The sequence below is a fragment of the Bidens hawaiensis genome, unplaced genomic scaffold (assembly GCF_021521415.1).
Source record: "Bidens hawaiensis isolate Kalapana, Puna unplaced genomic scaffold, B.hawaiensis_p1.1 tig00029659_1, whole genome shotgun sequence".
NCBI classification, from domain to species: domain Eukaryota; kingdom Viridiplantae; phylum Streptophyta; class Magnoliopsida; order Asterales; family Asteraceae; genus Bidens; species Bidens hawaiensis.
The window spans coordinates 23,294-75,004 of record NW_027494921.1 but is presented as its reverse complement, the minus strand read 5'-3'; the positions used below and the strand labels follow the sequence as shown (position 1 = coordinate 75,004).

At 39.8% G+C, this 51,711-nt stretch overlaps 3 protein-coding genes and 1 long non-coding RNA gene across 4 annotated transcripts; 2 read left to right on the top strand and 2 right to left on the bottom strand.

Moving 5' to 3' along the window:
• Window positions 1-714: 714 nt before the first annotated feature.
• On the top strand, window positions 715-2,849 carry LOC143579315 (uncharacterized). The gene is made up of 2 exons (XM_077062656.1): window positions 715-2,358; window positions 2,431-2,849. Exons 1-2 carry the CDS (start codon window positions 808-810, stop codon window positions 2,833-2,835), a joined length of 1,956 nt encoding a protein of 651 aa, XP_076918771.1. The 5' UTR covers window positions 715-807; the 3' UTR covers window positions 2,836-2,849.
• A 235-nt stretch (window positions 2,850-3,084) lies between these two features.
• On the bottom strand, window positions 3,085-4,889 carry LOC143579313 (uncharacterized). The gene is made up of 6 exons (XM_077062655.1): window positions 4,691-4,889; window positions 4,353-4,602; window positions 4,100-4,265; window positions 3,893-3,995; window positions 3,670-3,798; window positions 3,085-3,604 (listed from the first exon to the last, which is right to left on the bottom strand). The coding sequence occupies exons 1-6, from the start codon at window positions 4,790-4,792 to the stop codon at window positions 3,110-3,112; spliced, it is 1,245 nt and encodes a 414-aa protein (XP_076918770.1). The 5' UTR covers window positions 4,793-4,889; the 3' UTR covers window positions 3,085-3,109.
• A 21-nt stretch (window positions 4,890-4,910) lies between these two features.
• Window positions 4,911-8,864, bottom strand: LOC143579314 (uncharacterized). Its single transcript, XR_013143436.1, has 3 exons — window positions 8,736-8,864; window positions 7,872-8,070; window positions 4,911-5,055 (listed from the first exon to the last, which is right to left on the bottom strand). It is a non-coding gene; the product is annotated as an uncharacterized LOC143579314 (long non-coding RNA).
• Window positions 8,865-20,986: 12,122 nt separating this feature from the next.
• LOC143579322 (uncharacterized) lies at window positions 20,987-23,207 on the top strand. The gene is made up of 2 exons (XM_077062664.1): window positions 20,987-22,099; window positions 22,838-23,207. Exons 1-2 carry the CDS (start codon window positions 21,614-21,616, stop codon window positions 22,910-22,912), a joined length of 561 nt encoding a protein of 186 aa, XP_076918779.1. The 5' UTR covers window positions 20,987-21,613; the 3' UTR covers window positions 22,913-23,207.
• The last annotated feature ends 28,504 nt before the right edge of the window (window positions 23,208-51,711 follow it).

Genomic DNA, 51,711 nt, shown 5'->3' with positions numbered 1-51,711 from the left:
TATTTTGAAATCTGTTTTTTGTATTTATTAAATTGAAACTAATAACAATAACAAAAATGGAAGCTGGTGCAAAAGACTCAGACCAGAGTGCGAATCTTCATATGGCCGATTTTGGTGTTTTTTTGTTTTTTTCTCTTTTGGTGTGTGTTTTGGATTTTTTTTCTGTTTTTTTTTCAATATACATAGATTTTTTTATTTATTTATAGATTTCAATTAAATTAAGCAATGAAAAAAACAAGATGGTGTGATGATAAAGTTACTGTAATATATTATGTTTTATATGTGTCTGAACCTTTCGATACCTCAGTTTGCCATCATCATTGTCCTTTTGACCACAGTAATTTAAGGTTCTTAACTTTCTTTTACATGATCCAGTAGTAAGTAACTTATACTGACACTCTTATTATTATTATTATTAATAGTTCAAAGCCAAAGGTAACACACTCAGACACAGATCTCAGCCGCGTGACTTGCTTTTCAACACCACCAGCAGCAACATGATTCATCTTTCTCAATCCATCCATTCAGGTTTAATTAATTTCTTCTTATCTTCCTTTCAATTCACTAATCAATAATAAAGTTTCAACCTTTGAAGTTGTTCATGCTGCAATTTACACTGCTTAATCTCTGTTTTCAGATTTGCTGAAACCCCTTTACTTAGGATTACACTAGTGACTTAAAGCTTCCAGCTTTTTGTGTTTTCCCCAATGTGGACCAAAATTAGGTTAAGATACTGAATTGGGTATCATCAGTTTTATTGAAATATTGAATTTTTAAGAAGTAAGAAGATAAAGAATATTATTATTAATGGAAGATTATTCCAAGTATTCCCATAGTCCGGCTCACCTAGCCATTGCTCAACGGGATCACGTGGGGCTTAAGAAGGTTATAACCGCCCTCCCACGGTTAGCCAAGGCCGGGACGGTTAACACAGAGGCGGAATCAGTAGCTGCTGAGCTGGACGCTGATGTGGTTTCGGCTGTGATTGACCGGCGTGATGTTCCGGGTCGTGAAACGCCTCTGCATCTTGCGGTTAGGTTAAAGGATGCGGTCTCGGCGGATATATTGATGGCTTCTGGTGCGGATTGGAGTCTGCAGAATGAGAATGGGTGGAGTGCGCTTCAAGAAGCGGTTTGTAATAGAGAGGAGAATATAGCGATGATTATTGCTCGGCATTACCAGCCATTAGCGTGGGCTAAGTGGTGTCGTAGGCTGCCTCGTATAGTTGCTTCGGCTAACCGGATTCGGGATTTTTACATGGAGATAACTTTTCATTTTGAAAGCTCGGTTATTCCGTTTATAAGACGGATTGCTCCTTCGGATACTTACCGGATTTGGAAACGTGGGTCGAATTTACGGGCTGATATGACTTTGGCGGGCTTTGACGGGTTTAGAATCCAACGGTCGGATCAAACTTTCATGTTTCTTGGAGACGGGTACTCACGAGATGATGGTAACGTTTGTTTATCTCCAGGTTCATTGATTGTTCTTTCGCATAAAGAAAAGGAAATAACGAATGCATTAGAGGGTGCAGGTGCACAACCTTCGGAAGCTGAGGTGGCTCATGAAGTTGCATTGATGTCTCAAACGAACATGTACAGGCCCGGGATTGATGTGACTCAAGCCGAGCTTGTTCCTCATTTGAATTGGAGAAGACAAGAGAGGACGGAGCTCGTGGGACCCTGGAAAAGTAAGGTGTATGATATGCTCCATGTGATGGTGAGCGTGAAATCGAGGCGTGTCCCGGGAGCTATGACAGATGAGGAGCTTTTCTCCAATGAACACGGCGGAGTTGAAAATGGAGTTGACCATGATGAATATGATGATGTTTTGACACCTGAAGAAAAGAGGCAATTGAATTCAGCTCTTAAAATGGGGAACTCTGAAAACGTTTGTGAAGATGAAGAACGACATCTCCACCACGAAAATGGCGATTCGGTTTCGTTTGAAAACACTGAACCCAACGCTAAAGATAAGAAAAGCTGGTTCGGTTGGAACAAAAAGGGTTCAAAAAACAACGATCCCGAAGATTCAAAGATTCTAAAAAAGTTTTCTAAACTTAACGAAACTCAAAAACCGTCATCCGAAACTTTATCAGAGGAAAACAATGGCGAGTCTAAGAAAGGGAAAGATAAGAGTGTGAAAAAGAAGAAGAAAAAAGGATCAACAACCGATGTTAAGCATGAAAGCGAGTACAAAAAAGGTTTAAGACCGGTTCTTTGGTTAACACCCGATTTCCCTTTGAAAACAGACGAACTCGTGCCATTACTTGACATCTTAGCCAATAAAGTGAAGGCAATTAGGAGATTAAGAGAGCTTTTAACCACTAAACTACCTACCGGCACCTTCCCCGTCAAGGTACATTCCTTTTTTTTTTTTCAAAATATATGGTTTCATTAAGATGAAGCTGATATCTGTTTGTGAGTGCAGATCGCGATTCCAATTGTGCCAACAATAAGAGTACTTGTAACATTTACAAAATTCGAGGAGCTACAAACCGCATCAGAAGAATTTTCAACGCCACTTTCGAGTCCCGCTCATTTCCAAGACTCAAAATCTAAAGAACCCGAGGGGTCAACATCATGGATCTCATGGATGAAAGGGACCCGTGGTGACCCGTCAAGTGACAGTGAGGGTCGTAGCTTCCGAGACGAACCAGACCCGTTTAACATACCAGCAGACTACACATGGGTTGATGCAAACGAGAAGAAACGTAGAATGAAGTCCAAGAAAGCCAAGAATCGGAAACACAAGAAGAAATCTGCACTAGCAGCAGCAGCAGCAGATCGAAGCACTGAAAACGGTGCAAGGCAGTCGAGTGAAGATTTGGAATGATTTGTTCTTCGAATCGGGTATGAAATTTGATATTTACTGTTGTTGTATGCAATCTTTTGTTCCAGTAGTTTTCTCAGGAACAACTTCAACATGGTGTATTAATGTTTTAAGTTATATATTATTATTCCACTTCAGTTTTAATTTGTGTTCAAACATTGATATAGTGGGCATATTATTATGTTACTTGACACTCATGGTTTAGCCATAAGTTTTTTTATACATTGATATTTTGTACATAAGATTAAGATGAAACTAAAAGATACAACTCGTAAGTTTACCAAAACCGATCCTTATTAACACTCAAGTACCCTGCCATAACCTTTCCACCGGTATTTCTCATTCCATCTATAAGATAACACCATGTAGAACCCAAGGCTCCAATGAAGAAGTCAGCTTCGGTAGCCATCAAAAAGTTTACAAGCGGATAATTAGTGCTCGTTTCTCGACCTAGGCTTGCTTCGTAGACTGCCATTGTTAGGTTTCCCACTTGTCGTCTCGCATTTGAGTAGTAAAAGTTCCAGTTTGGGTACAATTTTGTTTTATCGATCACTTCTTGCATCTCGGTTGAGAGCCAAATTCGTTTCAGATGAGGGAAACGGTTTCTAGCCCGGTTAGCAAGACGCATGTATTCTTCGAACTCAACCACCTTCATTTCACACGCTTTGTCTCCCATCCTTACGTGCACGCTTAGCAATGGCCTTGGGGTCCACGGCTCGTGATTTGACCATACGTAGTCTTCGATCGCGGATCTCGAATCTTTCATGTTTTCCTGAAATTAAACAGCAGATGAGCCATGGCTGATGTGGTAAAGGGTACAATGGTAATTTAACAAACCTCGAAATGATCCGAGAAACTCATTGAGTGAACTAACTCGGCAGCTTCCCACCCAAATGCCGAGTGTCGAGCTACATTTAGTAAACCACACGTGTACTCGGTTTGGAACCTCATAAGATAGCGCAAAGCCTGAATATATAGTTGAGCTAAAACTCATTATGAAAATGTTCGAACATTTTATTCATCGAAGATCAAGTAGAGTCATGTGATCTAAGTTAGCTACCTGTGCTCGCCACCATCTCCAGTCCATTCTCCGATGATAGCCGATTAAAGTCCCGTTAACTTCTGTCGTTGGCTGCAAGTAACTCCAAGGACCACCCCATACTCTGTAATAAACATAGACTGAATCATCGGTGACAAATGCATAAACTAACCATTTTTGAAGAATCATCGAATATATAGTAGATTAAAAGTTAATAAATAAAATTACCGTGGGATCGAGCCGGTCCATATCTGCTTGGTTGTGTAGTTTTCTTTAACTGTAATAGCTCCTCTCTCCAATGCTCCTTTTTCCTTCACGAGTTCAAACGCTCGTTCTCTACACTCCTGTGATGTCTCGGGAAAATAATAGCATGACCAACTAGACCTCGATGCACCTAATGTGAAAATATAACCGAGTGAGACATAATTACTTAACTAGACTCGTGATGAAACTCTGTATGCATTTTTGTAAGTTGATCTACCTTTACAACCATCATGGTCGGCTCGATTATAGTAGTTTGTGACAAGTACCCTATTTTCATTCATAGCGATTGCAAGAAGCCCGGTCATCCCAGCAAACTGGGCCCCCATACCAAACCCGGGTATTCTCTCCCAATCTGCAACGAGAAACTTTACATTCGGGTCTTTACAATTCACGGGATGTTGGTGCACCCATATATCGCATTGCACTTCCCTTGTTAGCGGATAGTTTTCTTCGTCCGACCCTTTAATCTATAACAACTCGTATATACAGGCACGTCAAGTGGGCCCCACTTGATCGAACGTAAAAATTACAGAATTGTTAGAAGTGAGAACGTACCCAAGGAGGGTAAGCACTTTTGGAGATGGGTCGATGACCATTATACCCTTGCCGCTCGTCTTTGGTTGATAAAGGGTAGTTACTCAAGAAACCTTTCCACATTGTCCATGGCGGTAGTTTCCCGTCTTTGGTACGTTTATCGAGAATCTGGTTAGCTTCAATCCTCAGCTTACAGTTGTCCAAATGAGGAGGTCTAGGCACCTTTTGTGAAAACATTTCTGTGTTTGACTTGTTTAGCATGGCGCTCCAAGCCGAGTAGATTGAGTTGACTCGGTTGTTGACTTGAACCCCCATCAAGTTTTGTGATAGCACCATTCTTTCTACTGCTCCAGGTTTAGAATCACATTCTCGGCTCGTAAATGCATCTAGAAAACATCGCAATTCGTTGGACAACGTCTAGTATAACTTCTAAGCCGGACATGTCATAAACGAACTATAGAAGTTGGTTATAAGAAACAACTATGATCGAAATATCGGTTTCTCAATCGATTTCTTTTTAAGTTATAGTTCATTTTTTAGTTTTTTGTTACCGAACCAATATCGGTTTCTCAATCGATTTCTTTTGAAGTTATACTTTATTTAAAAGAACGAAATTCTATATTTTTCATAGTTGAGGGGTTTAACTGAAAACATTTTAGAGATAATGGTTCTCTATGTATATATTTTATTTTTATTTGAGTAAATTACAGATTATGTCCTTTATGTACGCACGGCGCTAACATATTTGATCTTTAATCTTTATTAACCACAATAGACGTCGAGGGATTGTAAAATATTACATCCAATTGATGGGTGACCTTTAATTTTGTTTGTTAAGTCTAATCATGTGCATTGCACATGAGGACAATTTAGTCTTTTTAATCCGAAAAAAGACTACATACGTAAACGTTACAGCTCTATAGTCAAATCATAACAAATTTACATATTCCGTCATAAGATACATGACTTCATAGACGGTAGATATTTGAATTTGATTCGTTTATTATTTATTATTTTATGGCCAAAAAACATAAATATGTGAACCCAATTCGTGTTATCATAATATCATATAGGTGGGTGTTATTATTTTCAAATAAATAAAGGTTAAACCTAGGAGTTAGTGATCGTACGGAGGAATCACGAAAAGAGTTGAAAGGCATTTAAAGTGATTGCTTTATGCAAAGCCTAACTCACAAGGCAACATACATGTTCTCAAGTCTTCACTTTATTTGGAAACAGCACGGGAATGGTCGTTTTATATAAATCTTGTAGGGGCGTGCAATTTAAGAGGGACAAATATGTAATTTAGACGTCAATGGATCACGAGTTTTTTGGAAATGCGTCTTTCGCAGTGGCAACGGTGTCTCTCCCGAATGGTCATAACATTTGACATGCCCAATTACTCAAGTTTGAATCTCCTTTACAGTAGTTTTGCACATATTTCAAAGCGTGCATATAAGCCTAGATTCAAAGTCCTAGGAAGCCCGAAGGAAAACCTCCTGACCACCTCACCAACGTGGTGATGGCCACCGACTACAATAACCCTAGTGGGGGCTAAAATTCTTAAGGATAGTAATCTAATCATGTGTATTTCGAAGAGTGACTTTTAATATGAAGTCAAAAATAAATAGATAATTGTAAGATTTGCATAATCACTTGTATCTTTTGGTTTAAGTGGACCCAGCTTTTCTTTTTCACTCCAATTAGATCAGCAAAGTACTTTGTACAAATATATTATATGATTCCCGCAATTATCTATGTAAAGTTAATTTTATATTAAGTTTTTAGTCGTTAAATTCAAATAAAGTCTTTTCTTAGATGCAATTGCCATGATACACAATTATTGTTGTATGTAACAACACCCACGAACTTAATTCTCTTTATAAAATAAGGGAAATGAAAATATATCAAGACCGGATCACGAGTTATTTTATAAAAAGGGTCTCAAGTTCGTGGGTGTTGTTAGATACTGTAATAATTATGCATCATGGCAATTCCATATAAGAAAACACTTTATTTGAATTAAATACAACTAAAAACTTAATATATATTAACTTTATATAGATAGATAAGGGGAAATTCTAGGGACACCCTTCATTTTTGCTTAAACACCCATCAATACGCCCCGTATAGGGCTATACGGGGCGTACGGGGCGCATAGGACCCCATATAACCCCCGCATAGCCCCATACAGGGTGTATAAAGGGGTGTTTGGTGTCCCTAATAGAACCCTAGATAAATTGCACAAACCATATATTATATTTGTACAAAGTACTTTGTTGATCTAATTGGAGTGAAAAAAATAAAAAGTGAGGTCCACTTAAACTGAAAGATACAAGTGTTTAAACTGATCTTACAATTATATATTCATTTCCGGCTTCATATTAAAAGTCACTCTTCAAATATACATGATTAGATTACTATCCTTGGAATTATAGCCCCTACTAGGGTCATTGTTGGGAATATTTAGTTAGTAGTTGGACGCTTAAATTCCAATTATATGACAGGAAAAAGTTACTATTAACGTGCCTATAAGTTAGTTGGGACTACATGAGTAGCATTATTGCATGTACATGTCTCAAATGCATAGTTTAATTTAAAGTTTAGCTTTTCTGTTTTTAAAACCATTTCTTTTTGTATTTGTGACACCCTTAAAGTTACAATCATATATAAAACCGAAATATCATACGAAGAAATCACATTATCTAATGACTAATGATGTTTTCAAACCAATTTTTTTTTTCACCTACGAGATTTGATCACTTACCATTTGAAAAGACAAAACCTTATTTAGCACCTCGATACCATCAGACCTAAGGCCCCTTTGGAAATGAGTAATGATGTTAGCCAGTAAACATTACATATTTTCCGAGCAATAGATCTATTAAAATACAATTCTAGAACATAGAATATAACTTAAAGTAGATCATTATTATTTTTTATCTTTGGAAGGAAAATAATTGGTACCAACTTTAGTTTGCTTCAATCACACACCCTTGAGGACTAAGAACTACTCATTTGTACATTTTTGACTAATCAATTTTATGTTTATCCTTCCACTATTATAATTCACAAATGTCATCATCCAACTTAACAAATACTCCACCAATTTTCTAATAATAAAATCATTTTGCACACTTTAATTAACATATAATTAGTGTATTATTATATAAAATTTTGAGAGGGAAAGAGAAAAACTTACTGAGAAAATATGAAGTGGAACTAGAATTAGGGGATATGTGAAAAGAAGCAAAAGAAGTGAGGGCAGCAAGAACGAGTGAAGCTAGACATACTCCACATAGGAATCCAATAACACATATTTGGCATGAAAATGAGTTTCCTAACTGTACTGCCTTCAATGACACTATTCTCTCCAATGATTTACCATTATTCTCCATTTTCTGCAAAATGAACCACATAAAATGCTATCTTATTATATCTTTTATATACAAACTCAATATATAATTTTTTTTAATAGAAAACAGTTTTTTTTTTTTTTTTTGAGGTTATGTTTCCCAGATAAAATAAATAAAAGTTATGCAAAAATGGGTTTTTGGGTATTTCTTTTACCAGAAAAAAGAAAACAAATTCATAAAAAAGTTTTTATGTTGGAAGATTTATTGGGGCTACATATTTAACTCAAAAAAATAATAAAAATCAGATGTTATTTTCTTGTTATCTAAAGATAATATTGAAAAAACATATAAATTTGAAAATTAGGATTCTTGAGTTTTAATCATGGTATAGAAACACAGATACTGTGATTAAATTTACAGAGACAAAGAACAACAAATTAAATGGCTTTTTTAGTTTTTATATTTCATTTCTAAAAATTAATATATAATAATACTATTAAGGGTAATGCACCCAAAAATAGAAACCATAATTGGGAATTAATCAAGAACTTATGATAATTCTGAGATTATGTCAAATTATCACAACACTGAGATGATAATTCAGCAATGACTCAAAATTCTTATACAGAATTAAAACAAGAAAACCATAAGAATTATATATATATATACACACATATTACATATGTGTGTGTATGAATGTATATAGAGACTTACCACATAGAAACCTATAACTGATTAAATTTGGAGATATATTTTGTTCTGAATTAAAGCATATAGCATCATCATCATCAGGTAGCCTTCTGTTTCTGACTCTGTGTCTCTTATCTCTATATTTGTATGTATGTATATGCAGGACAGAGTCTGGTGTATGGAGGAAGAAAAGATTAGGTGGTGTCATGTGTAGGTAATAAGAGAATATGTTCTTCAATGGAAATGTGGGGCCCATTTATTTATATATTTTTAAATCTTTACACTCTTTAACATCACTTTCATAACTCAATTCAGGTTTACCTTTACAGCACCAAAGGATCAAATGGTAAAAACACTAGCTATTTTTATTATTATTATTTATTGCCTATTTCATTTAAGACATTTTCAATTCTGCTATATCTTCGCTTTGAAAGGATCAAAAGGTTATGTGTTTTGTAAGTTATGGATTAAAACTTGTGTATTTAGTTTAAGTTGGATAACTAACCGCAGTTATAGTGTAATCTAGTCTTAGATGTTTTTTTTCCTATAATTTATAAGTGCACATTATGTTTGTAAAATATATGATGATATTGATATTTTATAAATTTATAACTAACTAATTAAAATAAAATAAGTAAAATTGGTGGAGTGTAGGATTTCATAGATGAAAGTTTGGTGGCAAACATAAGTAAACCTGTGCAGTTTATTTGGCGTGCTGTCCATATAAATACAAATTAAGTGTTAATATACATTATTTAATTATTTATATTCGAGTTCAACATGCATGTGGTAATATAACTCATTGATTAAATTCGCACTACCGTGAGGGGTTATACATGTTGAAGATTTTAAGATTGCGAGAATCGGTGAAATTGGAGCTCCAAATGATGAAATTTAACTATTAAAGTTTGCCAGATCAAAGGTGAGCCAAACTGCCTGTGGCATGTGCAACATGGTCTGGCTCGTTTTCGTTGAAACCTTTCCGTTGAATGGTAATGGGTCTCGTAATTTCATTCATAGCCAAAGTTAAGCCCAAGTTAATCCCTTTAAACTTGGGCCATTTTGCTTTGTACGCTATCAAACTGATCTGTATAAAAGTCTGCTAACTCTTGTATCAACTTCTCATCAGTATACAACGCACCTCCTAATCTATATCAACATTTATTATGATTTCTCATTGGGTCTAAAAAAAATCCTAATTACTTAAACAACCTAATAGCACAGGAATTACCAACAGTTTTACGATCATTCTCGTTAATCATTTAGTGCTATTCACTCCATGAGTAAAAAGGCAAAATTCTAATGATAACACCATTTGAAAAAAAAAGGTTTTAATGAAAATACTGGACGAAGTTTCCATCTTAATATGCATGTCATGTCCGAGTATATTTTCTGATTAATATAAACGAGAGTTACTCGTTAGTTCGCGCTTGATTATCGATCCGGGACTTGAGAAAAGACAAAGCTTAATGATCTTAGATAGTGAAAATGATAAATGAAACTACAATCCGTAAATCATAAATTTTGTCGCATCAAAAGCATGAAAGTTTAAGACGAAATAAAAGTAAACAACTAACCATGTATATCGTAAATAGAACTCACGGCAAACAAATATTAATATTATGCTGTTGTGTTTTAACTTACAGTTCAATTTAGTTATGGTAACCAATCGGTCATTGTGTCTAACCGAAATCATAGCGGGACCATCGGTTATCTCAAGCCCTTAAAACCAAACCATCGGGTATATGATACTGGTATTTGCGGTCCGGTTTTGTCATGTGGGTCTATTAAATAAGTTGCTACCTAGGACATTAAATGTTTCTAAAAACAGAACCTTGTTGGTTTAGAAAAGTTGTTTTGAGAAGCTTTAATGTGACATGCTCGTGCAAGTGGATCTCTCAATGAGCCACCTAACAAATTGCCGTGTATACATTTAAATAACACGTGTCATTGTGTCAATACAATAACTTAATTATCCGTGACGGCCATCGTGAACAAAATTAATCTCCTGATCATGATTTTGACGTATCATCACATCATATGGACACCTTCTCTTCTTTTCTTTCTTTAATTTACTGATTTATTCTACCATCGTTTTCGCCTAATTAATCATTTCATATGAATGTTGAATAAAATACAAAGAAACTTGAAAAGAAAGAAACATATATTTTATGGTCTATTTTTATGTTTATGTGCAACTAGTTCTTACTATACATAATATTCCTTAACATAGAGGTGTCTTGGACAAGAATAAGAAGCAACGCAAACATGTTGATAGCTAGGTATACATGTGCGCCTCTTACAATTTTTGTAAGTCTTACGGCATATATTATATATAACTATATTTTATTGTAAATCTTGTATATACTGGGGTTAATTGACGTACTTACAAATCTAAGATTTATTTTAAATAGTTTCTCTCATATTTTTAGTCTAATAGGGATTTGTATAGGTTAAGGATCAGAGGGTTATAAATAAGGGTTATTTGTAATCAAGTTAATTATCACAATCAATACAAATAAGTTTATACTCAATCTTATACCGATTATTTCTTTTAATTGCTATTAGAGCGTCTGCTTTAAAACTTAGGCATGATTAATTTGTCTTAATGCACCACACCAACCAAGAAATTAGAATCCTCTCATCTGTCCATATGCTTGTTGTTATGATAAAGTCAAAATTGTTAATGGTCAATCTTGGTCAATAAAAGTTGAAGGGTTAGAAGTGTCAAGTTGTTAAAGATACCATACTTTGGGTCTAAAGTGACAAGAAGATAAAGATGTAAGGACTGCTTGTGCCTAAGTTTTCTGTTAGTTTGTTAAGGACGGTTATGTTGTTAGATTGGGGATTAGGGCTTATAAATGAGTTCCCAATCAGATTAGTTTTAATTTCACTTTTCAATTTCTGCAAAATACATTAGATTTCAGTTTTCGTTCTTGTAATCGCCATTGTTAATAGAGTTTTGATTACACCAATTTCATCGTTTCTTTGGTGTTAAATACAACAACTGGTATCAGAGCTATAGGCTATTGATTGTTCAAAGAATTCAACGGTGGTTTCCGCAATTGGTGGTCGATTATGGTGTCTACCAAGTTTGAGTTAGAGAAGTTTAATGGAAGGAATGATTTTAGTCTCTGGAGAGTCAAGATGAGGGCTCTGTTGGTTTATCAGGGTGTTTCCGATGCCCTGTTGGGAGAACCAAATATGCCGGAGGCTTTATCAGATAAAGAAAAGAAAGACATTCTTGAAAAAGCCCATGGTGCCATTATTCTCAGCCTGGGAAATCGAGTTCTGCGGGAAGTGTCTAAAGAAATTACGGCAGTCGGAGTTTGGGCCAAGCTTGAGTCACTTTACATGACTAAGTTCTTGGATAATAGGTTGTATTTGAAGAAGAGGTTGTATACGTTTCATATGATCTATGGAAAGACACTTGAAGATCATACAGATGAGTTCAATAAACTCATTCTAGATCTAGAGAACATGAGGTGGAGTTAGATGATGAAGATCAGGCTATTATTTTCTTGACGTCTCTTCCATCATCTTATGAACATTTTGTAGATACTCTAATGTATGGTAGAGAAACTCTGACCATGGATGAAGTATTGGCTGCATTAAACTCAAAAGAGTTGAAAAATAGATCAGATCATAAACAAGATGGTGGAGATTGTTTGTTTGTAAGAGGAAGACCTGAACAAAGGGGGTCTGATCCAAAGTGGAACAAGTTCAAGAATCAAGTCAGATCTAAGTCAAGAACCAAGAAGAGTTGTTTCTTTTGTAACTCAGAAAAGCATTTCAAGAAGGATTGCCCTGAATTCAAGAAAAAGAAGGGTGAAAACAGTACATCAAAGGGGCAAAATAGTCATACTTCACAAGAAGTGGACTCAGATGGTTATGACAGTGCGGAAGTGTAGTGTGTGAATAATCTTGAAGGAAAAACGGAATGGGTAATGGACTCAGGATGTTCATTTCATATGACTCATGTTAGAGAATTCTTTAAAGATCTAAGACATGAAGATCTTGGTTCTGTCAAGCTTGGTGATGACAGACCTTGTCAAATTCTTGGTATGGGAACAGTTACAATTCAGATGGTGAGTGGAATGGAAGTGTTACAGCCCCTGACCCCTATACTCCGGGAGGGGAGCCGTGAACGTTGAGTGGTTGTATCAATGTTTATTAAAATAATTTGTAGCGGAATATTTCATCAGAACCGTAGTTAGGAAAATTAATCAGAGTTATAAAAACACCATAATTCTTATTTCATAAACTGGGATAAAAACCCATTTTTTTTATACAAACATAAGTTTTATGGGGATAAACCCTAATTTACAAAACACGTTTCTTTATTCTGGTGACAAGCCACTTATTTAAGCTGGAAGCCCGCATGCATCATTCCTTTGTCTCTAACAAGTCACCTGAAACATGTTTAAAAATATTTGATCAGCAGGAAATACTGGTGAGTACATTCATTTATAAATGACACATTTTACAGTTACAGCATTAAGATGTTTTTACATCTGCCTGCTTACAAATTACCGAAAGGTACTTGTCACTCGACCGTATCTGTGACTGTGGTCATATTACTTATTGGCTAACACTTGTCTAATAAGTAATGTGTAATAGCCCAGTAGGCAAGCCTTGTATACAAAACCCCACAATACCAGTAGTAACCATCCCGTAAGTCTACAGAGACTTAATCACTGTAATGTACTTTAAATCCTTTGAAAATATTTAAACTATCCGTCATGAGTTTGATGGTTTTGGAAAGCATCATGACAGTGTCGGAAAATCAATTGTCTCACGCAAATGTGAGTTATGCAAAAATTTCGAATGTCTCATCTTGCAAGTTTATATTTAACAAGCCTTCTGATGTTAAGCACCTAAATTAAGCACAATGTAGTATATCTATATTAGTATAAACCCATAATTATAATGATAATCACGAGACATGAAACTTTACACGATGGCACAATGTCATACCTTGTTAAGGTAGAGCTTTTGGATTCGTGTATAAGTTCCTTTCGATCGAAGAGGTACTGTTACAACTACTCGGGTATAATATCAACCTTATATAAGAAATATGAGAGAAAGTATGATTTTTGGAACGAGTTTGTGAAGTCCAGATTGCTGCCCTATTTATGCTTGAATTTAAGCATCTTCGCGTATCGCGAAGCTGCAGTAGGTTTGCCGAGTCAGCCCTAGCTATGCCAAGTGGATCGACACGTGTCAGGCTGCGTGTCAATGTTGCGTAGCTTTCATGTCACATCTTCGCATATCGCGAAGAAGCTTAAGCATACTTCTTCGCGTATCGTGAAGGTGCAAAAGCACTAAGGCGGCCCTTAAGCGGCTCGCGGCGATGCGAGCGTGCGCCATCAAAGCGCCACATTACACCCATCGCACTTCGCCCGTGCCCGTGCCCGTGCGCGTGAGCGTCGGGTGCTTCGCACCCTCCGCTAGGACTACTGGGTGTGATTTGGCACATAAGAATATTATCATGTAAACTTTTTTCCTTATAAAGAGCTTACAAGTTTTTTAATCTAGCAATGTAGACAAGAGGCCGCTAGGACTACTGGGTGTGATTTGGCACATAAGAATATTATCATGTAAACTCTCTTCCTTATAAAGAGCTTACAAGTTTTGTAATCTAGCAATGTAGACAAGAGTTAGAAATCATATTTATACCATGGTGAAAGCCTTCCATTTTCTTTCCTCCACCAATGTGGGATGGAATTTTCCTTTACATTTTCCATTCTTCCTTTTTATTTCTTCTCTTTTCTTTCTCATTTCTTCATTTCTTTCTTTGATTATTTTATTTCTTATTATGGTTTGTTATAGGAAGTTGATCTCAAGAATGTGAGGTATATTCCTAATCTGAAAAGAATCCTTTTATCTTTAGGTACTTTTGAAAAATAAGGGTATCAAGTTAGTTTAAGAGATGGAAAGGCTAGAGTAGTAAGAGGATCTATGGTTGTGTTAACAGGATCTAGGAAAGATAACAATATCTATCTGTTAGATGGTAAAGTCAAAGAGTCTGGTTCTGTGAATGTTGCATCAAATAGTTTGAATAATGATGCATTACTTTGGCATAGAAGACTAGGTCACATTAGTATACAGGGGCTTGTTGAGTTGAATAAATAGCAAGTTCTTGGAAAACTAAGGAGTTGTGACATTAGTTTTTGTGAAAGTTGTGTATTAGGGAAGCATAAGAGGGTAAGTTTCAGTAGAGGCAAACATCCCGCAAGAGGTATTTTAGATTATGTACACTCTGATTTGTGGGGGCCTGCAAAACATGACTCCTTGGGTGGTGCAAGGTATTATCTCTCAATCATAGATGACTATTCTAGAAAGGTTTGGGTATACATACTTAAGAATAAGAATAATGCTTTAGATAAGTTCAAAGAATGGAAAACCTTGGTGGAAACACAAACTGAAAAAAAGCTTAAGAAACTTAGAACAGATAATGGTTTAGAATTCTGTAATAAGGAGTTTGATCAGTTGTGTAAGTCAAGTGGGATTGCTAGGCATTTGACAGTACCTGGAACACCTCAGCAAAATGGTTTGGCTGAGAGAATGAACAGAACTATTGGTGAAAAGATGAGATGTATGCTAGTTAGTTCTGGATTGCCCAAAAGTTTTTGGGCTGAAGCTGTAACTACTGCAGCCTATTTGATTAATAGATCACCATCTGCAGCCTATTTGATTAATAGATCACCATCTGCAGCTTTAGGCATGAAAACACCTATGGAAGTTTGGTCTGGTCATAAGCAAGATTATAGTAATCTTAGAGTGTTTGGGTCATTGGCTTATGCACATATAAGTCAAGGTAAATTGGAACCAAGAGCATTGAAGTGTATTTTCCTTGGTTATCCTGATGGTGTAAAAGGGTATAGGTTATGGAAACTAGAAGGTAGTGGTCAGAGAATCATACTCAGTAGGGATGTCAAGTTTAATGAAGACTTGGTTTATAAGGATGTAATAAACAAGGGTGAAGGTACTACTGAGGGTATTTCAGTCAATCAAGAGGGTGTTCAGATTGAGGTGGAGCCAGCTTCTAAAATTACTAAAGGAGATCAGGAAAGGGGTAGTTCGGTCATTGTTGAAAATAGTCCTGGTCTGGCCAGAAATAAGACTAGAAGAACTATCATACCTCCTTTAAGATTTAGAGATACAAAAGACATATCTGCAGTAGCATTTATGGCTGCAGAACATGAAAGTATTTTTGAACCATTATCATACAATAAGGCTATCAGTTCAGGAGATAAAGAATAATGGTGTACAGCCATGAATGAAGAAATGGATTCGTTATACAAAAATGGTACATGGGAACTGGTTGAAAAGCCTAAAGATCAAAAGTTGGTGTCCTGCAAATAGATATATAAAGTAAAAGAAGGATTGAATCCTGGAGAAAAACCAAGGTATAAAACTAGACTTGTTGCAAAGGGGTTTACACAAAGGGCTGGTGTGGATTATAATGAAATTTTCTCACCTGTAGTAAAACATTCTTCAATAAGGGTTATCTTGTCATTAACCGCTTCTTTAGATTTGGAGCTAGAACAGTTAGAAGTAAAAACAACCTTTCTTTATGGAAGTTTGGAAGAAAGGATTTATATGAAGCAACCAAAAGGGTATGAGGTGGTGGGTCATGAGGAAAAGGCTTGTTTGTTGAAAAAATCTTTGTATGGACTTAAACAGTCTCCTAGGCAGTGGTACAAGAGGTTTGATGAGTGTATGATAAGTAATGGGTTCAAGAGAAGTGCCTATGATAGTTGTGTGTATCATAGGGAGTACTACAAGGGTAGTTTTGTCTATTTACTCTTGTATGTAGATGATATGTTGATAGCTTGTAAAGATAAAAATGAGAATAAAGCTACAAAGGAAATTCTGATGAAGGAATTTGATATGAAGGAATTAGGAGAGGCCAAGAAGATTTTAGGTATGGAAATTAAAAGGGATAGGAGTCTGAAGACATTAAAGCTATCACAGGGTTCTTATGTGCAAAAGATATTGGATAACTATAGTATGTCAGATGATAATGTAAAACTGGTTACAACTCCTATTGCTGCACATTTTAAACTTTCAGCCAATGATTCTCCAAAAGATGAAACAGGTAAGAGAGATATGGAAAAAGTGCCATATGGAAATGTTGTTGGAAGTTTAATGTATCTTATGGTCTGTACCAGATATAGGCTATGTTGTGAGCCTAGTGAGTAGGTACTTGGCCAATCCAGGAAGAAAACATTGGGATGCAGTGAAATGGATCTTTAGATACTTAAAAGGTACTAAAGATCTTGGTATAGTGTTCAAGCAAATGTCTGAAGACAGGGGTAATTTGGTAATTGGCTATGTAGATTCAGACTTTGCTAAAGATTTGGATAGAGGTAGGTCCATATCTGGTTATGCATTTCAGGTATTTGGTAATGTTGTGAGTTGGAAGGCCCAGTTGCAGAAAGTTGTTGCACTGTCAACAACTGAGTCAGAATATGTTGCATTAACAGAAGGGGTTAAAGAAGCAATTTGGTTAAAAGGATTTGTGTCAGATTTGGGAATTAACTTAGATGATACTATGGTATTTTGTGATAATCAGGGGGCGGTTCAGTTGTCTAAAAATAGTATGTTTCATGAAAGATCAAAGCACATAAATGTCAGGCTGCACTTTATAAGAGAAGTGGTCAGTAATAAGGAAGTCAAAGTGTTGCAGGTATCAACAGATGAAAATCCTGCAAATATGTTTACCAAGACTCTTCCAGGGTCTAAATTGGAATACTGTGTTAAGAAGTTGGGGCTTGGTTAAAGTCAATTGTGACTTTAGGTGGAGAATTGTTATGATAAAGTCAAAATTGTTAATGGTCAATCTTGGTCAATAAAAGTTGAAGGGTTAGAAGTGTCAAGCTGTTAAAGATACCATACTTTGGGTCTAAAGTGACAAGAAGATAAAGGTGTAGGGACTGCTTGTGCCTAAGTTTTCTGTTTGTTTGTTAAGGACGGTTATGTTGTTAGATTGGGGATTAGGGCTTATAAATGAGTTCCCAATTAGATTAGTTTTAATTTCACTTTTCAATTTCTGTAAAATACATTAGATTTCAATTTTCGTTCTTGTAATCGCCATTGTTAATAGAGTTTTGATTACACCAATTTCATCGTGTCTTTGGTGTTAAATACAACACTTGTCTTTACACTCACACATGCATTCTCTAACTTTCTCACACTCGGATTTGCCTATGGAAGGGACCTATTCCCGATCTCAGGTAAAAAGTTTCAGGCTTAAATTCATAAATTTTGGCCATTTTTTCTAGGCCCATACATTTCAAGCAATAATGTTAACTAAAAACACACCAAAATTAAATTGAATCAATATGTAGACCTGAAAACCAAAACTGATAAGTTTTCTAATATAAAAGAACTAAAATTTAATTTTTGGTTGGGTTTAAACCCAAAACCGACCCACACACAATGGATACAAAAGTACGAGGATACTAGGATAGATTATTTGACTATTGGTGTTATATTAAAGAGATTAGTTTAAAATTACATTATCCTCCTAATTGTGAACTACCCATGCTCAAAAGTAATGCATTAATGTGACACCGCTTCTTTAGAAGACAGAGTGATAAGTGACAAACAAAAACATGAAAAGCTGAATGAGACATTTTATATATGGTACATTTTTTGTTTGTTATTATTTTTATTCATGTAATAAACTACTTAAAAGTTATTTAGATTTAATGAGCAAAATACAACTTTCAATACGTAGTGTACAAATCATTAATTACAACTGAAAGAAACAGCATGACTCTCTCGTGTCGTGAGTCACTCAGTGAGCTGTGAGCGAAAGCAAAATCTAACAAGTAAACAAAAATATCTATGATCTCCTTTCGTCTTAATTATTCTATAACTAACTTATTTAGTAGCTGGTAATTCATTACTTATTATTATCTTGCTTCTGTATGAACTTTTCTTTTTTTTCTTTTTGAACAATATATCATTCACTAAAAAATAGTGTGACATCAATACAGAAGCCAAACGAACAAACAATCCGTGCTGCTAGTACTTTTTGCATATACAATCACAGTTTCACATCTAATACATTCTCCCTAATTTGTTTATTCTAACTTTATTTAATTTCAACAGGAACATTATATCCTATTATATTAAAAGAAATTGACGGTGAAACTATAGCATCTACAGTGCTCATTCTTGATACCCCCCCCCCCCCCTAATTTGTTTATTCTAACTTTATTTAATTTCAACAGGAACATTATATCCTATTATATTAAAAGAAATTGACGGTGAAACTATAGCATCTACGGTGCTCATTCTTGATTACAACCCCCCCCCCCCCCAAAAAAAAAATTGATGTTTTAACAATTTCTAGCAAGGTTTTATTTACTTCGTGTTTTAGCCCCTCGGGTTTTCATAGTTTTAATTTACGCCCTTACATTTGTTTTTTATGCCTGATTAACTTTTGTTAATATTTATATATTTACGTTATTCATTTTTTTATAATGTTTAACAAACAATATTTTAAATTTTGTGTGTCTCGCGTTACGACATGTTTATTTTTATCTGCGCCACATTGTTAAAACCATAATAAAGTATATAAGTTTTGTTGAAACTGCAGCAGTATTCGCAATAGAGTAGCATTTTCTTTCGTAAACTATGCCGAGTGTTGGTACCGTATCGATACCGTAATGAGTAGAAACGATACCGACCAAGTTCTTTTGATAATTATATAAAAAAATGTTACGATGTGAATAAATTTTTTGCTCCTTATGAGATATACCGACTTTAGTCATTTGTTATTTTAAGAATCAAATTTTGGCGCCTGATGAGTTTTATAATGATGTTTTTCTCAATCAATGGCAAAATCTTTGAGTTTCAAATAAAAGTAGTATAATCTTTTATAGACAAACTTGTGTTCCCGAGTTCGTTTATGAAAAGAGGGGGAAGGAAAAGAAAATTTTCTCTTCTTGTCTTTTCTTTTGGCATCTGCTCTTTCTCTTCAATTTTCTTTCCTCCAAATCTTTCCAATTTGAAAAAATACAAAGTCTCTTATTTTACTCCTTATTTTTTCTCCTCTCCTCTCATTTTCTTTCATTTAATGAAATTCGAAAGCACTCATTTTTTCCTTCCCTTTCCCCCTTTAAATGAAACTCGGGAGCACCCATTTTTTCCTTCCCTTTCCTCCAATTTGAACTCTTATATTTTCCTTCCCTTTCTTTCCTTAAATGAAACTTGGGAACACAACAAATTTTTTCCATCCCTCATTTTCCTTCTCTTTCCTTCTTTAAATAAAACTCTATTACTTTATTACTTGTTATCTGAATTTTGATGAGGGTGTAAATAATGGTGAAGACACGTGGGAGTACTACTTCACCGGAAATCGATAACATCCAATATTCAAAATACTTATGTTAACTTTTTAACTTTTGGAAACGCATAAACATTCGTAGATTGCGTGTTTACATCAGATTGCGTATTTTATGGTTAACCACTAGTTAAACTTAAAATCCAAAGCAAAAAAGTGAGGGGAAAAAAACATAAGAATTAAAAATTATTTTGAGATGTTAGTCAACGAGTGTGTGCACCGGTGGTATATTAGAATTAGAAATTTAGAATATATAAACTGTACGAGATAACTTCTCAGTTGGGCTTGTACCCTTTTGGGTTCGGCCCTCAAGGTTCGACCTCCATAAACTCATAATGTGCTCCTAACGATCAAAGGAAGTTGCAAATATAGCTAAATAATGTGTATTCAGATTAATTAAAATAAAAAAAAAAACTTAATACTTGACTTATTGATCTGTATATGTAGAGAATGCTTCTAGCTGGGTCTAGTTCAATGAGGACTGAACCCAACACATAATATTAGTGACCCATAAACATCGTATAGCCCATGTATCCACTATATAAGGAGGCTTCATCCTCATTGCGAGAGGCCTTCTCCTTTTATCAATATATGCTTGTTCATATGTTAACTCTTTTGAGCCTCTATGTATTACTTCCGTGCCGCACAACAGCTTAAGGAGTTAAGGTACTGCAAACGAGCTCCAGCTGAGGCTGCTGAGCTTAGGCTCGTTTACGGATTTTTCATAAAATATAAAAATTTATATAAATTAATTAATAAAAACTAAACGGGGGGTTTCTTAAAAATATAAAAACAATTACAAAATGTATATAAATGAATTAACAAATACTAAACGAGACGAGGTCGAGTTTGAAAAAACGACTACAGGCTCAACTCAGCTCATTTACTCTGCTACTCTTTACTTTTACTGTTAATGAAGCCGGTTTCATTTGATCGAACTTTTAGGGTTGATAGTGAGGGTCAGGTGATCAATGACAGTGACAACAAGACTTTTGCTATAGATTTAGATATTGGTTACAATAAATGCATCTCAACTGAAGATGTTGAAGCCGAAATTGAAATCCTTTCGGTGGAAAGTAAAGAGGATAAGGAGAAAAAAGTGAAAGAGGGATGTGAAAAACAAGAAAATGTTGTGCAAGTTGAAAATGAAATCAAGAAAGAAACACAAGATAACGAGGGAGTTGATGCTGAAATTGAGAATGAAACTGATAAAGAGAAGGAAGTGAAAACAGATGTTCAAGGTCAAACCGTCTCGGATTCCAGTGCTTCAAGCTACATATCTTATCCACCAATGCATAGATACCATAATATTACCAATGAAGATGAAGATCAAGTTGTTATTCAACAAGATTCATCCGAGTCGTTGTTTTCTTTGTCGATAAATCCCAGGACGCAACCAAAGACTTTCACGGTTGAAACCGATGACAAAGAAGTCAGCAGTCCTCTAAAAACCAGTTCTTCACCCAAAACGACTACAAAATCAACCAACTCTTGTTCTAATGATTCTTTATTGAACCCGGTTGAGAATCTTGCTCAATGGAAGACACTATCCATTTTGGACCTCCACCAAGAAAAGAAAATTTGTATTTAGAAGAAGAAAACATTACTATCCCGGTAAGTGAAGATCCCAGCTTTAATGTTTGTGATCTTAAGGGGAAAGTGAATACCAATACTGCTGTTACTACAAGTCTTTCTAGCTGGTTGGTTGAGCCCGAGAAGTCAATGGCAGTTAGCAACCAGGAAGAAAGTCAATATTCTACCGGGAACTCATATGCATACTCTGACGGGGCAACTTCTTGGAAGAGTTTTGAGGATAGGCCAATTTTGGGAGCTTGGACTATTGATGAAGTCAAACAAGTATCTGCAAGATCGTCTCCAAGAAAGTCGCCATGTCGGAACCCTGATGAGCCGATCATAGGGACTGTTGGCAGTTACTGGAGTCATACTATGCAAGCCACAGATTGTTCGAGTTCTTGCTCATCTCCTTTTGGAAGGTCTGCAAAATCCGGAAGGAGCAGTCAGGTATTATGCGGTTATATGTTTATAAAATTTATATAACTAAGTTAATGTGTTATAGTCATACTATTTCGGAAACTCAAAACCTAGTATTATTAAGATTTAAGATTCCGACCAACGGTTCTATGACTTCAGTTATGTAAATAACTTAGTTTTATTATTTTATAACGACGATAGAACAGTTTGGCTCTTTTTTGTTTTGTTTTTTTTTTTTTTTGGTAAAAGCATGTCATTTTGAAAGTATGAAGAGTAGAGTGTTTCTTGGCATGAACTTGTAAAAACTTTGATAAATAATATCAGCATACATAAGAAAAAAACGTTTTATTAGTAATAACAGTAATCCGGATAAATTGTAAAAAAGTAATAATATAATATGAGCATACAAGCAAAAGAATATTAAGTTGATTTAAAAGTTATTGAGTTTATGTATAAACATATAAGCAAAAGAATATTAAGTTGATTTAAAAGTTATTGAGTTTATGTATAAACAATAAATAATTAAAAATTTTAAAATTGGATTTGGAAGAATGAATAGACAACATTTCGAAGGAAAATAGCAAGAAACAGGTTTTGTACTCAAAATCTCCTTTAGAGTGAATGTTAAAGAAATGTGGATTGCAGTATCACTTTTGATTATATTATCTGTTAATTCGTTTATGAGTGTCACCATCATAAACTAGGGTGTTGCTCGGGTTTGTTAAGGGTGGGCTTCTAGCCAATTGAATGTCTTGTGTTTTTTTGCAGAATAAAGCTTTAAGCTGTCACTCTTCTCCCACTAAGAGGAGGTTGGATAGAGCATTCAACAAGAGTGGTGTTTGAGTTAAAGTTATAAAGCTGAGTTTGGGCGACTTCAAAGTACAGTCATCTTATTTAGTTTTCAATATTTATGTCTTTTAGATTGAATAAATGGGATGAAAGTGTTTTCATCTCCAGTCTTGTTATATATTCATTCCCTTTTTTGTTTCCTGTCATTTTGAATCCATTTGTGATTTGACACAAGGGTTATTGATTTTTTGGAATAATATCCTCTCACAGATTCATGTGTTTTGGATTATCTACTTCTGTTTCATTAGTAGTTGGTGTATAGACATGGCTAAAGGCCTAAAGTTTCACCTTTTTTTGGCCTGAGGTCGGTGTAAATTTAATGGGTATAATTTTCTTTTTGAGAAACAGTTGTATACTTGTATGTTTTTATCAAGTTCAGTATTGGCCATTGACTAAAATGCATTTTTGATCCTTGTTGATCATATAATCATTTATTAGTTACACAAAGCCGTATTTTTGTTGGTGGTGAGTGGTGACTATGAATGGTGCCATGGTGGTATAGCAACCTCTCTGTATTTAGTTTTGGTTGCACTTTGTGATGATGCAGCTGATACCTAATAAACGAGAATCGAATCTTTCTGAGTATTATGTATTTGCATTTCTATAATCAAGTCAAAATCCTTATATCCCTATGGAATGCAAAGGCCAATTTGTGATATATTACATAATGCTGATGTCCATTGAAGCATAATAGTGCCCCCCCTTCCCTCCTTTTTGCGTTTAGCTTCGCCACTGTTGGTGTCCCTATGTAAAATCGCCATTGAGAATCAAAATGTGGTCATGAAGATCTGATATGCTAGATTCTCCATCATGTGGCTCACAAAATCATAGTCATATACTAAAAAGGGTAACATAAGTTCCAGAGGATGTACATAAAAAGGTAGATTCACTCTTAGAAAGTTCAAAGCTGTAAACCCTTTTCAAAGGGATTGTAGCGTAAAATGTAGTGCGTTTACTGCGTTACTACATCATTCAGTTGATTACTATTATGCAGATGAGAGAAAATATAGAACAACATATCAGCCTCTTAACCTGAATACTATTTAAGGAACATCATCAACACGAGCATCCCCTAAAATAACTAACGCCTTCAACAAAAACGCAACTAACTCAGCAAGTCTGCGGTGCAGCAATTCCTGACCCAAACCACAACACAAAAAAAAATTGTACATTTTTTGTTAACATATTTGACCCCTGTTTTAAGTGTTTACTACCTTTATGGTCAACTATAAAGTCAACATTATAATTTATAAGTAATTCTAAAACATTATGAGCAAAACCCTTGACAATCACCAACATTTACATCTTTCTGCTTATGAAAACAGAGGATATCAGCATCATCATGAGGGAGATTATGTGCTAATACCAGCATATCTATCATGTAAAAGAAAACAGTCATTAATGAGATCATATGCTAATACCAGACTCATACCATCATAATGTTGAAAAAAAGCCAACATCTTGACATCCAGTGACTGAATTTAAGAGACAATTATTGACCCAAGATTGAATCATACACATACACCACCTTGATTATAAGTTTATATCTAAACTGATTCACTAAAATGCAATACACATCTGATCATTATAATTTATACCTCAACTTCAAATACAAGATTTGATGAACGAATCAACCATTTTACAACAGCAAAATGTAAACTTTGAACTAACCAAGTTAACTTCGACGAACCGATCACATATCCGAACCAAAATTCAACAACAAATCGTGCATATCCAAACTTAAACCTTCGATTTCCAAAACCCCAGCTTTTCTTCAACGATCTCAGTCTAAATTAACCAGATCAGACACCAATTACACCAAATAATACTCCCCCCAAAAGAATTCTGTATAGCACTAGATCTATAAGTCTATAACCACAAAACCCAATAATAATATCATTGACCGACCATCTTAATCGAAACCGATCTCTGTGATCGTCTTTTGGGGATCAAAGATTGAAGAACAGAGTCTCTGAATTTGGAAGGCATTGTGACATTAACCCTCCTCTGCCTCTTGGAACTGGGTTTTGATTTGGAAATAAACTTGGATCCGGATTGCGTGATGATGAGATTGTTGAAGTGGATGGGTCTTCTTCTTCGGGTTACGATTCGCCGTTGGATGTAGGGGACACCGACGACTGATCCAGCTGTGACTTGGTGGATTGCTTTGACGAGTAGATTGAGGCCGAGGCAGCGGGAAGGTGATGATGATTGGAGGGAAGAGAATGAGGATGATGAAGAAGATGATGATGCTAGGAGTGAATGGAGAGTGATGGATGAGTGAGATGGTGAATTGGGTGATGACGATGAAGATGAAGAGTAGTAATTGGTGGAAGGTGTTTGTGTTTGCATGGTTTCTGAATCTGAAACTCTTGGATTGAAGAGAGAATTGGGAGAGATGAATGAAATGAAATCTCTGTGGATTGGTGAATCGAGGGTTTCGGTGGTCTTGTTAAAGTTCCGTATTTCCTTGTTTATTGTGCGGGTCTTAACGCCCTGGCAGCATGCCTAAGACCTGCTCAACGTCCTCGGAGACCTAAAACTAACTAGAATTTTGAGGTGTTTTTCTTTTCTTTTTTTTATGCGTATAAGAATAGAGAGAATACAAGAATTATAGAATTTTAATTATATGTAATGGATATGAAGCAATCCTCTTTAGCTTATGGCACATCAATAAGTTATTAGTTTTAAGAGAACTCTACTTTAAAATCTCATAATACATAGCTTCTATTTAAAATGAAGACCTTATAAAAATAGAGACCTAAAGTCATAGTCTCGTTTAGCTTGTCCAAAAGACGTCCACATCATTTTTGCCATCCCTGATGAAGTCTCACAACTAGTAGCCTACCTACTAATAGAATCTCTAGACTACCACCTAAACCTATACAAAATGTCACATTATTAACTGCTTCCTCAATTAATTTATATATAATCAAATTACTTTTATAATATTAATTTTGAACCTTTCACAAATATTTAAAATAGAATAAAACTTTAAATTAGTTAAAAGTAAGAAAAACAAAAACATACATGATACATTATCTAAAGAGATAAAAACATGCATAACCGAAAATAGAGACGTACATAAAATAAGAAATTAAAATTGAAAGAGTTGTTGATGTTTTCTTGATTTTTTTCACGTAAATTCAAATGCACCGTCAGTCTATTCAAATCCATTTGTATATGAAGAAACACTAATCTACCCCGAGCAGATTACGGATAATCTGGGGGTTGAATAGATGTTTCCCACGAGGGGTTAGATCCGGCAAAGATGGTTCTTCTGATAACCTGCAAAACAGACACCGTGAGCTCGTCACTGAGAAGGGGGGGGGGGTACCTCCTTGTGACCACCCTCCGGCGTGAGAATCAGACTAGATTGCTCTTGAATATAAGTGTATATTAAGAGATTGCTAGAGCAGATATCAGGTATAAGATATAAGATGAGATACAAGAAGATAAGATGATATACCATTCCAAGGTGTTGGAGTATTTATAGCCGAATGTAGGTTTCCAAGAAGGTACAGCCGGCTGAATAGTGTTCCTGTTCTGCCAACGGTGGGCTACGCACATGCCATGCTGGTAGTTGGTGTGTAGGCAGCGGCTGATAGTGACCAGGCTGGCTGTGTACTATTCCTGTTCCACCAACTGCAGGCTATGCACGTCCTCCGACAGGTTGGTGAGTAGGCAGCGGCTAATAGTGACATACAGTACAAGAGCGTGCTGCTCGTCATACTGTTGTCAGCGAGCTGTCGTATCCTTGGTCAGATATTTTGTCCATACCTCGTCAGGTACAGTACAAAAGATCCTCTAGTATCGTACGGACTGGCTCATTTGGGCGGGAGTTCTCCCGGCTTTGTGCGGGAGAGTTCCCGGCTTTGCTCATTCCTTCTTCAGGTGACATTACTGAATTATTATGAGAGCTAAGTGCCTTGTGCGTGTAGCTTTGCTGCGCAGGTAGCCTTCCCTGATGGCTTGTATCCGCAGCTGCGGGAACAGGCAGAGTACTTCACCATTGGGAGGCTTTTCCTGCGGGAACAGCTTGCGTACTGCGCGTAAGGACGTCACGTCTCTGAGCATGGTGGGTCCTGCGGATCCAGTTGGTCTCTGCGCAGACGTCCCTTTAAGTTAAGTCTTGCGGGTTCAACCGCGCAGACGTCCGTTAAGGAGTTTTGCGGGTTCAACTGCGCAGACGTCCCTTTTCAAGGTGAGTCTTGCGGGTCCAACTGGGCTCTGCTGGGACCTACCTCTTCAAGTCCCCCCAGTCCAATGTTCTTCTCATGAATTGTTAATAAGTGAGGTGAACTTTTGGACTTAAGCAAGGGGTTTTGAAAAGGGTTTAGTTTTAAGGTTTTCCATGGGGATTCTTCCCGCGGAAGTCCTAATGTCACGTGCAGAAATTCCCGACTTTTCTGCTTGATCTTTGGGTGTGATGCGGGTAGGTCTGTAACCTCCTCGCAAGTCAGGAGCGTTGAGTTCCACTTGTGCAGATTCTCCCTGAGGTTTTGGTAGTTTTGAACATAGTGATCAATTATGTTTAAACAACCAATTCCATCTTGGAGGTTCAAACAATCTAGTTCTCGACGTTCCCGCTATGCGGGGATGTTATTACCGTTTCCGCAAGCACTGCCCAGAAGATCCTTCTTGGTTTCAATTCCCTGCGGAGTGCTAGGTATGTGAAGGGTTTCGCCTTGACACTGTACCCGCACTCGTCTTATAGTTACTTTTACTTCCAATGTATTCCTGGCTTCAATTCCCTGCGGGTGCTAAGTATGTGAAGGGTTTTGCCTTGACACTGTACTCGCACCCGTCTTATGGTTACTTGGTTGCCGAGGTATTCTTGGCTTCAATTCCCTGCAGGTGCTAAGTATGTGAAGGGTTTTGCCTTAACACTGTACTCGCACCTGTCTTATAGTTACTTGGTTGCCAAGGTAAGGGGTATTTTCCCGCTTACTTTTGAATCTTTTTGAAATTCGAAGAGTTGGTGAAAGGATAAGAACAGTCCAAACTGTTGAAACGTCGTCCGACGGTTTCTTCTGACAGTGTCAGGACGTGCAGGAAGTTATGGCGACGTGACAGTATATGGTCATTCCAGGCGCTTTTTCAGGCGCGTGGGCGCGATTTTTCGGGCGCGTGGCCGCGAAATTAATGGCACGCGTCCTTTCAACAGCTGTTGCCAGCTTGCTCTTTGCCACGTGTCATAGTTTCATTGCAACTGCGATTTCTCTCTCTTCCGCATTAAATTCATCGCATTAATTGCGATGAGTATATAAAGGGGGAGAGGGTCCTTTGTAATTCACACTTTCACTCCTCTTCTTGTAAACGATTTCCGGCGAATACTTTCTGCCAAGCATTCTCCTAAAATCGTTCTTCTTTACCTCCAATCCATGTCTTCTACTCACGATTTCGAAGCTGCTGCCGAGGAATCTGACGTGCACGTCGAGATCCCGACGTCTACGTCTGATAAAGACGATAAGAGCACTGCTGGCGAATGCCAGTGTGCTCTTCCCACTGAGCTTTTTCAGTACATCGTCTGGAAGTTAATGCTCGAGTCGTTCGAGCCTGAGTTTCCAGGGCCACACCATACGGTGTACGATGCCACCAAGGGCAAAATAGGGGTGTATGCTGCATTCTTCGTTTATGGGAATCTCAGGTTCCCATTGACGAAGTTTGTATACCGTGTCTTGGAGAGGCACGGTGTGCATTTGACGGAGGTACACCCGATGGCGATCGCCAAGATCCGCCACTTTGAGTGGGTGTGCCTCATTCTGGGCGTGGAGCCCCACGTAGATCGGTTGATGACCTTCTACTCCTGGAGGTGTATCCAGGGGTGGTACACCTTGGTCAATCGGATCAAGGGGTTGAAGATCTGCGCTACCGAGCGCAGTCTTCGGTCGTGGAAGCGGGAGTTTTTTTATATCTCCGCTCGCGTCGTCCCCCTTGCGATGACCTTTAAGAATGGGAGAGCACTCCCCGCCCTTCACGCCCTCAACTACCAGGAGGCGGAGTGGTTCGCCAAGATCTCCCGGGTCCAAACTCCGGTGTATCGCTTTGCGGAGTCTGGGATGGTGATGCTTGGGATGAGCCGGGTGTGGAAGGAGACGTCGCAGGTTCCCATCGTCCTCGAATACGGTTTGAACTCTGTCCCTTACGGTATGCTCTGTCTTCTTTGTTGATATAGGTTTTTCTTCTAAGTGTTTCTTTTTTTATTTCAAAGGGAAACGACTTGCAGTCGCTCCTGCAGCCGCGGGAGGCTGATGGTCCCGCTCGGATGGGTACTCGTGCTCTCGATGAGAACGAGTTGCCCATCTTGGAGCAAACGAGGGATCGGTTTGTGGAGGTCTACCCGCCAGGCCACCCTATTCTGAGCGCCACGCGGCCAGGTAAGGAGTTATTCAACCCTCGACCTCTCAATGCTGAAACATCTGCTGGAATTCCTCTAATCTTGTCATCTTCTGATGAGGAATCCGCAGATGGTCCTCCGTTGGTGCGGAAAAAGAAGGCTGCCGGCGGGAAGGGGAAGGCGAAGGTTGCCTCCACTGCCGATCCGGGGAACCGGTCAAATTCGGAGACGGAGAGCGAGGAGGTGGCGGGGAACCCTGGTGGTGATAAGACCACTGCTCCGGAGGCTGAGACGACTGTCACCTCCGAGCAGCCCAGGACGACGAAGGTGAGCGGCGTGAAGAGGCCGGCTCCATCGGGTTCGTCCCCGCCTGTTCGCGCCTTTAGGCTCAAGAAAACCCGTAAGTACAAATTTCCTTTACTTTTAACTTCATATCTTTTCGCCATTATACTTATTATATATCTTGTCTTCGTGCAGGCGTGGATGCTACCGCATTCCAGGGTGGAGCGGGGAGGAGCACCTCCGGACCCATGACGGTAGGCTTGGTCAACCTACCTGAGGCGATGACCCAGGCGACTGCGCCTGCTTCAGTTGGTTCAGTTGCTCACCCAGTTGAGCCAACTGTTCCAACTGTGATGACCTCTCCGCCGGCTGTCAGTGCCATATTTACTGAATCTTTCACTGAGCCGGCGGTGACTATTTCTGCGGGCTCTTCCGCAGCGGCGACCACGGTTGTGAGTTCACCTCCGTTGGTTTCTACCGCGGCGGCCTCCACCATGCCTCCTCCATCGTCGGCAACTACGGTCGATCCTTCAGGTATGTTTGGGGCTTCTCGCCAACCTCTGCCTCCTTCCCATCTGCCTGACCTTTTGGATGGATATCCGTCAGGTTCAGGTGATGGGTTTGGCGGCTACAGGCCTGTCGTCGACCCTACAGGTGCGTATGATTATTTTGGCCTTTATTTTATATATATATATATATATATATATATATTATCATCTTTTCCTAACTGCCTTTTGCTTTTGCAGTGTCGGATTCCAATGAAGTGTATGTTCCACGATGGAACATCCGCCGAGGAACAACCCTTCGCACGCATGTGGAGTGCGTGGAGTGGGCTCGTCACGCAGCTCCCAGTGGTGCGTTGGGGGAAGCAATGGCTAGCTACCAGGAGGGTAGGCTAACCAAGAGCTTCGGATTCTCCTGGACCGGATGCAGCCGCGCGTCGAGCTGCTTTGTCGTGAAAACGACAAGTTAAAAGCAGCTCGTATCCAAGAAGTAGCTCAGGCGCGGGCTGTCCGGGAGGAGAACAAGAGGCTTACCGCAGTGGCTGCGGAAAAGGAGAAGGCCTTCAAGGCCCTCGAGGTTGAAGTTCAGGCCCGGCTCGAGGCCCGTCCAAGGCTGCCCAAGCTGTTAACGAACAGCTTCGGCTGGCTAAGGAAACTGCATGGAACGCAACTGAGAGGGCCACCAAGGCTGAAGCTGTTGCCGAGCCTCTACGCATTGAGAATGAGGAGCTTAAAGCCAAGCTAGAGAGGCTCCAGCAGGCTCATGATGCCTTGGCTATGGAAGACGCCAAGAAGCTCCAAGAGATCTTGGACCAGAGGGGCGTGCTTGACCATACTGAGCGGAAGCTAAAGGGCGTTGAAGAGGCTGCTGCTAAGGAAGTGTTGCTCGCCAACCTTAACAAAAGTGAAGCCGAACGCGCCCGTAACCAAGCTCAAGCCGCCCTCCAGGAGGCTCTGGTTGCCAAGGAATGGCTTCTACGAGAAGCGTTGTCGCAGGTAAGCTTAACTTCATAATGTCTTTACGCTTTTCTTTGTACTTAGAAAAGGTTTTGACACATTTTCTTTTTGTAGGTTGTGCATCGGGTCTTTACGGATACATCTTATGACGATGCTATGAGCGCAGCCCTCAACGCTTCTCATGAGGATGGGGAAAAGGCCGGCTTCCTGCTTGGTCTAGGGTTCGTTGAGAAGGGCATCCCGCCTTCCAACTTCCCTTTGTATGATGTAGATACTGAAGCTGTATATGACCAAGCAGTGAATCAGTATGCCGCCTTCCCGCATCCGGTGGTGGAGAAGGTGAACGAAGTTGCTGCTGCTGATGATGGGCTAGCTATCCTTAAAGCTTTCCTTGAACCGCCACACTCTACTGATGGTGCGGGTCCAAGTAGAAGTGGTCCTGAAGCTTGATCCTGAAGATCCCTTTCCACCATTAGAGTAGATTTTTATTTTTGTATAGCTTCTTTTGTATGCGGGTATGTACCCAGCAATCTTTGTAATATTTGAATTTCGATGGAATAAAGATTATTTGCTAATGCCTTGCCTTGTTTATTTCACGCATATTTTGATTTAACTTAGCAATTTCTTTAGTACTTAGATAAGTTAACTTTTCAACGTGGCAGATAATAAGTTAAAGTTTTGCGTCCTTTTTCTTGATTGTGCGGATAAGACCGTCACTTGCACTCAGTAGGATGGCTAAACTTTACCTATATCTGACCTGCGTGGAAGTTTTCCTCATCTTTTCCTTTGAAATTTTCTAAGTGTTTAGAATAAGTTAACCTTTGAACGTGGTAGATAATAGGTTGAAGTTTTGCTTCCTCGTTCGTGATTGTACGGGTAAGACCGTCACTTGCACTTAGTAGGATGGCTAACCTTTACCTACATCTGACCTCCGTGGAGGTTTTCCTCATCCTTCTGTTATTTTGAATAAGTTAACCGTTCGACGCTCGGTTGTCAATTGTAACATCCTAAATTTTAATTATAAATAAAGAAAGTTATGTTTAGTGATTTCACGTTGTTAATTATTTAATGTCGAGTAAGGAGGGAGTTGGGCTTAGATTGCGTAAGATGGGTTAAATGAGAATGGGCCTCGGGTCCGTGGGCTTAGAGGGATATAAATATCCCATCCCAAACCCAATCTTTCATTTCCACCTTCTTTCTTCACACACTCAAAACACACACATACTAACCGATCAAGATTCGAAGCCGAGACCCGAGATTTTGTTGATAGATCTGAGTTGGTAAGGTAAGAACAAATCCACCAAAGCTTATATTACTGAAAATGGTTAGGATTTGATGGGTTAACCGAACCCGAAACCCAAACTGCCCAAATCGGACCCCTAAAACGTCGATTTTAGGCCGATTTGATGGTTGGGATTTGTAGGCGCCGATCATACGATTCCGTGGGTACCAAAATCGAGTTATTTGGCTAAGAAACGAAGGATTTATGGGCAAACAGATCAGCAGCGCGATAACTTCGCCTGCAAGATTAAGTTCGCCTGATGAACTTCGCCTTCAAGCGTAACTTCGCCTTCAAGCGTAACTTCGCCTAAGGTTTAACTTCGCCTGAAGCCAAGTTCGCCTAAGGATAACTTCGCCTACGGCCAAGTTCGCCTAAGGTTTAACTTCGCCTGAAGCCAAGTTCACCTAAGGTTTAACTTCGCCTGAAGCCAAGTTCGCCTAAGGTTTAACTTCGCCTGAAGCCAAGTTCGCCTAAGGTTTAACTTCGCCTGAAGCCAAGTTCGCCTAAGGTTTAACTTCGCCTGAAGTGAAGTTCGTTTAGAAAATAAATTAAAAACCTAATGGAAAATGTGTTAAGGCAGTTATCTGTACGGTACTAAGTGTACTATCTATACGGTACTAAGTGTACTATCTATACAGATCATAAGAGTTTAAAGTACTTTTTCGAGCAGAAAGAATTGAACATGAGGCAGAGAAGATGGTTAGAATTGATAAAGGATTACGACTGTGAGATTAAGTATTACCCCGGTAAAGCTAACGTGGTCGCTGATGCGCTAAGTCGTAAGAATGAGGAAGTCCTTGCAACCGTGAAGTCATATAAGTTGATCATGAACTCAAGTCTTTTTGAAGAAATCATCAAAGTGCAGTCAGAGGTGTTAGTAAACGAAGGGTTAGTAAAGAAAGAAAGGATTTATGGCCAGCAAGATGAGTTGATGGAAAACACTCATGAAGTTAAAACTAGATTTGACCGTATGTGGATTCCACGCCATGGTGATCTTAGAAGTCGAATCTTAGATGAAGCTCATAAGTCAAGGTACTCAATCCATCCTGGAGCTACAAAGATGTACCAAGACTTGAAAAGAGATTACTGGTGGCCAGGAATGAAGAATGATGTAGTGGATTATGTTAGTAAGTGCTTAACTTGCTTACAAGTCAAGGCCGAGCACCAAAAGCCTTATGGGAAGATGCAACCGCTAGGGATACCGGAGTGGAAATGGGAACACATCACCATGGATTTCATAACTAAGCTACCTCGTACAGCTAAGCAACATGATACCATCTGGGTGATTGTGGACCGTTTGACCAAGAGTGCTCACTTTCTGCCCATACGAGAGGCCATCTCGTCAGAAACGTTAGCAAGCTTGTTCATCAAGGAAGTGGTAACCAAGCATGGAGTACCGTTATCGATCGTGTCTGATAGGGATACACGGTTTACTTCGAGGTTCTGGAAGAAATTCCATGAAGCTATGGGGACGAGGTTGAACATCAGTACGGCGTACCATCCTCAAACCGATGGACAGTCCGAAAGGACGATCCAAACCCTTGAGGATATGCTACGTGCTTGTGTTTTAGATTTTGGTGGAAGCTGGGATGATCATCTGCATCTGGCAGAGTTCTCCTATAACAACAGTTACCATTCGAGCATTGGTATGCCACCGTTTGAGATGCTTTACGGTCGACGATGTAGAACCCCAGTGTGTTGGGGTGAGATTGGTCAAAAGGAAATGGGAAGCCTAGAAGTGGTTCAAGAAACGTCTTCAAAGTTCGATCATATCAAAGCAAGAATGAAAGCCGCTCAAGACAGACAAAAGTCTTATGCAGATAAGCGGCGACGACCAATTGAGTTTAACGTTGGCGACGACCAATTGAGTTTAACGTTGGCGACTATGTGATGCTTAAGGTCTCGCCTTGGAAAGGAATTATCCGTTTTAGAAAGAGAGGGAAGCTAAGTCCGAGGTACATTGGACCATTTAAAATTTTGTATCGTGTGTGTAACACCCCGACCGAAGGCGGATTATACATCGGGGCGCCACATATTGCTTCATTACTCGCGACACTATTGGTGTCAATATTTATTAATACACATTTTATCGCGCACAGCGCAGCGGGGAAAATAAAGAACATAAATCAACATAAATCAATATATTATAAAGCATAATATTCAAATAACATAAACTTGTCTTGTTACATTTTAAATCTAGGTCCAAAACAAAAGTAAGCATCCTATGTGTCCTCAAGCTTCAAAGCAGCTACTGCAAACCTGAACATGTGTTAAAATAAACGTCAAACACTTGCGTGTTGGTGAGAAATCAAGTTTAAATACAATACATAGATAATCATAAATAATCATAGATAATAACAGCAATCTGCGCACAACACGTGTATGTCTAGAGTTTAACAAGGGTGTAATCAGATTGTGATCAAGCCTAAGATAGTTCATAGATCATAGTTCAATCCATGCTCCCAATTGAGCATAAAAACGAGAAAACATCTGTGCAAGTGTAAACAAAGAAAACCGTAAACGATAGGTCTCCCGTGTTCAACTAATGGTACCAACGGAACTGCGGAATAGGCCGAACAAAGCGGTTAATGATACACATACAAATAAACAGCCAAGTAAACGTCCTCAACACATGGGATACTGTGCGACTAAAATTTCATAAACAGTTTAAGACTCAGTTTTGTATGAACACATGAACATCCCAAAGCATTTAAAAATAAAAAGGGATTAGGTACGAGATAACTCACTTGATAAAGATGCGATGTAAGATAATGCAAGAACCAACTCTTAAACAAGCAAAGTTAACCTATAATTAAAGATTATGTTTCAACGATCGGTTTTAGGTCTAGGTAATAAGTTAGCATAATTAATAAGTAAATTATTATATATAATATATTACCGGAAAAGCAGGAAGAACAAGGAGGAAGACGGAGGCAAGAGAGGAGGCGGCAGAAGGACAACGGCAGAGAGCAAGAGGGAGGAAGAGATAATAAGTGTAGTGTGTGAAGTGTTAAGAAAATAGTATTATATTTATAGGCAAACCCTAGGGGACATAAACCCTAGAAAAGATTTCCAAAAGTAAAAGAAAAGATATCAACAGCAAAAAGATTCCAAAAGCAAGATCTCAAAAGATAACAAAAGATATCAAAAGCAAACAGTAAAAGATCTCAAAAGATACGGCAGCAGGAAAAGGGGAAAAGCAAAAGGGAAAGCTGTCAGGGAACAGTAAAAAGCATGGGCGGTTCTGGTAAAGGTACTGGATAAAGCATGGAAAAGCAGATCTCAAAAGATAATGTCAGTCACTTTTTCTACCAACCAATGGGGTTGGTGCGCATGCTGCGCCGAAAGTAACTATTCAGACATAAGATAGGTTAGGTCAAAAGCACAGAAGAAAAGACAACACAAAAGCAAACAGGCTGGATAAAACAGAAGACTAAAGGGTTTAGCGCGGGAAGGCTGAGTGCGCGAGCGCGAAGGCTGGCACAACAATCCTTAGCGCACTGCGGGAAGAATCACAAATCCATAGCGTGCTGCGTGAACTAGAATTCTAAGCGCATCGCGGGAAGAACATACATTCTGAGCGCATTGCGGGAAGAACATGCATTCTTAGCGCGCTGCGAGAAGAGTTCTCTTCACGCATCGCAGGAACAAGATGTCTTCACGCAGGCTTCCATGTAAGGAGTCTGGCGCGTGGAGCTGCAGACATCCTTAGGCGGGAAGAACCAAAGGACAAGCAAAGAGTTAGAAAAAAAAGAGGGAAACAAGGCGTAAGGGTTAAGCAGGAGGGCGGGACGGCGACAAGACAAAGAGGCGGGACGACAAGAAAGACAGGCGGGACGACAAGAAAGGAAGGCGGGACAGCGGAAAGAAAGGGGAAGAGAGGGGCGGGAAGGAACATATAAAAATAAATATACTTAATTTACTCAGTTAAATTTACAAAGATTAATAATAAACTTTAAATCATAAAAAGAAACGGATCAGAGAAACGGGTACCTGGGTCGGGTTCGGATTCGGGCAGTTGTCACAGTCTCCCCTACTTTAAGAAATTTCGTCCCGAAATTTAACTCGTAGTAGGTGGCGCAGAGAAAAGGTACGGGTACTTGATCTTCATCTGATCTTCCCTTTCCCAAGTGAACTCGGCTCCGCGCTTGGACTGCCAACGAACTTTAACAATAGGGATGCGACTGCGCTTGGTTTTCTTCACCTCGCGATCCATAATCTCCACAGGCTTCTCAACAAAATGCATAGATTCATCAACTTGAACTTCATCAAGAGGAATGTGAAGGTTCTCGTCAGCTAAACACTTCTTGAGATTGGATACATGGAAAGTTGGATGCACATTACTGAGCGCGAGCGGCAGGTCAAGTTTGTAGGCAACTTTTCCTACACGCGCGAGAATCTTGAATGGCCCAACATAACGAGGCGCAAGTTTACCTTTCTTCCCAAAGCGGACAACACCCTTCCAAGGCGACACTTTGAGGAGAACAAGATCACCAACTAGAAATTCGAGAGGCTTTCGCCTGCGATCAGCATAACTCTTCTGTCGGCTTCTGGCAGTCAGCAGACGATCACGGATCTTGGCGATTTTATCGGTTGTCTCTTGAACTAGTTCGGGTCCTGTGATTTGAACTTCACCCACTTCGTTCCAACAAATCGGTGAACGGCACTTTCGACCGTAAAGTGCTTCAAATGGGGCCATACCAATACTAGAATGATAGCTGTTATTATAAGAAAACTCGATCAAAGGTAGGTGTGAATCCCAATTACCTCCAAAATCAAGAACACAAGATCGAAGCATATCTTCAAGGGTTTGAATGGTTCGCTCAGACTGACCGTCAGTCTGAGGATGATATGCCGTACTCATGTCCAAGCGAGTTCCTAGCGCAGATTGGAGAGATTTCCAAAAGCGAGATATAAAACGGCCATCGCGATCGGATATGATGCTCAAAGGAGTACCATGGCGGCAGACAATTTCCTTGACGTAAAGCTGCGCGAGATGCTCAACATGGTAGGTTTCACGAATGGGCAGAAAATGAGCAGACTTGGTCAAACGATCCACTATTACCCAAATGCTATCATGTTTGCTTGCTGTCAAAGGTAACTTGGTAATAAAGTCCATTGCTATACCTTCCCACTTCCACGTAGGAATTTCTGGTTGTTCGAGCAAACCAGATGGGCGTTGGTGTTCAGCTTTAACTTTAGAACAAGTCAGGCACTTAGCTACGAACACAGCAATATCCTTTTTCATGCCAGGCCACCAATAAGTAATGCGCAAATCCTTGTACATCTTATCAGCGCCAGGATGAATAGAATATCGAGATTTGTGCGCTTCACAAAGGATATCAGCGCGAAGATTCTCATCACAAGGGATCCAGATGCGATTGAGATAGCAGAGAATTCCACTCAGATTAGGGACATAATGCGCTTCCGCGCCACACGCTAACTCGGCGCGAAGGTTGCCATTGCTGATGGATGCGCGCTGCGAGTCGTGAATGCGCGATTCAAGACCGTTTAGGATCGGCGCGAAATGAAGCTGGGTGCGTGGCAAGATACAGTTAAGCTGGCTGGGTTTACGGCTGAGCGCATCAGCTACCACATTAGCTTTACCAGGATGATACCGGATCTCACAATCGTAATCGCTGATGAGTTCGTTCCATCGGCGTTGTCTCATGTTAAGTTCCTTTTGATCAAAGATATGCTGAAGGCTTTTATGGTCAGTGTAGAGGATACACTTGGTACCATAGAGGTAGTGTCTCCAGATTTTCAAGGCAAATACAACTGCACCAAGTTCGAGATCGTGAGTCGTATAATTCTTCTCGTGAATCTTAAGTTGCCTTGATGCGTAAGCGATAACCTTGCCTCGTTGCATAAGAACACAACCGAGACCTTGGTTAGAGGCATCACAATACACAACAAAATCATCACTTCCCTCAGGTAGCGCTAAAACAGGAGCTTCACACAACAAACGCTTGAGCGTTAGAAAGGCTTCTTCTTGCTTCGAGCCCCAAATATACGGTTTGCCTTTGTGCGTCAAGGCTGTTAAAGGCAAAGCGATCTTTGAAAAGTTCGAAATAAAACGCCGGTAATAACCAGCTAAGCCCAAGAAAGAACGGATTTCGGTTGGAGTAGATGGCGTAATCCAGTTCTTGATTGCTTCGATTTTGGATGGGTCAACATGAATACCCATCTTGTTCACAATATGGCCAAGAAACTGTACTTCATCCGACCAGAAATCACACTTGGAGAGTTTGGCAAAGAGTTGCTCGGCTTGAAGCTTTTGCAACACCAAACGAAGATGTTGCTCATGCTCGGCCTTAGTCTTGGAATAAATCAGAACGTCATCGATAAACACAATCACGAATTTATCCAAGAAAGGCCTACACACCCGATTCATAAGATCCATGAAAACGGCGGGTGCGTTGGTTAAACCGAAGGACATGACCAAGAATTCAAAATGGCCATAACGAGTACGAAAAGCAGTCTTGGGAACATCTTCATCACGAACACGCAACTGGTGATAGCCAGAACGGAGATCGATCTTGGAGAAACAAGAGGCACCTTGGAGTTGATCAAAGAGATCGTCAATACGCGGTAAGGGATACCGGTTCTTAATGGTGAGTTTGTTCAACTCGCGGTAATCAATACACATGCGAAACGATCCATCTTTCTTTTTAACGAACAACACCGGAGCACCCCAGGGAGAAGAGCTAGGGCGAATGAATCCTTTAGCGGTCAACTCCTGAAGTTGGCTTGCTAATTCTTGCATTTCAGCGGGTGCAAGACGATAAGGAGATTTGGCTACGGGGGAAGCACCAGGGACAAGATCAATACGAAACTCGACTTCACGAGCGGGAGGGACACCAGGAAGATCATCAGGAAAAACTTCAGGGAAGTCACGCACAACAGGGATATCGCGAAGTTTCTTCTTTCCTTCATCTGGTTTAACCACATGGGCTAAAAATGCAACACATTTCTTCCGCATGAGTTTCCGGGCTTCAGCGCAAGACATAAGCTTAAGGCCGCGGGAGGGTTTCTCGCCAAAGATATGAAGATCACCATCTTCACGAGGAATGCGAATCAACTTCTTAGCGCAAATAACTTCGGCGCGATTATGCGAGAGCCAATCCATACCAATGATAACATCAAAACTTCCAAGAGGCATAGGAATGAGGTCAATTAGAAAATCGTTTTCGTTAAGGTTCAGCGTGCAATCTTTAATCACAGCGTTTATTAAAATAGTTTCACCATTAGCCAATTCAACTGAAAAGTTTTCGCTTAAGCTATCGCGCGGTCGCGCAAGCTTCTGCTCAAATGCGCGAGAGATAAAACTTCTATCGGCGCCAGTATCAAAAAGTACAGATGCATAGTGTCCGTTAAGTAAAAATGTACCATTAACTACGTCATTATTCGCTTGCGCTTGGTGCGCTGTTATGTTAAAGGCTCGGCCTCGCGCCACTTGGTTCGAAATTTGGTTCACCGGATTCGCTTGAGTAATCTGGACTTGTAGCCTCGGGCACGCGTTCCGGAAATGACTGGGATCACCGCAGTTATAGCACGACCTGGGTCGTGGATTCTGGTAAGTTGGTTGTGGGTTATGCGGGTAGGCTGGTGGTGTTTGCACAATTGGATTGGTGGGAGGGACTCTACAGTACTCAGTAGTGTGACCAGCGCGGCCACATCGGTTACATTGTCGACACGGGGTTTGAGGTGGGTGATGAAGTCTACAGGTTGGGCAGAAGGGTTGGTTTCCTGTGTAAGGTTTCTTAGTTGGCGGGGCAGGAAGTGCTGGAGTGGTTAAGGCATAGTTGTGGACTGCAGGAGGTGCTGGGTAGGTTGACAGTGGGTTAGGCGCGTAAACTGGGGGTTGATAAATGGGTTGCTGGACAATGGGAGGGTTGGTAAGCGCATAGGCTTTGCGCCTGCGCTTGAGGTTGTTACGGTTTGAGGGTTCAGGTTTGGTTTCTGTTGGTTCAGGGGCAGTCTTGGTGGGTTTGGTCTTCTCAGCTCCCCGCAGGAACAGGGTTCCTGCTCTGACATGGTTGTCGCTGAGCACAGCGGCCAACTCGATGGCGTCAGAGAGGGTTGCTGGGTTTCTGGCCCATACGGAGTCTTGAATTTCCATGGGGAGACCCCCAAGGAACTTCTCGATGGCTCGGCGGGTAGGGGTAACAAGGTGAGGGACCAGTAAGCTTAGCTCGTGGAAGCGCGTCGCGTACTCGCGCGCTTCACCGCTGTACTGTTTCAAGTTCCAGAATTCTTCTTCCAGGCGCTTGACTTCGTTGGGAGGGCAGAATTCTCGCATTAGGAGATCCTTAAATTCTTCCCAAGGTATGCTAGAAGCAGCTTCTGCGCCACGCGCATGAGCTACTCCATTCCACCATGTAAGCGCTCTAGATTCCAGGACACTTGAGGCATAGAGGGTTCGTCTGTCTGAAGGGCATTGGGTATGGAGGAATGTGTTTTCAATTTTCTCCAGCCACTGGAGCATCACGGTGGCTCCTTCAAGACCTGTGAACTTGGGTGGTTTACCCGCATGAAAGGATTTAATGTTGTATCCGGAGGTGTTGGAATTGTTTTGGTTTAAGGCTTGGGCTATTGCGGCGGCCATTTCCTGGGAACGTTGCTGCATACGCCTGCGCGATGCTTCTCTCTGGCGATAGCGAGCTGATAGTGGAGGCATTCTATAAAAGTTTTAGTTTTAGTTAATAACTTGGTTTCAGCGCAAAGTATAACCTTATAAAACTTGTTTCGCGAAGTTACATGCTATCAAATGCTGAAGTAAAACATGAATTTAAATGCAAACTTAATACAGATAACGAATTCGAATTGGGAATCGACAATTCATGTATCACCATGACTTTCCGAATTCTCAATTTAAAATATACGAGTAAATATGTATTGGAGATTGACGATTCATGTATCACCATGACTTTTCAATCTTCAATATAAAACATACAAGAAATAAGCATTGGAGATTGACAATTCATGTATCACCATGACTTTTCAATCTTCAATTTAAAAACATAAAGTAAATGGGAATTGAAAGTCAACTATTCATGTATCACCATGACTTTTCGGATTTTCAATTCCAACAAACGAATAAAAATCGAAAAATCGCGAAATAAAACATAAAACCATACGCTGCGTAGGTGCCAGCATATTTAATAAATAACGAGTAATTAACAATAAGCGCGCGAACATGAGATTTCTCTCATGCGCGAGAGGGGACTCTTAGGTTTTCTAGGTCGTTACGTCTAACCACCTATCCTAAAGTCAACGAGCTCTGATACCAATCTGTAACACCCCGACCGAAGGCGGATTATACATCGGGGCGCCACATATTGCTTCATTACTCGCGACACTATTGGTGTCAATATTTATTAATACACATTTTATCGCGCACGCGCAGCGGGGAAAATAAAGAACATAAATCAACATAAATCAATATATTATAAAGCATAATATTCAAATAACATAAACTTGTCTTGTTACATTTTAAATCTAGGTCCAAAACAAAAGTAAGCATCCTATGTGTCCTCAAGCTTCAAAGCAGCTACTGCAAACCTGAACATGTGTTAAAATAAACGTCAAACACTTGCGTGTTGGTGAGAAATCAAGTTTAAATACAATACATAGATAATCATAAATAATCATAGATAATAACAGCAATCTGCGCACAACACGTGTATGTCTAGAGTTTAACAAGGGTGTAATCAGATTGTGATCAAGCCTAAGATAGTTCATAGATCATAGTTCAATCCATGCTCCCAATTGAGCATAAAAACGAGAAAACATCTGTGCAAGTGTAAACAAAGAAAACCGTAAACGATAGGTCTCCCGTGTTCAACTAATGGTACCAACGGAACTGCGGAATAGGCCGAACAAAGCGGTTAATGATACACATACAAATAAACAGCCAAGTAAACGTCCTCAACACATGGGATACTGTGCGACTAAAATTTCATAAACAGTTTAAGACTCAGTTTTGTATGAACACATGAACATCCCAAAGCATTTAAAAATAAAAAGGGATTAGGTACGAGATAACTCACTTGATAAAGATGCGATGTAAGATAATGCAAGAACCAACTCTTAAACAAGCAAAGTTAACCTATAATTAAAGATTATGTTTCAACGATCGGTTTTAGGTCTAGGTAATAAGTTAGCATAATTAATAAGTAAATTATTATATATAATATATTACCGGAAAAGCAGGAAGAACAAGGAGGAAGACGGAGGCAAGAGAGGAGGCGGCAGAAGGACAACGGCAGAGAGCAAGAGGGAGGAAGAGATAATAAGTGTAGTGTGTGAAGTGTTAAGAAAATAGTATTATATTTATAGGCAAACCCTAGGGGACATAAACCCTAGAAAAGATTTCCAAAAGTAAAAGAAAAGATATCAACAGCAAAAAGATTCCAAAAGCAAGATCTCAAAAGATAACAAAAGATATCAAAAGCAAACAGTAAAAGATCTCAAAAGATACGGCAGCAGGAAAAGGGGAAAAGCAAAAGGGAAAGCTGTCAGGGAACAGTAAAAAGCATGGGCGGTTCTGGTAAAGGTACTGGATAAAGCATGGAAAAGCAGATCTCAAAAGATAATGTCAGTCACTTTTTCTACCAACCAATGGGGTTGGTGCGCATGCTGCGCCGAAAGTAACTATTCAGACATAAGATAGGTTAGGTCAAAAGCACAGAAGAAAAGACAACACAAAAGCAAACAGGCTGGATAAAACAGAAGACTAAAGGGTTTAGCGCGGGAAGGCTGAGTGCGCGAGCGCGAAGGCTGGCACAACAATCCTTAGCGCACTGCGGGAAGAATCACAAATCCATAGCGTGCTGCGTGAACTAGAATTCTAAGCGCATCGCGGGAAGAACATACATTCTGAGCGCATTGCGGGAAGAACATGCATTCTTAGCGCGCTGCGAGAAGAGTTCTCTTCACGCATCGCAGGAACAAGATGTCTTCACGCAGGCTTCCATGTAAGGAGTCTGGCGCGTGGAGCTGCAGACATCCTTAGGCGGGAAGAACCAAAGGACAAGCAAAGAGTTAGAAAAAAAAGAGGGAAACAAGGCGTAAGGGTTAAGCAGGAGGGCGGGACGGCGACAAGACAAAGAGGCGGGACGACAAGAAAGACAGGCGGGACGACAAGAAAGGAAGGCGGGACGGCGGAAAGAAAGGGGAAGAGAGGGGCGGGAAGGAACATATAAAAATAAATATACTTAATTTACTCAGTTAAATTTACAAAGATTAATAATAAACTTTAAATCATAAAAAGAAACGGATCAGAGAAACGGGTACCTGGGTCGGGTTCGGATTCGGGCAGTTGTCACAGTGTGGGGGAAGTAGCTTATAAGCTGGATTTACCCGATGAGTTAGAAGGAATTCATTCAACCTTCCATGTTTCTCATCTGAGGAAGTGTCTAGCTGATGACACGTCTCACGTGCCATTAATGGACATTGAGGTTGATGAACAATTGAACTACATCGAGCAACCGATAAAGATCGTTGATCGCAAGGAGAAGCAGCTTCGTCGCAAGATTATACCCTTGGTGAAAGTGATATGGAAACACCGCAAGGGATCAGATGCTACTTGGAAGTCGAGGATGAGATGCGCAAGTTTTACCCTAGTTTGTTTATGTAATAGTTAGGTTTCGGGGACGAAACCTCTTTAAGGGGGGAAGACTTGTAACATCCTAAATTTTAATTATAAATAAAGAAAGTTATGTTTAGTGATTTCACGTTGTTAATTATTTAATGTCGAGTAAGGAGGGAGTTGGGCTTTGATTGCGTAAGATGGGTTAAATGAGAATGGGCCTCGGGTCCGTGGGCTTAGAGGGATATAAATATCCCATCCCAAACCCAATCTTTCATTTCCACCTTCTTTCTTCACACACTCAAAACACACACATACTAACCGATCAAGATTCGAAGCCGAGACCCGAGATTTTGTTGATAGATCTGAGTTGGTAAGGTAAGAACAAATCCACCAAAGCTTATATTACTGAAAATGGTTAGGATTTGATGGGTTAACCGAACCCGAAACCCAAACTGCCCAAATCGGACCCCTAAAACGTCGATTTTAGGCCGATTTGATGGTTGGGATTTGTAGGCGCCGATCATACGATTCCGTGGGTACCAAAATCGAGTTATTTGGCTAAGAAACGAAGGATTTATGGGCAAACAGATCTGCAGCGCGATAACTTCGCCTGCAAGATTAAGTTCGCCTGATGAACTTCGCCTTCAAGCGTAACTTCGCCTTCAAGCGTAACTTCGCCTAAGGTTTAACTTCGCCTGAAGCCAAGTTCGCCTAAGGATAACTTGCCTACGGCCAAGTTCGCCTAAGGTTTAACTTCGCCTGAAGCCAAGTTCGCCTAAGGTTTAACTTCGCCTGAAGCCAATTTCGCCTAAGGTTTAACTTCGCCTGAAGCCAAGTTCGCCTAAGGTTTAACTTCGCCTGAAGCCAAGTTCGCCTAAGGTTTAACTTCGCCTGAAGTGAAGTTCGTTTAGAAAATAAATTAAAAACCTAATGGAAAATGTGTTAAGGCAGTTATCTGTACGGTACTAAGTGTACTATCTATACGGTACTAAGTGTACTATCTATACAGATCATAAGAGTTTAAAGTACTTTTTCGAGCAGAAAGAATTGAACATGAGGCAGAGAAGATGGTTAGAATTGATAAAGGATTACGACTGTGAGATTAAGTATTACCCCGGTAAAGCTAACGTGGTCGCTGATGCGCTAAGTCGTAAGAATGAGGAAGTCCTTGCAACCGTGAAGTCATATAAGTTGATCATGAACTCAAGTCTTTTTGAAGAAATCATCAAAGTGCAGTCAGAGGTGTTAGTAAACGAAGGGTTAGTAAAGAAAGAAAGGATTTATGGCCAGCAAGATGAGTTGATGGAAAACACTCATGAAGTTAAAACTAGATTTGACCGTATGTGGATTCCACGCCATGGTGATCTTAGAAGTCGAATCTTAGATGAAGCTCATAAGTCAAGGTACTCAATCCATCCTGGAGCTACAAAGATGTACCAAGACTTGAAAAGAGATTACTGGTGGCCAGGAATGAAGAATGATGTAGTGGATTATGTTAGTAAGTGCTTAACTTGCTTACAAGTCAAGGCCGAGCACCAAAAGCCTTATGGGAAGATGCAACCGCTAGGGATACCGGAGTGGAAATGGGAACACATCACCATGGATTTCATAACTAAGCTACCTCGTACAGCTAAGCAACATGATACCATCTGGGTGATTGTGGACCGTTTGACCAAGAGTGCTCACTTTCTGCCCATACGAGAGGCCATCTCGTCAGAAACGTTAGCAAGCTTGTTCATCAAGGAAGTGGTAACCAAGCATGGAGTACCGTTATCGATCGTGTCTGATAGGGATACACGGTTTACTTCGAGGTTCTGGAAGAAATTCCATGAAGCTATGGGGACGAGGTTGAACATCAGTACGGCGTACCATCCTCAAACCGATGGACAGTCCGAAAGGACGATCCAAACCCTTGAGGATATGCTACGTGCTTGTGTTTTAGATTTTGGTGGAAGCTGGGATGATCATCTGCATCTGGCAGAGTTCTCCTATAACAACAGTTACCATTCGAGCATTGGTATGCCACCGTTTGAGATGCTTTACGGTCGACGATGTAGAACCCCGGTGTGTTGGGGTGAGATTGGTCAAAAGGAAATGGGAAGCCTAGAAGTGGTTCAAGAAACGTCTTCAAAGTTCGATCAGATCAAAGCAAGAATGAAAGCCGCTCAAGACAGACAAAAGTCTTATGCAGATAAGCGGCGACGACCAATTGAGTTTAACGTTGGCGACGACCAATTGAGTTTAACGTTGGCGACTATGTGATGCTTAAGGTCTCGCCTTGGAAAGGAATTATCCGTTTTAGAAAGAGAGGGAAGCTAAGTCCGAGGTACATTGGACCATTTAAAGTTTTGTATCGTGTGGGGGAAGTAGCTTATAAGCTGGATTTACCCGATGAGTTAGAAGGAATTCATTCAACCTTCCATGTTTCTCATCTGAGGAAGTGTCTAGCTGATGACACGTTTCACGTGCCATTAATGGACATTGAGGTTGATGAACAATTGAACTACATCGAGCAACCGATAAAGATCGTTGATCGCAAGGAGAAGCAGCTTCGTCGCAAGATTATACCCTTGGTGAAAGTGATATGGAAACACCGCAAGGGATCAGATGCTACTTGGGAAGTCGAGGATGAGATGCGCAAGTTTTACCCTAGTTTGTTTATGTAATAGTTAGGTTTCGGGGACGAAACCTCTTTAAGGGGGGAAGACTTGTAACATCCTAAATTTTAATTATAAATAAAGAAAGTTATGTTTAGTGATTTCACGTTGTTAATTATTTAATGTCGAGTAAGGAGGGAGTTGGGCTTTGATTGCGTAAGATGGGTTAAATGAGAATGGGCCTCGGGTCCGTGGGCTTAGAGGGATATAAATATCCCATCCCAAACCCAATCTTTCATTTCCACCTTCTTTCTTCACACACTCAAAACACACACATACTAACCGATCAAGATTCGAAGCCGAGACCCGAGATTTTGTTGATAGATCTGAGTTGGTAAGGTAAGAACAAATCCACCAAAGCTTATATTACTGATAATGGTTAGGATTTGATGGGTTAACCGAACCCGAAACCCAAACTGCCCAAATCGGACCCCTAAAACGTCGATTTTAGGCCGATTTGATGGTTGGGATTTGTAGGCGCCGATCATACGATTCCGTGGGTACCAAAATCGAGTTATTTGGCTAAGAAACGAAGGATTTATGGGCAAACAGATCTGCAGCGCGATAACTTCGCCTGCAAGATTAAGTTCGCCTGATGAACTTCGACTTCAAGCGTAACTTCGCCTTCAAGCGTAACTTCGCCTAAGGTTTAACTTCGCCTGAAGCCAAGTTCGCCTAAGGATAACTTCGCCTACGGCCAAGTTCGCCTAAGGTTTAACTTCGCCTGAAGCCAAGTTCGCCTAAGGTTTAACTTCGCCTGAAGCCAATTTCGCCTAAGGTTTAACTTCGCCTGAAGCCAAGTTCGCCTAAGGTTTAACTTCGCCTGAAGTGAAGTTCGTTTAGAAAATAAATTAAAAACCTAATGGAAAATGTGTTAAGGCAGTTATCTGTACGGTACTAAGTGTACTATCTATACGGTACTAAGTGTACTATCTATACAGATCATAAGAGTTTAAAGTACTTTTTCGAGCAGAAAGAATTGAACATGAGGCAGAGAAGATGGTTAGAATTGATAAAGGATTACGACTGTGAGATTAAGTATTACCCCGGTAAAGCTAACGTGGTCGCTGATGCGCTAAGTCGTAAGAATGAGGAAGTCCTTGCAACCGTGAAGTCATATAAGTTGATCATGAACTCAAGTCTTTTTGAAGAAATCATCAAAGTGCAGTCAGAGGTGTTAGTAAACGAAGGGTTAGTAAAGAAAGAAAGGATTTATGGCCAGCAAGATGAGTTGATGGAAAACACTCATGAAGTTAAAACTAGATTTGACCGTATGTGGATTCCACGCCATGGTGATCTTAGAAGTCGAATCTTAGATGAAGCTCATAAGTCAAGGTACTCAATCCATCCTGGAGCTACAAAGATGTACCAAGACTTGAAAAGAGATTACTGGTGGCCAGGAATGAAGAATGATGTAGTGGATTATGTTAGTAAGTGCTTAACTTGCTTACAAGTCAAGGCCGAGCACCAAAAGCCTTATGGGAAGATGCAACCGCTAGGGATACCGGAGTGGAAATGGGAACACATCACCATGGATTTCATAACTAAGCTACCTCGTACAGCTAAGCAACATGATACCATCTGGGTGATTGTGGACCGTTTGACCAAGAGTGCTCACTTTCTGCCCATACGAGAGGCCATCTCGTCAGAAACGTTAGCAAGCTTGTTCATCAAGGAAGTGGTAACCAAGCATGGAGTACCGTTATCGATCGTGTCTGATAGGGATACACGGTTTACTTCGAGGTTCTGGAAGAAATTCCATGAAGCTATGGGGACGAGGTTGAACATCAGTACGGTGTACCATCCTCAAACCGATGGACAGTCCGAAAGGACGATCCAAACCCTTGAGGATATGCTACGTGCTTGTGTTTTAGATTTTGGTGGAAGCTGGGATGATCATCTGCATCTGGCAGAGTTCTCCTATAACAACAGTTACCATTCGAGCATTGGTATGCCACCGTTTGAGATGCTTTACGGTCGACGATGTAGAACCCCGGTGTGTTGGGGTGAGATTGGTCAAAAGGAAATGGGAAGCCTAGAAGTGGTTCAAGAAACGTCTTCAAAGTTCGATCAGATCAAAGCAAGAATGAAAGCCGCTCAAGACAGACAAAAGTCTTATGCAGATAAGCGGCGACGACCAATTGAGTTTAACGTTGGCGACGACCAATTGAGTTTAACGTTGGCGACTATGTGATGCTTAAGGTCTCGCCTTGGAAAGGAATTATCCGTTTTAGAAAGAGAGGGAAGCTAAGTCCGAGGTACATTGGACCATTTAAAGTTTTGTATCGTGTGGGGGAAGTAGCTTATAAGCTGGATTTACCCGATGAGTTAGAAGGAATTCATTCAACCTTCCATGTTTCTCATCTGAGGAAGTGTCTAGCTGATGACACGTTTCACGTGCCATTAATGGACATTGAGGTTGATGAACAATTGAACTACATCGAGCAACCGATAAAGATCGTTGATCGCAAGGAGAAGCAGCTTCGTCGCAAGATTATACCCTTGGTGAAAGTGATATGGAAACACCGCAAGGGATCAGATGCTACTTGGGAAGTCGAGGATGAGATGCGCAAGTTTTACCCTAGTTTGTTTATGTAATAGTTAGGTTTCGGGGACGAAACCTCTTTAAGGGGGGAAGACTTGTAACATCCTAAATTTTAATTATAAATAAAGAAAGTTATGTTTAGTGATTTCACGTTGTTAATTATTTAATGTCGAGTAAGGAGGGAGTTGGGCTTTGATTGCGTAAGATGGGTTAAATGAGAATGGGCCTCGGGTCCGTGGGCTTAGAGGGATATAAATATCCCATCCCAAACCCAATCTTTCATTTCCACCTTCTTTCTTCACACACTCAAAACACACACATACTAACCGATCAAGATTCGAAGCCGAGACCCGAGATTTTGTTGATAGATCTGAGTTGGTAAGGTAAGAACAAATCCACCAAAGCTTATATTACTGAAAATGGTTAGGATTTGATGGGTTAACCGAACCCGAAACCCAAACTGCTCAAATCGGACCCCTAAAACGTCGATTTTAGGCCGATTTGATGGTTGGGATTTGTAGGCGCCGATCATACGATTCCGTGGGTACCAAAATCGAGTTATTTGGCTAAGAAACGAAGGATTTATGGGCAAACAGATCTGCAGCGCGATAACTTCGCCTGCAAGATTAAGTTCGCCTGATGAACTTCGCCTTCAAGCGTAACTTCGCCTTCAAGCGTAACTTCGCCTAAGGATAACTTCGCCTACGGCCAAGTTCGCCTAAGGTATAACTTCGCCTGAAGCCAAGTTTGCCTAAGGTTTAACTTCGCCTGAAGCCAAGTTCGCCTAAGGTTTAACTTCGCCTGAAGCCAAGTTCGCCTAAGGTTTAACTTCGCCTGAAGCCAAGTTTGCCTAAGGTATAACTTCGCCTGAAGCCAAGTTCGCCTGAGGTTTAACTTCGCCTGAAGCCAAGTTCGCCTAAGGTTTAACTTCGCCTGAAGTGAAGTTCGTTTATAAAATAAATTAAAAACCTAATGGAAAATGTGTTAAGGCAGTTATCGAAAATAAAATTTTTCCAAGCTGACCTGGCAGCTTAACCCCAGCCAGGGGCTCTGCCCCTTGGACCCCGCTAGGGGCTGCCGCCTCTAGAACCCCGCTGCCAGGGGCGCTGCCCCTGGACCCCCGTTCGTTGTGGGTCATATATAGATAGAAATACAAAACGAGTAGTAGTAGTTAATTGATATGTGTAAATATTATACAGTTAGCCGAGCCCAGTTAAAGAAAGGAATTACGATCAACGGCGAGCGTAACAGGATCCAGGTGAGTTTCTAGCCCCATTCCTTGTTATGTTTTCGGGGCTGTGTGCATACTTGATGTGTTGTTAATACATTTATCCTAAGTGATAAGTGTATGCCATATGTGATATATGTGATATGTATGAATGATTGCTTGATGGTTCGTGAACGATCTTCGGATATTGCACGAACTGTCAGGTTGTAACGTTATAAAGCCATATGTGATATATGTGATATGTATGAATGATTGCTTGATGGTTCGTGAACGATCTTCGGATATTGCACGTACTGTCAGGTTGTAACGTTATAAATATGGCAAGTATGATATGTATGTTTATGTGTATGAACGTAATAAAGTTAATAAAAGAAGGAAATGACGGTTGTATGGTTGTATGGTTACGAAAAGGGTACCAAGCCCTAATAATACTCGAGGTATGTTGCATGGTTGTATGGTAACGAAGATGGAACTGAACCCTACTAATATTCGAAAGCAAGGGACCAGACCCTTATAATATCTGTGATGTTAGGGACCAGACCCTTATAATATCTGTGATGTTAGGGACCAGACCCTTATAATATCTGTGATGTTAGGGACCAGACCCTTATAATATCTGTGAGGATAGGGACCAGACCCTTCATAATATCTGTGATGTTAGGGACCAGACCCTTATAATATCTGTGATGTTAGGGACCAGACCCTTATAATATCTGTGAGGTTATAGGGCGAAAGGCTCTTTAAAACGTATGATTATGAATGTAAAGAAAGTATGTAAGTAAGAAAGAAAGTATGCAAGTAAGAATGAAGGTATGAGTACTTATGTGTGTATAAAAGAAAGTTATGAGGTTAAGTACGTATGTATGTAATAAGGTATTGTATGGTATTGTATGATTAACTAGAACTCACTCAGCGTAGCTGACTTTTAGTATGCACGCAGGTGAGTAGGATGAGACAGCTGGCTTGAGTGGAGGACACATGGCAGAAGACTAAAGCCTGGCATCTGAAGATCTGATATGTTTTATAAGTTATGTTTTAATTTTGGAAAGACAAAAGGAATGTTTTACGACATGATTATGAATTGATATGTAATGTTTTATGACAGTTTTATATTCCGCGTAAAGTTTTAATTAACTCTGATATTTAGAACTGTGTTTATGAGTAAATCCAACACGAAAGTAGGGTTACCGGTGACGGGGCCTTACAAGTTGGTATCAGAGCAAAGTTCAAGAGATTTAAGCATCCTACATGCTTAGACTTGAACAGAGAATGGGATTTAAGTAAGAAAAGAAAGAAGATGCCAGTTCAAGAATGCCATGTGTCGCTCAAGCAAGATCAGTAAAGGTGAAAGGTATGATTAAATGATATATGTTAATGAGAAAGAAAGGATATGAGATTGGTAC

Excerpts from the sequence above, each read along its gene's own strand:
- LOC143579322 (XM_077062664.1), top strand. The coding sequence starts at position 21,614 with ATGGAAGACACTATCCATTTTGGACCTCCACCAAGAAAAGAAAATTTG. Across the intron at positions 22,100-22,837 it reads AATCCGGAAGGAGCAGTCAG|AATAAAGCTTTAAGCTGTCA; the intron begins GTATTATGCGGT and ends GTTTTTTTGCAG.
- LOC143579313 (XM_077062655.1), bottom strand. The coding sequence starts at position 4,792 with ATGTGGAAAGGTTTCTTGAGTAACTACCCTTTATCAACCAAAGACGAG. Across the intron at positions 3,799-3,892 it reads GGAGATGGTGGCGAGCACAG|GCTTTGCGCTATCTTATGAG; the intron begins GTAGCTAACTTA and ends CTATATATTCAG. Across the intron at positions 3,605-3,669 it reads GTTTCTCGGATCATTTCGAG|GAAAACATGAAAGATTCGAG; the intron begins GTTTGTTAAATT and ends GTTTAATTTCAG.
- LOC143579315 (XM_077062656.1), top strand. The coding sequence starts at position 808 with ATGGAAGATTATTCCAAGTATTCCCATAGTCCGGCTCACCTAGCCATT. Across the intron at positions 2,359-2,430 it reads CCGGCACCTTCCCCGTCAAG|ATCGCGATTCCAATTGTGCC; the intron begins GTACATTCCTTT and ends TTGTGAGTGCAG.